This window comes from Vicia villosa, linkage group LG6 (assembly GCF_029867415.1).
Source record: "Vicia villosa cultivar HV-30 ecotype Madison, WI linkage group LG6, Vvil1.0, whole genome shotgun sequence".
NCBI classification, from domain to species: Eukaryota; Viridiplantae; Streptophyta; class Magnoliopsida; order Fabales; family Fabaceae; genus Vicia; species Vicia villosa.
Window position 1 is genome coordinate 158073812 of NC_081185.1, and position 72089 is coordinate 158145900.

General features: G+C 32.6%; 5 protein-coding genes and 1 pseudogene across 8 annotated transcripts; 2 read left to right on the top strand and 4 right to left on the bottom strand.

The window, feature by feature from the left end:
- Window positions 1-8550: 8550 nt before the first annotated feature.
- LOC131610776 (protein FAR-RED IMPAIRED RESPONSE 1-like) lies at window positions 8551-10502 on the bottom strand. The gene is made up of 2 exons (XM_058882823.1): window positions 10226-10502; window positions 8551-9803 (listed from the first exon to the last, which is right to left on the bottom strand). The coding sequence occupies exon 2, from the start codon at window positions 9727-9729 to the stop codon at window positions 8833-8835; it is 897 nt and encodes a 298-aa protein (XP_058738806.1). The 5' UTR covers window positions 9730-9803; window positions 10226-10502; the 3' UTR covers window positions 8551-8832.
- Window positions 10503-17822: 7320 nt separating this feature from the next.
- On the bottom strand, window positions 17823-21624 carry LOC131615122 (uncharacterized; annotated as a pseudogene).
- An 8128-nt stretch (window positions 21625-29752) lies between these two features.
- On the top strand, window positions 29753-35084 carry LOC131610777 (DNA-directed RNA polymerase 1, mitochondrial-like). Of its 4 annotated transcripts, none has more exons than XR_009286649.1 (12): window positions 29753-29957; window positions 30049-30092; window positions 30259-30852; window positions 31456-31576; window positions 31855-31954; window positions 32083-32904; window positions 33013-33141; window positions 33284-33630; window positions 33707-33761; window positions 34334-34451; window positions 34544-34608; window positions 34710-35084. XR_009286649.1 is itself a non-coding variant. In XM_058882824.1 (4 exons), exons 1-4 carry the CDS (start codon window positions 34082-34084, stop codon window positions 34750-34752), a joined length of 333 nt encoding a protein of 110 aa, XP_058738807.1. In that variant the 5' UTR covers window positions 33789-34081; the 3' UTR covers window positions 34753-35084. The 4 variants fall into 4 exon arrangements, 1 of the variants encoding a protein (XP_058738807.1); XR_009286650.1 differs by having other exon boundaries at window positions 32083-32433; window positions 32849-32904; window positions 33013-33630; XR_009286648.1 differs by having other exon boundaries at window positions 33013-33630.
- Window positions 35085-36042: 958 nt separating this feature from the next.
- Window positions 36043-39279, bottom strand: LOC131610775 (probable L-gulonolactone oxidase 6). The gene is made up of 4 exons (XM_058882822.1): window positions 38537-39279; window positions 37220-37475; window positions 37037-37138; window positions 36043-36940 (listed from the first exon to the last, which is right to left on the bottom strand). The coding sequence occupies exons 1-4, from the start codon at window positions 39209-39211 to the stop codon at window positions 36198-36200; spliced, it is 1776 nt and encodes a 591-aa protein (XP_058738805.1). The 5' UTR covers window positions 39212-39279; the 3' UTR covers window positions 36043-36197.
- Window positions 39280-48882: 9603 nt separating this feature from the next.
- Window positions 48883-52335, top strand: LOC131612949 (probable L-gulonolactone oxidase 6). The gene is made up of 4 exons (XM_058884686.1): window positions 48883-49630; window positions 50820-51074; window positions 51154-51255; window positions 51455-52335. The coding sequence occupies exons 1-4, from the start codon at window positions 48973-48975 to the stop codon at window positions 52195-52197; spliced, it is 1758 nt and encodes a 585-aa protein (XP_058740669.1). The 5' UTR covers window positions 48883-48972; the 3' UTR covers window positions 52198-52335.
- A 5134-nt stretch (window positions 52336-57469) lies between these two features.
- Window positions 57470-60292, bottom strand: LOC131610778 (subtilisin-like protease SBT3). The gene is made up of 3 exons (XM_058882825.1): window positions 59467-60292; window positions 59088-59353; window positions 57470-58989 (listed from the first exon to the last, which is right to left on the bottom strand). Exons 1-3 carry the CDS (start codon window positions 60236-60238, stop codon window positions 57691-57693), a joined length of 2337 nt encoding a protein of 778 aa, XP_058738808.1. The 5' UTR covers window positions 60239-60292; the 3' UTR covers window positions 57470-57690.
- Between the last annotated feature and the right edge of the window lie 11797 nt (window positions 60293-72089).

Here is a 72089-nt window from a genome sequence, read left to right on the forward strand (position 1 = left end):
AATGCGAGATAATCATGCTGATTGTGATTTTAAGGCTGCCAATACCAGGCCAAGAAACAATTATCCCAATAGCCAACTCATGAGGTCTGTTGTCGTCAAGTATACTCCAGCATCGTTTGCATTCATTCACAAGCAATATGATCCTTTTTTCAAATATTATTATGCGGAGGACACATCAAGAAGCTCAATTTCTAATAGAGAACCGGGGATTCTTATGTCGCCATGTGTTCAAGATATTAAACTTCTTAGGGAGTTCTGTCCAATACCAGTCCTTGAAGACCATACCTGACCACTACATATTGAAGCGTTGGACTAAAGAAACTCGTCCATCCTTGATAAGTTAAAACCTATCACCATTGGAGGAATTCAAGATACTACTTTTGCACAAAGATATCAACAAGCTTCTGGTGTTATGCTTCAGATTATAACCCATGTTTGCATGGACCCTGATGCGTGCCAATTTTTTCTTAATGGTGCTATTGAATGTGGGAAGCAAGCGGAAGAGTTGATTGTTGGAACTTCTTATCTTCAGCACTATAAATATCTGCTTCTCGAATCAATTTTTGAATATTTTCAAGCGTGTAAAACCTAACTAATCGTCAAGACTGTCCCAAAAATGTGGATAGCTGCACGTTTTCGTCTTTTTGTTATACATTCTTTGAAAAAAGAGTTGTAAAATTGGATATCCACTCGTATGTCATTTCAACTACTAATTTTTATATAATGATAAAATTCACATTTTTGTTCATTGTCCGATTTTTTATTAATATGGTTCATGGAGTTATCTTGATTTTGAAGTAAAGAGTAATAAAATGAATTGAGCTCAAAGAACATATTTAACACAATAGTAATAAAATGAATTGATCTCAAAGAACATATTTAACACAATAAAACTTTGCTTTATTATGCATCCATCTTCGAGAGTTTCTCTTAGTTAAATTACATGTACCTGTTTAAAACATAATTGCTGAAACTAAGCATGTATAGCCACATATTAATCAATACTAAGTATGTATTACTCAATACTCAATACTGTAAGCTATACTCAATATTGCAATAAAATTACTAAAACTAGCAATGCCATTACTTAATACTTGAAAGTATTAGTCAAACTAGCGAACCACATTAATCAATATTATGTTACCAACATTAGTTAATACTAATCAATATAGTTACTAAACATCAATTATCTTTCACTAAACACCAACATAATTACTACACAATTCAATATACAGTCTTTTTCTTTTTTGTCTTCTATTTTTTTGTCTTCTTCCCGACTTCTTTCTCAATGTTGTCTACGACCTCTTCAGCCAAGTTCAGGGCTAACTTCTTTGTCTTCAGCTTTTTCTTGTTCTTTCCGGCTTCTTTCTCGAGGTCATCTTCCATAGCACATTCTGCCTCTTCTTCAGCCAAGTTCAGGGCTAACTTCTTTGTCTTCAGCTTTTTCTTGTTCTTCTCTGCTTCTTTCTCGAGGTCATCTGCCATAACACATTCCGCCTCTTATTCAGCCAAGTTCAAGGCTAACTTCTTTGTCTTCAGCTTTTTCTTGTTCTTCTCGGCTTCTTTCTCGAGGTCATCTGCCATAGCACATTTTGCCTCTTCTTCAGCCAAGTTCAGGGCTAACTTTGTCAAGCTTCCAAGCAGCTCATTGTCTTCACGCTTCAAGATGTCTAGCAGCACTTTTACTCTTTGAATCTCCATGAAATCATCTTGCTCTTCTTTTGTCATCATATGCCAATGCTTGAAAAAAATTCCAAATTGCACCTTGCTTGCTATCCCATTTCTCAATATATGTGAGAACAAATAGCCCGCATGATTTCTATCATGTTGTAAAGGCAATTTCACATCCTCCCAACTCCACATACTAAAGTCTATTGGTTCATTCTTCTTAGCATTTATTAACTCCATCCCATATCTCACTTTCCACTTCCCCGAGTTGTCCCATTCATCTTGTCTTTTGAACTTTTCACAACTATTAAAAAATGTGAACTTCTGTTCTTTGAAATCGATCACATATGCATCATAGTGACTCTTCAAATAAACTGGAAAAAACCACTGTAATGATAAAAAAAAATCATGAGTACAATAATCAACATGGAACTCAATACTATCCCACTCTCTACCTAACCTTGTAATTAATCAAAACACGTTACTCAATACTATCAACATATTACTTAAACATTATTGAATATTATCCTACATATTGTTCAATACTAGCACAAATATTAAGCGAAAATGTACTTACATATTTAGGATTTTCGATGTCTATATCATTAAAATCCATGTATTCGAGATGTTTTATTAATTCTTCTGCATACTCAGCTACTACATGGCCTTCTCTATGATCCTTTTTGCGTCTAGTGATCTTGAAGCCATTGTCAAACTATGTGCAAATAATTATAACAAAATTCATTTAAGATGTAAAATTAAACAATGAAGATATTGTAAATTTTAGTTAATTAAAACTAATCAATATGTGATACTTACTTCATATGTAATAGGGAATATGAACCTTTCCATCTTTCCTTTCATCTTCTCTTTTTTATTCAAGAAACTAAAATAGTTTCCAATCACATCCTCCACTAACTTGCAATCCTTCTTGAGACAAAATAAGGATCCCTGTTAAGTTTTTCTACCATCTTGCATTTGTCTTAGAACAATACCTCCCTTCATGTTAAATTCATTATCAATTAGAGATGAAATATAATGAATCTCATTTAAAAATTGAAGTTCAAAAAAAATATTAAATGGTTGGACTAAGAAAATCAACGTACATAGCTCCTCCATTTACTTCTGCCAATGTCCAGGCATAGTTGACCAATTGCGCGTCTTCCTCACTTAATTTTGTCTTCTTCATTTGCATTACATACGGGGATCTAAAGTATTGTGACAACTCTGAGATCCTTTTTGGAAGCGCAAGCAACTGTTCATTTTGTGGTGACATGTTCTCTTTTGACATGTTCTCCAGAAGTGTGTATGTTACTACCTCAGGTGGTGACTTTCTACTTTCTTCCATTGATATAGGAGTACCGAATCCTAGATAAAAAAAAAGGCTGACCCCAATCACAATCATTCATCTCCCCTGTATCACCATGCTTCTCTTGACTTTCAACCAAATTATGACTTTCTTTTCCAGGCTGATTTGCATCATCTTCTTTTCCAGGCTGATTTGCATCATCTTCTTTTCCAGGCTGATCTGCATCATCCTCTTTATCAACTAAATTTGCAACTTGTTCTTCATTCCCATGATCTCCATCATCATCCTTGTCTTCACTCTCATCCAAATTAGGACTTGCATTTTTAGGCTCATGTGCATCATCCTCTTTATCAATCGTCTCACAACGATGCTCTTTATCTCCAACTTCTTTTCCCGTCTCAGAACGATGCTCCTTATCTCCAACTTCTTTTCCTTTTCTCATTGAAGACTCTGCTTCCTCTGCCTGTTTGACCCAATAACTCTTCCAATTTGCCCAAAACTTCATCTTTTCATCACAAATCTTTATTTGTTTTTTAGCATGCAATATACATAAAACTACTCAAATGAATAGCCACATATTACTCAAACTAAGCATGTATAGCCACATATTAAACATGTATTACTCAAACTGTAGCACTCAATATTGAATACTCAAATAACAATGAATGGCCATATTTCACGCAGTAGAGATACTCAAATAACAATGAATGACCATATATTACACATTACTCAATACTGCTAATATATTACACTATTAAAATTGAATATTGAGTACTTCCTTCAGATATACCTCTTCTAAGGCGTAGTCATGTGGAGCCAAATGAGCCTCCATCATTTCATCATATATATATTGTGTCTTTCGTTTTGTTGCTTTTCTTTGGATCACTTTCTCTCTACTACGTTTTGGAGTCTCAATAATTTTGGCCTGCATCACTTCATCATCCATGTCTTTTTTTGCTCTACTACTTTCTCGAACATCACAATTTTTTTTATCAAGAACGATCACCTTGTTGAAACCTCCCTTCTCCTTTATTTTTCTTCAACTCCAAGCTCACAATGTCATCCTCCCATTTTCTACAACTTGGTGGTTTTTCAACTATTTTCTTCTTTTTGGTTGTTTGCACCATATCTAAAAAATGTACCTGCAATGAAGATATTAAATCTGATTATTCAATAGAATTTAAAGAGGATACATTAAATGATAACAACAACTTAATAGATTGCATACTAGAAGAAAGTGGAAATCTGCTTTCCCAGAACATCCATCTTTCTTAATCTCTCCATTGACATGTTGAATTAAGTGGTGACACCAGTTGTAGTTACTAACTTTCTTTACTTTGTTCAACACTGTAGCATAGTTCAAATTAACCAAATATCGGAACCATTCTTTGCCCATCTACTTCATATTTGGTTAGTTTGAACTATGCTACAGTGTTGAACGAAGTAAAGAAAGTTAGTAACTACAACTGGTGTCACCACTTAATTCAACATGTCAATGGAGGGATTAAGAAAGATGCATGTTCTGGGAAAGCAGACTTCCACTTTCTTCTAGTATGCAATTTATTAAACTATTGTTATCATTGAATGTATCCTCTTTAAATCCTATTGAATGATCAGATTTAATATCTTCATTGCAAGTACATTTTTTAGATATGGTGCAAACAACCAAAAAGAAGAAAATAGTTGAAAAACCACCAAGTTGTAGAAAATGGGAGGATGACATTGTGAGCTTGGAGTTGAAGAAAATAAAGGAGAAGGGAGGTTTTAACAAGGTGATCGTTCTTGATAAAAAAGATTGTGATGTTTGAAAAAGTAGTAGAGCAGAAAAAGACATGGATGCTGAAGTGATGCAGGCCAAAATTGCCGAGACTCCAAAACGTAGTAGTGAGAAAGTGATCCAAAGAAAAGGAACAAAACGAAAGACACAATATATGGATGATGAAATGATGGAGGCTCATTTGGCTCCACATGGCTACGCATTAGAAGAGGTATATCTGAAGGAAGTACTCAATATTCAATTTTAGTAGTGTAATATATTAGCAGTATTGAGTAATGTGTAATATATGGCCATTCATTGTTATTTGAGTATTCAGTATTGAGTGCTACAGTTTGAGTAATAGATGTTTAATATGTGGCTATACATGCTTAGTTTGAGTAATATGTGACTATTCGTTTGAGTAGTTTTATGTATATTGCAGGCTAAAAAACAAATAAAGATTTGTGATGAAAAGATGAAGTTTTGGGCAAATTGGAAGAGTTATTGGGTCAAGCAGGCAGAGGAAGCTGAGTCTTCAATGAGAAAAGGAAAAGTAGTTGGAGATAAGGAGCATCGTTCTGAGACGGGAAAAGAAGTTGGAGATAAAGAGCATCGTTGTGAGACGATTGATAAAGAGGATGATGCACATGAGCCTAAAAATGCAAGTCCTAATTTGGATGAGAGTGGAGACAACGAAGATGATGCAGATCATGGGAATGAAGAACAAGCTGCAAATTTAGTTGATAAAGAGGATGATGTAGATCAGTCTAGAAAAAAAGATGATGCAGATCAGCCTGGAAAAGAAGATGATGCAAATTAGCCTGGAAAAGAAAGTCATAGTTTGGTTGAAAGTCAAGAGAAGCATGGTGATACAGGGGAGATGAATGATTGTGATTGGGGTCAGCCTTCTTTTGATCTAGGATTCAGTACTCCTATATCAATGGAAGTAGGATTCAGTACTCCTATATCAATGGAAGAAATAGAAAGTCACCACCTGAGGTAGTAACATACACACTTCCGGAGAACATGTCACAAGAGAATATGTCACCATAAGATGAATAGATGCACATGAGCCTAAAAATGCAAGTCCTAATTTGGATGAGAGTGGAGACAACGAAGATGATGCAGATCATGGGAATGAAGAACAAGCTGCAAATTTAGTTGATAAAGAGGATGATGTAGATCAGTCTAGAAAAAAAGATGATGCAGATCAGCCTGGAAAAGAAGATGATGCAAATTAGCCTGGAAAAGAAAGTCATAGTTTGGTTGAAAGTCAAGAGAAGCATGGTGATACAGGGGAGATGAATGATTGTGATTGGGGTCAGCCTTCTTTTGATCTAGGATTCAGTACTCCTATATCAATGGAAGTAGGATTCAGTACTCCTATATCAATGGAAGAAATAGAAAGTCACCACATGAGGTAGTAACATACACACTTCCGGAGAACATGTCACAAGAGAATATGTCACCATAAAATGAACAGTTGCTTCCGCTTCCAAAAAGGATCTCAGAGTTGTCACAATACTTTAGATCCCCGTATGTAATGCAAATGAAGAAGGCAAAATTGAGTGAGGAAGACACGCAATTGGTCAACTATGCCTAGACATTGGCAGAAGTAAATGAAGGAGCTATGTACGTTGATTTTTTTAGTCCAGCCATTTAATATTTTTTTTGAACTTCAATTTTTAAATGAGATTCATTATATTTCATCTCTAATTGATAATGATTTTAACATAAAGGGAGGTATTGTTCTAAGACAAATGCAAGATGGTAGAAAAACTTAACAGGGGATCCTTATTTTGTCTCAAGAAGGATTACAAGTTAGTGGAGGATGTGACTGGAAACTATTTTAGTTTCTTGAATAAAAAAGAGAAGATGAAAGGAAAGATGAAAAGGTTCATATCCCCTATTACATATGAAGTAAGTATCACATATTGATTAGTTTTAATTAACTAAAATTTACAATATCTTCATTGTTTAATTTCACATATTAAATGAATTTTGTAATAATTATTTGCACATAGTTTGACAATGGCTTCAAAATCATTAGACGCAAAAAGGATCATAAGAAGGCTGTAGTAGCTAAATATGCAGAAGAATTAATAAGACATATCAAATACATGGATTTTAATGATATAGACATCGAAAATCCTGAATATGTAAATACATTTTTGCTTAATATTTGTGCTAGTATTGAACAATATGTAGGATAGTATTCAATATTGTTTAAGTAATATGTTGATAGTATTGAGTAATGTGTTTTGATTAATTACAAGGTTAGGTAGAGAGTGGGATAGTATTGAGTTCCATGTTGATTATTGTACTCATGATTTCTTTTTATCATTACAGTGGTTTTTCCCAGTTTATTTGAAGAGTCACTATGCTGCATATGTGATCGATTTCAAGAACAGAAGTTCACATTTCTAAATAGTTGTGAAAAGTTCAAAAGAGAAGATGAATGGGACAACTGGGGGAAGTGGAAAGTGAGATATGGGATGGAGTTAATAAATGCTAAGAAGAATGAACCGATAGACTTTAGTGGGTGGAGTTGGGAGGATGTGAAATTGCCTTTACAACATGATAGAAAATCATGCGGGCTATTTGTTCTCACATATATTGAGAAATGGGATAGCAAGCAAGCTGCAATTTGGGATTTTTTCCAAGCATTGGCATATGATGACAAAAGAAGAGCAAGATGATTTCATGGAGATTCAAAGAGTAAAAGTGCTGCTAGACATCTTGAAGCGTGAAGACAATGAACTGCTTGGAAGCTTGACAAAGTTAGCCGTGAACTTGGCTGAAGAAGAGGCAAAATGTGCTATGGCAGATGACCTCGAGAAAGAAGCCGAGAAGAACAAGAAAAAGCTGAAGACAAAGAAGTTAGCCCTGAACTTGGCTGAATAAGAGGCAGAATGTGCTATGGCAGATGACCTCGAGAAAGAAGCTGAGAAGAACAAGAAAAAATTGAAGACAAAGCAGTTAGCCCTTAACTTGGCTGAAGAAGAGGCAGAATGTGCTATGGCAGATGACCTCGAGAAAGAAGCCGGGAAGAACAAGAAAAAGCTGAAGACAAAGAAGTTAGCCCTGAACTTGGCTGAAGAGGTCGTAGACAACATTGAGAAAGAAGTCGGGAAGAAGACAAAAAAATAGAAGACAAAAAAGAAAAAAAAACTATATATTGAATTGTGTAGTAATTATGTTGGTGTTTAGTGAAAGATAATTGATGTTTAGTAACTATATTGATTAGTATTAACTAATGTTGCTAGCTTGACTATGTTGGTAGCACAATATTGAATAATGTGGTTGGCTAGTTTGACTAATACTTTCAAGTATTAAGTAATGACATTGCTAGTTTTAGTAATCTTATTGCAATATTGAGTATAGCTTCCAGTATTGAGTATTGAGTGGTGAGTATTGTGTATTAAGTAATACATGCTTAGTATTGATTAATATGTGGCTATACATGCTTAGTTTCAGCAATTATGTTTTAAACAGGTACATGTAATTTAACTAAGAGAAACTCTCGAAGATGGATGCATAGTAAAGCAAAGTTTTATTGTGTTAAATATGTTCTTTGAGATCAATTCATTTTATTACTATTGTGTTAAATATGTTCTTTGAGCTCAATTCATTTTATTACTCTTTACTTCAAAATCAAGATAACTCCATGAACCATATTAATAAAAAATCGGACAATGAACAAAAATGTGAATTTTATCATTATATAAAAATTAGTAGTTGAAATGACATACGAGTGGATATCCAATTTTACAACTCTTTCTTCAAAGAATGTATGACAAAAAGATGAAAACGTGCAGCTATCCACATTTTGGGACAGTCTCGACGATTAGTTAGGTTTTACACGCTTGAAAATATTCAAAAATTGATTCGAGAAGCTGATATTTATAGTGCTGAAGATAAGAAGTTCCAACAATCAACTCTTCCGCTTGCTTCCCACATTCAATAGCACCATTAAGAAAAAATTGGCACGCATCAGGGTCCATGCAAACACGGGTTATAATCTGAAGCATAACACCAGAAGCTTGTTGATATCTTTGTGCAAAAGTAGTATCTTGAATTCCTCCAATGGTGATGGGTTTTAACTTATCAAGGATGGACGAATTTCTTTAGTCCAACGCTTCAATATGTAGTGGTCAGGTATGGTCTTCAAGGACTGGTATTGGACATAACTCCCTAAGAAGTTTAATATCTTGAACACATGGCGACATAAGAATCCCCGATTCTCAAACATCCGACATGTACAAGTAAAAATCTTGTTCCCAATATCTACAGTAACAACCCTCTCATCAAGTCGCAAAGGATCCCGATCATTAGGAAGATGGTTTTCTGGAACTTCTTCGACCAACATATAAACATTCCCAGCGGCATCATTACCATAATCCATCTCATCGGCATCACGAACAAGTTCAATTGTGAACACTTTGAAAATTCTATTAGAAATTGAACTTCTCGATGTGTCCTCCGCATAATAATATTTGAAAGAAAGATCATATTGCTTGTGAATGAATGCAAACGATGTTGGAGTATACTTGACGACAACAGACCTCATGAGTTGGCTATTGGGATAATTGTTTCTTGGCCTGGTATTGGCAGCCTTAAAATCACAATCAGCATGATTATCTCGCATTTTCTCAACCATAACATTGAAATGGATAAAGAATTGCACAAGTGAGTGGTCTGGCTGAAGAAAGTGGCGAAGAAAGGCATTAAACGACTCACTTAACTGTGTGGTCTTCAAACCGACAGTGAAGTGTGATTTCACCCAAGCAGAAGACCATTGAGTACGATTACGATGAATCTGGACAAGCCAAGTAAATTCAGAAGTAGCTTTACCACCAAAACAATTTTGAAGCATCTTATTCCGGTTGAAGTCAAACTCTGTCTCATCATCAACATTCAAAACCAGGTGATGTAGTTCGTCAAGAAATGCAGCATTGCAACGAGAGCCTAGGTTGGACTTTGCATTCTCCCCCATGTGCTAGGAACACAACCCATGGAAAACATCGGGAAAAAAATTTCGAACTGACTTCATCAAAGCACAAGCTTGGTCTGTATAAATTGTAATGGGTTTATTATTTTTCTTGTACTTCAGGAAAGTGGTAAACAACCAATCAAAACTTGCTGAAGTCTCATCGTAGAGCAGGGCACAACCAAATAATACAATCTTACGGTGATTTTCAAATCCAAGGAATGGAGTTCGTATGTATGACAAAAACATATAACGAAAAAGTTAAAACAATGGATGTTATCAATATAATAGCAGTGTCATACCTAAAACAATGGATGTTATCAATATATCTTAGTAGTAATATATAATGATGTAATAATAAATATAGTACAGGGAATAAATTCATGCACCGATAATTGCAAAATAAATGGATGTTATCAATATAATAGTAGTGCCATAATTAAAAAAAGTTGAAGAACCAAATGAAACAAGGAAAATACAGAGAAATGAATAGAAAACAAACCTAAGGGACGATACTCCGTGTTTGTTCGATAAGTTGTGTCGAAACTGATGAGATCACCAAATAATTCATAGTCTTGCTGCATTATTGCATCTGACCAGAAAATGCTAGCTATGTTCTCTTTAGAATCAACTTGGATATCATAATAGAACGGTGGGTTCCTCCAAGCTTCATTTCTAAGATATTCTTGGATAATAGTTGCATCATCAATGACCATTTCCTTTTGTCGAACAATAGTGAGAAAGTTCTTTAAATCTTGGAAGCAATACAACCTACGAAATCTCATCCATTAGCAACGCAACCTACGAAATACAAATTACAAATTGAATAATAGGAAGGACAACATGGAAATATATGGACAAAAGATTATATATGTTTAATTCTAATAAAGCAAACATATGCATATTCCTCAATCACATATTACACATTAATCAAGAAATATTATACAGTAGTCGTGTGTTAGAACAATATTTGTTCTGATCAATATTCTTGTTTTGATGATAACAATATATATGAATTTTGTATAAGACAATGTGGTACTCTAATCCTTTGCATTTCCCATTTCAGAAAATACAAAAGAGTATGCACAATTCAGCGCTCAGAAGGACTGACTCAGAAGGTTCTGGATGGCTGCATCAGAACATGCTCTGACAAGACATCAGAAGATGGTCAAGCAGAATCAGAACATGGACTATGAAGCATCAGAAGAACATGAAGTCAGAAGCAGAAGCACTGATGTTCTGAACGGTATCACGCTCATGCACTTCAAAGTCTGAAGACAAGAAGTTGCTCTGCACCAAGCTGAATGACTCTGATATTCAAATGTTGTATCTACAAATCTGAGTTCAGAAGCAAGTACAAGATGGCAGGCTATTAAGTCTAATCTCTGACTAACAAAAGGTACGTTAGAAGCTACAAAAGGCAAAGTCAGTAAAAGCAGCAAAAGCAAGGCTCGAGGTAATTGACAAAAGAGTGAAACATTAAATGCAGCGTTTTACTATTCACGCAATGCATTAAATGCTCCTAACGGTCATCTTCTCAAACGCCTATAAATATGGAAGTTCTGATCAGAAGCAGCTAACAAACTCTTGCAAAAATACTTAAACGCTGTTGAAATCAAAGCTCACGAACTTCATCTTCAACCTCACAAACTCTTGTAATATTTAGTGAGTGTTAAGCTTAGAACTTAAGAGAAATATCACAGTTGTGATTATAGCTTTCTAAGAAGAAAATTCATACTCTTGTAAACATTTATTTTACATTGATTGTAAAAGGTTCCTAGAGTGATCGGTTGATCAGTAGACTCTTGAAGACTTAGAAGTTTTCTAAGTGGTGATTTCCTAGAGTGATCAAGTTGTGATCAGTATACTCTAGAAGACTTAGAGGTTATCTAAGTGGAAAACCATTGTAATCAGATTGATTAGTGGATTAAATTCTTAGTTGAGGTAAATCACTCTAAGGGGGAGGACTGAAGTAGTTTCGTTAACAACGAACCAGAATAAAAATAATTGTGTTCATTGTTTTTATCCTAAGAGTTTTTAAAGTCACACTTATTCAAACCCCCCTTTCTTAGTGTTTTTCTATCCTTCATCATGGTTATTCTATCATTAATTGGAGGTAGCACACAAAATATCCAATCAGCATTGCACATTATTCAAAATATATTACACAATACTCATGGAATCCTAACATTACTCAACCATATTACACATTACTCAATGAATTCTTGCATTACGTAATCACATATTGCAAGAAAGACTTTCTGAAATTGAAGGGAGAAATTCTAAAATTCAATACCTATAATTTCGTGGATGAAAGTGAGCTGTGAGGAATCGCTGGAATGAATTATTGCTGGTGGTGAAGGATGGTGTCATACCCCAAAATTTGCCCTCATACATTTGTAAACGTCATTTTATTTTGAATAAGTGACGTAGCACAGTTGGTAAGAATTTGAGGTTAAAAGGTACAGGAGCGAGAGGTCCCGGACTTGAATCTCACTTCTAACATTTCTCCTTTTTATTTGTTTTCTAATTTTAATTCTAACTTTATTTCTATTATTCAAAATTCATAAAAATTGCATTTTTTTTATTATTTTAAATTAATTTTCGCACTAATTAAATAGACATTTTTTAAAATAGTCAATTTTCACTTTTATGCATTTTTTAGTCAAAAAATCACCAAAAATCATAAGATATTCAAAAAATCCAAAAAAAGAAGTTTTTAATTCTAATTTTCGTTTTTTATTTTAATTTATATTTTAAATATTAATTTTCAATTGTAATTTATTATTTTATGCATTTGATAGAAAAAAATTCAAAAAAAGAAACATTTAATTCGGTTGCATATTTTCATATCTTAGGGAACAAGTAGGTTTTGTTTTAGAAAAATATCAATTAATCATAAAAATTCAAATTATATTTTAATTAAAATTGATTGATATTTGATCATCTTATTCCTTATTTGTTAACCTAATTTTTTTCTTATAAATACTAACATTTTTATACACTATAGACAACTAACAAATCCTAACCTATCTTCTCCAACCGCTAACCCTTATCTTCCCATGTACAGATCAAAAAACTCGGATTCTCCACCTCTAACAATTCCATTCACAAATTTTTCTTTTACTTACGTACAAAACTTCTACACTCTCACATATTTTTCTAACACAAAAATCTCTCCTAACTGTTTCTTGATTACAATCAGCTAACAATTTTCAGCTTTTATCACCATCTTTCCCAAACTTTCTATCTAACCAAAACCTTCACAAGTCTGTCAAAACAAAAATCCATAATCATACAATTTCAATATCTAAATTTCAAACCATGAATATTTAAACATCATCACCACTACACCACAAATAACATTAACACTATTTGTATAAAGCTTTTTTTTTGCAGGAAGTAGAAGAAGAAGTAGAGAACTAAGCTGCTCGAAAACCACCGCGAGGACCTTTCCACGATCACGTGTTTCAGATCGTCCACCGCTTCGACGAAATTAAAATCGCGCCACCACCATGGAACCTCCGGCCGGACCGCCGCACAAACTGACTTTGACCAGAAGCCTCCGCGAACAACAACGCACAACAGCGGCAGCCTCCTCCAGACCCGGCGAATGACTCCCTTCCGATTGGACCAACGCAAACAACCTCCAGCCGCACTCACCACCAAAAACCGCCGGTTATACCTTCATTTAATTGTACCTTTTTTAGGCTGATGTGTGTTAAATCTTGTAGGTTGGTCTACTTTCATGGAGAATGGAAAGAAGAAGGGAACCGTAAAAAGAAAAAAAGGAGATCTGATACCTGGTTTTTGTTCTAACTTATTTGTTTTTATTGTTCTAACTTTCCATGCCTTCCATGCCACGTGTCAAATTATGATTGGTTAATTTTTAAAAATATAAAAAGTAAAGAAAAAGCTGTCTCTTCTATTGTGAGGAAGAGGAAATAATGAACGTGAGGGCTATCCCTCTGTTACACTTTTGTGAATACTATTAGTTTAGGTTGTTTTTATTTTAATTAATTAAAATGTCACTTGACAATTATCTCTTAGGTGACCTGATGTTTGAATTAGTCAAAATTCTAACCATTAATTATTAAGAAAATAAGATGAGAAAGGGTTTGTCACTACGTTTCAAATTCTAATTCTTTTCTTTCCATTTTTTTTTTAATTATTACTAAATCATTCTTTTAATTAGTATATCCAATTTGTAAATATATTACTCCCGGATCAAATTAACTTGTATATAATCTATAATTTATATGTATATAAATCTTTAATTAATAAACCATAAAAGGATATGCAAAAATAATAATAATAATAATAATAAAAACACAAAAAAATACATTTGTTTGATTTTTTATTTCTCTTTTAGGATTTAATATGACTATTATTTAGATTTTCATTTTGATAATTTTAATTCGTATTTGTTCATATTTTCCCCATTTTCTTGTTTATTGCGAGGTACATTCGAGCTGTTTATCTATTCTAAAGGACCAGAACGCGCTGCTCCACCATAGACCTCCTCCACACTGAATCAGGTTTTCATTTTCACGCTCATTTCTTCCTCTGTCATGTAACTGCCCCAAAGCCTTGTAATAGCTGCCTACAGGTGTTTATTGTAATAGTTTAGGTTTTTCTTTTCCGCCTTTATTTTTCTGCCCACAGGTGTTTATTGTAATAGCGTAGGACTTTATATTTTCTGCCTTTTAATTTCTGTATGATATTAACTGCGTGGTTAGTAACTCTAGGGAGTGCAAGATTATTAACTGAACTTAGATCACTAACTTATAAGATAAATGTCATTGAAGTTAACCACGTGATTGTGCCACACACACCTTTAGGGTAACCCCTCTTGTTGCCTTTGTTTGCCTCTAAGTATACTAAATAGTCAAAGTCCATCGATTCCGAGGATACCTAAAGCAAGGTTGCCTTCAAAGTTATTGAAACTCCCTCGATGTTGCCTCGGTAAATAATTGTCCCAATTGCTAAGGTATCCTCGCATGATGCCTAAAAAGATTAATGACTATTATGTCCTTCCCTTAGACTACCTGCCCTCTTTATGGTAGGGACAGTCTTATGGCGAATGATACCTCGATGACCCTTTCAACATCCAATTGAAAGACTTCCTGCCTTCTCATGGTAGGGATAGACCCTTTCGCCCGAAAGACTAAAAGAACAAAACTTTTAAACTTAGGGTAGTTGCTATTAATTGCTTGCTCTAAAATTCAAAACTCTTTTCCCACTCTTTTCAAATCAAATTTAAAAAGACTACGCTTATTTACAAGCTAAAGTTCTTTTTTCAAAGTTTTTACTTTTCACACCTCCTTTTCAAACATTTCAAAACAAACAAAGTGAGCTAAGCAATTAAGAGCCCATGGATAACCATGGATGCAAAGGGTGCCTTACACCTTCCCTTTGTATAACTTACCCCCCGAACTCAAAATCTTTTTAAAAGGTCTTTTCCTGTTCTTTTAGCCTTTCTATAATTGGATAAAATAAAAGTCGGTGGCGACTCTTGCTTACCGCGACATTTCGATCGATAAAAAGTCAGTTCACCGTATTACAGATGGCGACGGTGGTGATGTGTTGGGAACGAAGGATGGCAACAGTGCTGATCAGTGGTGATGTTTTGTGAAGGAAGGATGGCGACGGTGGCGATGTGTTGGGAAGGAAGATGGCGACGATGGTGATGTTGGGAAGGAGAGATGGCGACGGTGGTGATCGTTGGAATTGAGGAGATCAAAAAAAGATATACAACGTTTTTTTCTTCTGTTATTAGGATATATATATATATATATATATATATATATATATATATATATATATATATATATATATATATATATATATATATATATATATATATGCCGATTTCTGTCCATTAGATTAAAAACATGATCCAAGGGGTTATGTAGGCTTATGCATGGTGCATAAATAAAAGCTTATGCATATTAGTTGAAGCCTGCTTAAATAGTTAAATTCTACAATATTAAGGCTTTAAAATTTTTGCTCTTTTTATTGTCTTGCCATCAGTGGTCATAGTATTTGAAAATTCTAGTAACTCACACGCGATGTCGTACTGGATGTTATGACATTCACAATTACACAAAATAAAACGTTAAAAACAGAAGTGCATAAAAACAGTAAAGAACACAACAAATTGTTCACCCATTTCGGTATACAACAATACCTACTCTGGGGGCTACCAAGCCTGGGAGGAAATCCATTATAATCAGAATTAATTCAGAGTTAAACTCCCTCGTTTACAACTCACTTAAGACCTACCCAATATAATTCCAATCTATTCCTAGACCTGAGTATCTCCACTCACTCCCCCTCAATCACAGCAGTGATTACAAACAAACAAATTAGAGAGAAGACACACTTCAAAACACCTTGATCTGCTTAAAAGCTTCAATCAAGAGACACACACTCGTGTTTAAAAGCTTAGAGTGACAAAGTACATAAACAACCTATTCCAATACAATCATCAAAAAATAATTGCTTGGAGTACAAGAGACTAAACACACCTACAGAACTATGGTTCTTCACAATTAACAAATTTTTCTCTCTGCGTTCCAAATTAGGATTGCAGTCTTATTATATGCAGCTCTTGAGCCTCGGGCTTTCCAAGAACCAAATTAGGGTTAACCAAGTTAACCTAATTTACACGTCATCAGGTTGTTACAGAATGTGCTGTTAACGAAATCTTCTAGACGAAATATTCAGCACACAATAAAAAGTTTCCTAAATTGTAGATTGAGAGAAATCAGGAAACATAATAATAAAGCATAACAGCTCCTACTGTCAGACATGGATGTCATGACATCGATCATGACATTTACTAACAAAACTTGTATTAGCTTAACACATATGCAGCCTGCATAACACCATATAAAGCATGTCATGACATCAGTCAAGACATTAAACACCCAGAAATATTTTACCACAAAATGCAACCAATTTAAAAACATCTACAATCTCCCCCTTTGGCAAATTTTTGGCTAAAACAACCTGTCACACAATATCAGAGAAATACTTGCAGCAGAAAACACACAACCATATACAATCAGAGCTAATACAGTACAACATACCACACAGACAACATACACTACCACTACCATCAATATGCACACAACGACCACAACTACCATTCAACCACATAACATAGCTATACTACCACACCACATGAGCAGCTGTCAAGTATAACAGAAATAAACTGCTATACTACACACAATCAAACAGATCAACACAAAATACACATATCAGAATTGTTGACCACACATACTTATTGTTCTGGGGTGACATTACTACCTCTTCCCCTGTTTGGCCACAAAAGATGCCAAAGTAAATAACTGTATTCTTTTTGTTTTTGTTTTTTTTTGAAATTTATGGTTCCTCAAAGATGCAGACTCCTAACTTGCTTCGCAAGTTTTCAAACTGTGTAGCATCAAGAGCTTTTGTGAAAATGTCAGCTAGCTGAAGTCCAGTGGATACATGTTCCAAGCAAATCACTTTGTCTTCTACAAGTTCTCTAATAAAGTGATGTCTGATATCAATATGTTTAGTTCTTCTATGCTGAGTTGGATTTTTGGAGATGTTGATAGCACTCAGATTGTCACAATACAAAGTCATGACATTCTTTGAAACATTGTATTCAGTCAGCATTTGTTTCATCCAAACCACGCATATGAAATCAAAGAGTTAAATGATGATAAAAGAATCTTGAAAGTAAACGGTAACATTTGAAAAAATATAGACCAACGCTTCAAGAGGTTAAAATACTACAAGAATAATATGCATAAAACGACCGAAGCCAATATGAGCAAACAAACAATATTAAATTGTGCCAAAATGGCTTAAGTCATCATTACAAATAAAAATCCTCGAAGGGCCATAATTCATTACAAATACTGGGAATACAAATATGAGAATTAGAAAGGAAGAGAGACCTTCATCTTGTCATACTTTGACCTCTGCAGCATCAGGCGTTTTTGGCACAGGGCCTTGAAGGAGGTAAGTTTGTCAACTTATTTGCCTAAGGCTTGAGCCTTTTCGACGTGTTGCTTTCCTACTTTGACTTCCTCGCTTAGAGCAGCTTAGTCGAATTGCTGGAGTTGTTCCTTGCGCTCCTTGGCCTTTGAGATATTATTTTGAAGCTCTTGGATTTGTGCCTCCCAAGACAAGATATTTCGAGTACAGACTTCAATTTCCTCCTTGTTTTTAATGCTGCCTTTCTCTAACTCTTTCACTATTGAGGTAGACTCTGTAGCTGCTTCCCACTCATTCATTTGAGCTTCTGATTTTGAGAGGATGGTGGTCGAAGTATTTCTCACTCGGTTGATATCAACAATGACATAATCAAGCATCAGTCCAAGTTCAAGGATAACCTCAGAGATTTCAGAAGGAAGGTCTATTTCTTCTGCTTGCCTTAATAGGTCTTTAAGAACAAACCCTGCCGAAACCTCCCTGTCGAGGAGAAGGAAGAGATCAACTTTGAAGGCTTTGGCTTTAATCTTTTGCAGAATGGCATCAGCAGGTTGAGTTGAATTTTCATCACTAGACGTGAGGTCCGAAAAGACTTTTTGGAGGCAATGTCATGATGACGATGACGTTATATGAATTGAAGAGTTTTTTGGTGTCGAATATTATGGTAAAAAAATTCCTTTTTCTTTGTTGCGTCGAAAATGAATTTTTTGGGGGGCAATTTGTTAGCTGATTTTTTAGTCACCACGTTGCTATTAAAGAGATTAGAAAAATCATGAAACAAGTTAGGAGCCTTCGACACAGGTTTTCGATGACTTTTGTAATGTCTGTCGAAGCCATCTTTGATAAAAACATTTTGGGTGTGGACTTAGAAATATTTTCTGAGTTTCATATTTGGCTCGACGAATAAGATAGCTTCGACGGAGAAGTTAAGTGGAGCAAAGGCGTAACTGACTGTTTGTCCTAATCTGTAGCATTTTAAAACACATGGAAGTTTCAGGACAAACGAAAGGCATGCAGAGTGCGACGTGGCATGCTCTTATCGAAGGACCGTTGTAGACGGTTATTTCGAATTAGTATATATAGGAGTCTTAGTTGCTTAGATTCAGGTGTGTTCATTTTGTACAAAATCTCAGTAAATTCACTCAAAGTATCTGTGTGCGAGAAACAAGTCTTTGCGATAATGTATGTACGTATAGACAGGGCCGGTCCCGACATTTTAGAGGCCCCGGGAAAATAATTAAAATAGGCCCCTGAATAAAAAAATAACATCATTTATTTAAATTATAAATAGCATCAACAACATCAAAAGTAATCATTAATCCGTGTAACTAACATAAAAAAATATATTCTAATCAATATTATCAAAATACCTTCTAACTACTTAAAAAAAGTCTCCCTTCTAACATTTTTTGAAGCAAATTCTTCAATCAAGTCTTCATATTGTATATTCTCCAACAAATCATTCTCAATTGCTATCAATGCTAACCCATTAAGCCTTTCTTGTAACATGGTGGACCGCAAATAAGACTTCAACAACTTCAGTTTTGAAAAACTTCTTTCTGCTGAGGCAACAGTCACAGGAATAGTCAATAAAATTCTATAGGCAATGAGTGTATTAGGAAAAAAATCCATGTCTTTCAAAAATCTTAATATATCAATAGGTCCAATATTTCCTGCAGGCAACATATCTCTTAGTAACCTTAACTCCACACATAATTCTTTCCAATCAATATCACATTGCTCATTATGTTTCAATGCCTCTTCAAAACGCCTACAATAAGACTCTAAAGTTGCATTGTCTAATGATTGTAAATTTTGAGAAGTAAATAAGAAACCAAAAACACTTTCATATTGTTGGTATTGCTCAAATCTCTTATTAAGAGATACAATAGCTTGATCAACAAGATAAAGAAAATAATTAACTCTAAAAGATTCCTCTTCAGATAGCTCAATTGGTGGGGTATTTAAATTCTCATCAAATTGTCTTTTTCTTCGAATTATACGCCTTTGAGGAAATACTGGATCAATATTCAATTCAAGAGCAATTTCTGTAGCATAATTCAAGGCATTTTTAAATCCAGTTTCTCTATATTCCTTAAAAAATGAAAGCAACCCCGCTATTTTTTCCATAGCAACATCAATAACCATATCCCTTGACTGTAAGAGCTTGATAACCACATTAATTGCAGATAATATTTCAAACCAAATAATTATAGACATTAAAAACTCAAAATCACCAAGCTCATTTGTTGCTAAGGATTTAGCTTCACTTCTTATTTTAGAACCAAGATCCTTTTCTGACACTTCAAGTAAAGCTTCTCTAAAATCTGACATTTGAGTTTTAATAGCTTTGACACTATCAACATGACTCTCCCAACGAGTGGATGACAATGATTTTGGAGTCAAGCATTTTACATTATCTTTCAAAATTTGCCATCTCTTAGTAGAATTAGCAAAAATAGTATAAATGCGTTGAACAACTCCAAAAAAATTCCTAGCTTTAGCACAAGAGTTAGCCATATCACACAATGTCAAATTTAGACTATGACAAGCACAAGGAGTATAAAAGGCTCTTGGGTTTATGTCTAAAAATTTCTTTTGTACACCTTGATGTTTTCCTTTCATATTTGACCCATTATCATAACCTTGTCCCCGCACATCTAATATGTCAAGATCAAGCTTTTTCAATTCATCTTGTAAAACATCAAAAAGCCCTTGGCCACTTGTATCATTCACATTTAAAAATCCTAAAAAAGATTCTTCAACACTAACCAAATTTGAAGAAACATCCACATATCGTATTATCAAAGACATTTGCTCTTGGTGACTAACATCAGGAGTACAATCAAGTATCACTGAGAAATACTTCGCTTGTTTAACTTTTCTAATTATTTCATTTTTAATTGAAGAAGCAAGCAAAAGTATTAACTCATTTTGAATTTTATGTCCAAGAAAGTGAACATGAACATTATCATCTGTAATACGTCTAACATGTTCTTGGACAATTGGATCAAATTCAGCTAACATTTCAATTAAGCCTAAAAAGTTCCCATTGCTATTTTGGTACAATCTCTCATTAGAACCACGAAAGGCCAAATTATGTTTAGCAAGAAATTTGACTATTGAAATAATTCTTTTTAAAACATTTTCCAATGTTCCTTTTCTTTCTCAATCAACATTTGAGTTGTCTTATCAATAGTTTGAAAATTTTGCATTCTTTTACGTAACTCATACCAAGTAGCCATATTATGAACATGTTCCATGCCTATCTCATGCTCCTTAAGTCTTTCACCAACATGTTTCCAAGTAGAAAAACCCTCATTTGCTAATTGACCTCTACCAATCCCTCTTTTAAAAATTTTACAACAAAAGCAAAAAACTCTATCAAGCTTTTTTGAATAAACAAGCCAATCTCTATCGCATTTCTCTCCATTTGGTAAAACTCTAGTATACAAATTATTCGTAAAACGTCTAGATGATCTATCTTTAGGACCCTTCACTATAGACAAATCTCTTTTAGGACCTTTTGTCGCTAATAAATCAATCATTCTAGACTCAAGATAATCCCATATTATTGGATCAAATATATCTATATCCTCACCATTTTTATTAGCATTATCAACATTTTCAGCATCAACATTTTCACTATCAACATTTTCAGCATCAACATTTTCAGCACCTAAATTAGCATCAACATTTTCACCATTTTCCTCCATATTTTCAATAATTCCAACATCAACATTTTGATTTTCAATAGAAATTTGTGGTTCTTTTATAATAAATTTATCAAGAGCTCCTGATTGAGATTGAGTTAACTCATCAAGTCTTTTCTTTTTCTTACGCTTCTCACATCCATAATCAAACTTTCTAATTTTAGGAGGCAATTTAGGAGGCATAGAGAGGAATAATGAAAACAAATCTAGAACCTGAAATTGAAGTTGATCATTTCCACAATGTTGAAGTTGAACCGATAAATCCCGTAGCATTGAAGTAGAGCCGGTATTTTTCATAGCGTTGAAATTGAAAAGATAAATAAAAAAGTTAGCTTTTTTACTTTACTAAAAAAAATAACATTTAAATGTTTAAGTGTTTAACTTACAAATTTCATAGATACAAAAATTTCATAATAAGAGTTTAATTTAAAAATTTTCTTTTTAAAAAACAATATTAAAAAGTTTAAAATAAAAACAATGAACTTCATTTATTAAACCATATGTATGATCCAGGGCCTCCAAAAAATAAACCATAAAAAATACCAACATTGTGGGAATATAAAATTAGTACACCAATCATGTCATGTGTATCTATTCTCAAACAATAAAAAAGAAAGTACACCAACACCACCATGTTATAGTGAAACATTAAACCATATGTATGATGTGTATCTATTCTCAAACAATAAAATGACTAAATCTAATAAATAATAATAATCATCTTCTTCTTCACTTTCTCTCACTCTCTCTCACAGTCAAAACAAACAACAACATAACAGTACCGTTCAAAAATAAAAAAACCTATTTCTTCCCTCTCAAATCTCAATCTTATCGATAAAAATTTATATCCTCAAGCAACAAAAACCATAAAGAGACAATCAACACTTTTAATTTCATAATGAAGGAAAAAAATAAACAAAGTTATCACTTATCAGTAAATAATTTTTTGAAGCAAATTGCAAAGAGCAAAGAGGCAAGAGCAATAGATGACGACGTTACCTTGGAGACGGGCACGGTGGAGCTGTGATGGATTCGCTAGTTTTAGTGTGGTGGCGGGTGACGGCGATAAAGCAGCGCTGCGGTGGCCGGTGGTAGAGCTAGAGGTGGAGAAGTGGACGGTACGAATACGATGGAAAGTGAAAAGTTGCAGATGAATAAAAACTCAAATAAGAAAATCTATATTTTTTTGTTGACTTGCTATTATTTTTAATGGGTTACTATTATTTTTGTTGGGCTTATAGTTGAATGGGCCTGTTGATTGTTATTTACACCCTTTGACTGATTCATACAACTACCAAAAAAAAAATTTGAGGCCCTTGATTTTTGGAGGCCCTGGGCTGTGGGCCTGCTTGCCCTGGCCCAGGGCCGGCCCTGCGTATAGATAGACCATTTTTATTTCATTTACAATTTTATGCAACTTTAACTTTTTTCCATAATCTTTAAAGTTCATGTCATTTACATTATTGCAATTTATTTTACAATTGCCTTACTTTATCTTACGTTTTGCACAAGTCATTACGTTACTTTTGAGATTCATGTGAATCAAACGAGTGACGAACATAGATTTGTGTCGAAATGCTTTTCATTGCAAACGAAACACATCAAACATAAATCACATGTCCTAGAATTAATCTAGTTGTTCCCGTGAGTAACCAACGAGTTTAAATATTTTTGGAGGACTAGCGCTTGTTTACCAATTTTTACGGCAAATAAAATATACTGTAATTAAGAGAATTACATAACAACGTATGGTACAAAACTTTTCGTACCGTGAATTCCCTTCAATTTGATGCTCCAATTTTTTTTTTCACATTTTCTTTTCTCAAGGTAGTTAGAGTTTTCAGGTTCATCATTAAACTCTTGGATTAGAAACCAATGATAACCTGTTTTGATTGAGTAGTTTTTTTTTTTTTTCAATCATCCGCATTATAGTATCATCCACTTCCCGATTTCTTATAAGAATTTTGAGAGTTTTATCTCTATCATAGGGGGAGAAAGTTTTTTCAATAAGTGAAATATTTCAGTTGTTGCTACCTAGATGAATTAGGTCCCTAACTTAAAGCACATCGAAATCCAACGACTTCCAAATTTTGAATTTAAACCAATATTGATAAGGTAGCCATGAATGCTCCCACAATAGATTTCTCTCCCAATTCTCCCATAGCAACCGTTGATCAAGTTATCTTTAGTTTGAGTGATACTTTTCCATATATAGCTGTCATTTTGCGTAATTTTAGCTTTAAAAAATGAATGTATTAAGGAAATATTTAGCTTTTAGGCATTTGTGGATTAAAGTGTCCTTTGTCTATAATCATTCTCCATAATTGCTTGGTTAGGAGAACATTGTTGAAACTGATCATCTTTTTAAAGCTCAAGTCTCCCGATTATTTACTTTAGCATATGATTTCATAAATAATAACATCTAAATACATTAGGTGTAATAGGATTTTTTTTAAAGTTTGATTTGACATTTTAAAAAATTGATATTAATCCATTTAAAACTTCATTATCATTAAGTTTTTTAAGATTAATGTTTTGATCAATTTTAAGTTTGAGAATTTCTTCACCCACCTCCTAACCTTCTTGCTCACCCATGGTGAATTTACAACACTACCCCTTATTTCGGAAGTTCATTTCCGAAAAGGTACTTTTTTTTTTTGAAAAAAGGTGTTTTCGGAAATGAACTTTCGAAAACGTGTTTTTTTTAATATAAAATATTGATTTCGGAGATGCATCTCCGAAATAAAGTTACATTTTCAGAAAATGTGGTGTTTCGGAAGTTCATCTCCGAACTCACCCCCCTTGGGAGAGGGAGGTGTTTTCGGAGATGCATATCCGAAATATTCCAAGACCAAATTGGTCTTGGAATGTTTCGGATATACACTTCCGAAATAATTCAATAATTATTAAAAAATAAAATCAAAGTGATTCAATACAATTAATAGGTATAAAATGAAAGTGAATCAATAATTTTCTCAAGATTCTTACTTAAAATAATTTTCTCCTATTTTTAGTAATAAATAATTTCCTCTCTAATAAATCATAATTCCCTATTCTCATACATAAAATAGATTTTTCACATTTTTGTATAACTATCTAATTATACTTCATATAAAAAAAATCATAATGCTAAATATTTTTGATTTTTTTTTTTAATTTTATTTAAATTTAATCATATTGAATTCACTTAATATAAATAATAAAGTTGTTTCATTTTTAAACATAATATATACAAATTCACAAAGTGTCTATAAAAAATATACAAAAACTAAATAATAATTAGCATAATAATTTTATTTTGAAAAAAAAAATAATTGTATTTTAAATAATTGTGAAATTTGTTTCAAATAATGAATACACGTTTTTTTAATTAAAAAATCACATTTTTTTCTTAATAAATAATAAAAATAATGTATTATAATTAATAATAATAATAATCACGTAATTTATATTAATTTTTCTTAAAAATACGTGATTTTTAATATTTATTTGTAGGAAATGTTATTTTTTATTAAATAATGATTTATCTCAATTTTAAACAAATGACAATTTTGATAATTAAGAAAAATTATATTCTACAAACTTATTTTAATTTTTAATTTTCAAATTATAAATTTTTTAATATTAATAAATAATAAAAGTTATATTGAAATAAAAAAAAATCTGACCTTCAATCAATTTTTTTATTTTTATTTAAATAAACTTATATTATATATACTTTATATACACTATAAAAATTGTTATATTTTTAAATAGTGCGTTAAAATATAAAAACTATATAAACAGTAAATATAAAAACAAACAAGGATTAATGATTAATCTAAAAATATTATATAAAGTGAACAATGAAATTGATAATATTTTGTAATCATTTTTAAATATTTTAAAAAATATTATATATATTTTTTATTTTTACATATTTGTGTGCTTATTATTCATTATTTATGCACATTTTGAGCATTATTTTTTATTCTATTTAAAATTGAAACAATTTTATTATTTACTTTAATTAATTGAATATGATTTTTTTAAAGAAAATAAAAACGTGAGTTTTGTTTTAAAATAAGAATATGTTATTTTTTATAAAGATTAACAATTATTATAAATATATAAATAAAAAATTATAACTTATTTTGTAAGTGAAATTATTTTAATTTTGATAATTAAAATTATTTTAAATTTTAAAATTTGAATTAGGATAGAAATATATAATAACTATTATTCATAACTCATAAATTATATCAAAATATATAATTATTATTATTTATTACTCATAAATTATATCAAATTTATGATATGTGAATTAATTAATATCTTAAAATTAATTTTTGGGATTTTTTAAGATTTTTTTTTGTTGTTTCGGAGATGAATCTCCGAATTAGTCAAAATCCCAATTTTTGAGATTTTTTCGGAAATTTACTTCCGAAGTCTGGAAAAATTTTGAAAAAAAAAATATTTCGAAAATGCATTTCCGAAGCGGGGTAAAATGGGTTTTTCGCTGGGGGTGACCCCATAGGGAGGTGGGTAAAGAAATTTTCTTAAGTTTTTTTATAAGAAAAATAATTTATTAAGGAAATACAAAGGATACTCTAATCCAATACACAGAAAAATAATTTATGTCCGAACATTACCGTGAGGGACATATACCCACCTTCTATGAAGGGTTGGAGATGACTCACAGTCACATGTTCCTGTGCTAGAAAGCAAGACTAAAAACAATACACCAACACACTTGAGTTACTGTATTTGATTACATTCTAATTAACAAGTAAGAATGTTTGTAGCGGTTGTTATATTATAATGGAGAGGTGGGGTTGCCTCCAAAACATGGTCTACATCAAAAAATCGTCAAACAAGACTTTAACCTTCACTTACAATGCCCAACGAAATGACAAAATCTATGTTTCTTCTGTTAAAGTAACAAAAAATCCAGCCAACTAGCTCTAGCACTCCTTCAACCAACCAAATAGAATGGATACGCCACAACCTTATGCTAGGTACCCTTCCAAATCACCAAAGCCCCAACCAAACTTCTATTCCAACAATAAGGTCTTTCTAGATAGTGAATCATATTGCTCAACTGATCCTAGAAAAAAGCATCTGATTGTTATCAAAGATTACCGAGAACCAATTCTTGATACTGCTTTAATGCCTTAAATAAGATTATTGATGCGTCCGTAAATGCACGAAAATATTGAAATAATATAAAAGATTGTCGAACTCACAGAGACCAATGCCAACCTACCGTAATCTATTGTTGCTTTGTAAAGATAAGGCTAATGAATGTTCAATTGAAGGGAAACTAAGACTAAAACAGAAATAAAATAAGGATTAAGATGAATATAAGAAAAGAGAGACCATAATGTGTATTTCGTGTACCTCAGGAACTCTGTAACTCGTTGGCTTATAGAAATGTCAAAAACATATTTAGTAGAAAATATTAGCTTAAAGACTAAACCTCACACTCTCGTGGTTTTGAATAAAGTCACGCTCCTTAACCGTAGGATTTTGCTCTCGCTTGCCCACTTAAATCAAGGAACGCGTTTTGAAAACTAAACATGTTCTAATTAATCCTAAAGCGCTCTCGTTGTGTTTAGGATTAATGTCTAGTTTTTACTATCTGGTTCGACCCTCACGCTCTCGCAGTTCCAGTTCGAACCTTAATAGATCTCTCACTCTTGTGACAAAATCGTGGTAGGTAACCTTTCACTCTCGCGACAAGGTTACCTAAATTAATATTAAAAACATAAATCAAAACATAATTTTATAATAATAACTAAGCCAACACAATAATTATCGAGCCCCGTCGGAGACGACGGTCCTCACACAAAGGGCTCAAAACAATTTAGTCGGACATGGAATTAAGTAAAAATGAATTAAACATAACGGTTGCAATCAAAGATAACATGGTAATTAAATTAAACTAACAAGGAAATAGAAATAAATAATGTGATAAAAAGGAAACCTGTAAATAGTGCAAAAAAGAAAATTGGAATTACTTCTAAAATAAACTCCGTACGGTGATTGGAACTGAAATTGGATTATGCCGACACGTTGAAATTCAAAGTACAAAATGATTAAAAGAAAACAAAACCTAAAACTAATGGTGTGGTAGTTCCTCGATGTGAGAAACTACCACTTTCACATGGTAGAAAAACTGCCTAAAAACTAAACAAGGGAAAAATTCTGGCTAAACGAAGAGAGAAAGCCATTTGCTGTCAAATGCCATCTATTTATATTCGTCTCTCAAAACTGCTTGCTGAGAAAATATAGGAAGAAGTGGGACTCCTAGCTTGACTCAGTATGTGGAGAAAATATAGGAGGTGGGTGGACTTCGTGGCTTCAGTCTTAGAGGACTTAGCGTGTGGAGAAAAATTAGGGAATAGTTGCTGCTGAAGACTTGGATTCTTAGAGATACGTGGCATAATTTGATTTGGGCCATTTTGGGCCATGACGATCGTCAGGGAGGGTGTGACGGACGTCACACTTTTCTTTTGCTTGTGCCGGACGTCATGGTGAGTGTGACGAGCGTCACACTTGCTTTCCTTTGGTGGGCGCTTCATGAACTGGGTCTGGATGCTTGTTCAATTTCTTTTCTTCATGCCTTTCCCTCTCATTTTGCTACCACACCCCCTGCTATTTATTTACTCTTTTTTTGTGGTTTTAAGCTCGATTCTTCTCCATTTTCGCGACTTTCTTCATACATGCCTTGTAAATAGAAAAAAACCTGAAAACATAGAAAATACCGGCATAATACGAATAAAGAGTATCTTAATTAAAATAAAATGAGGATATAATTCATATAAATTGAGTCAAATATACGATACATTTCCGTGTTATCAATTATCTACATCACGCATGATTCCATTATAGATTTAAGTTTCTTATATCCCAAACACTCCAAACGGTAGCTAGCTAAATTAGGTTTGTCATATTCTTCTTTCTTTTTCCTTTTATCATCTCATTGAATTTTAGAAGTGTTTAACCAAACGTGTTTTCTGAACTTCGCAAGCTCCCATCCACCTAGTTAATTTAGTTCACACTAACTTATGCTATGTTTGGATTGACGAAATATGGTAGAATTGAGCTGAATGAAATGGAATTAAATAATATTCTATCACTTAGATTGATTAAAGAATGATGGAATGAAGTGGAATATAATGGAGTGCATTCCATCTAATTCCATCACTTTCCATCATTTTTTGTACCCTCCAATTTAGGCAGAATGACAAAATTACTCTATTTCATCATGAAGTACCAAAATAATAGAATGACATCTTTATTCCATTCCAATGTGTACCAGTGAATTTCATCATGCTATGTCGCATTCCGCCCCGTTTGTTTTATAATATCCAAACATAGCCTTAGAGTGACTATATTCGAAGACCCGAGGCAAATTATATATTATGGTCATTATAACAAAATTTAATAATAATAATATATACTAAATTATTAGTTTTTTTTAAATATCATTATTTAGATTTGTCTAATATCAATTTATTAAAAATAGTCTAAATTAGGTAGGTTTCATTTATTCGGTGATAAAATTGTATTAATAATAATTAAAAAGAAGATGAAATATTATAATTTATAAAAACTTAGTAAAAATATTAAAAGTACACCATGTTTTTATAAATATAAAATTATTTATTAAATCATTATAATTGTGTAAATTTATTAACAGATAGTAAATTTTTTTATATTTATTTGTTGTGCTCAATAACAACATTATAGATACAAAATGTAATGCTCACTTGTTTTACCAAGAATTTTTGAAAAAGCTATTATCATCAATACTAAAATACTAAAAGGTGTTTGACTTATGGAATTGTCATTTTTTAAACAACTTGTCAATTGTTATCTTCTGAATCAATTCACAGTTATAGTTGCACATAACATAGATTCACAAAAACATTTTATAAAAAAAATACTTCAAAGATTATACCAAACTTTGGAAACTTGTTTGAAATTATAAAGTGTTTTTTATAACATTTTATGCTTTCTTAGAGGTTGTTTAATATACATCTCTTCAGTGATCACACCATTTATGAATACACCACTAGTGAAAAAAGAATAATATAATTTTAAAATTTACACCCAATATATTAGAAAAAAGGTGTAAATAAGAAATGTGTGGCAATTTTGTAAATAAATTGTCATTTTAAATATTATTAGGTGATAATATACACCCTATTCTAAAAAAACAGGTTTAAATTGAAAATATTATTATAATCAAATCTCTATTACTCCCGTTAAACTAAAAAAACGGGTGTAAATTTATATAGACTAAAAAAATTATTTTATTTTATAACTCAAATTCATAGCATTGAAACTGAAACAACACAACATTCTTATCATCGAAACCCAAATTCCCAGATTCATCGAAACTCTCTGAAACTCATTTCACCGAAACCCTTCTCTCATCGCACAACTCTGAAATTCATTCGCACAGCTTCGAATTCTATTTGCACAGCTCATTCGCTCATTTCACCGAAACTCTTCTCTCATCGCATTGTGAATTCGAACTCCGAAGTACTTTTCACTTTCGATTTTCCCCCAAATTTTCAAACTTACTCTTCAATTTTCCATGTTCTGATTTCTTAGTTGTAACAATTTTGTTTAGGAGAAGAAAGATAAGAAGCTTCTGGAAAAGAAAAACAGATGAAAGTGAGTGATTCCTATCGATTCCTCAAATTCATATTGTGCTTTGTTTTTTACTTTTTTTTTTATGTGCAATAAATTGATATAGGAACAAATATGTGATGTTTTTTGATCTAATGTGTGTATTTTTCTTTGTTCGCTTCGTCGAACACTTGGCGTGCGTTTCAACAAGTGATTTCGTATGAGACGATCTCTGTCGTCAATGAGTTCCCTCATGATCCTCATAATGGAGGAAGTTGAACAAGCTAGTAGAACAACTGTTGTAAGCTGTCATAGAGTTCTGAGTATGTTATCTCAACCAAGAGATAAGTTCATCATAAGAATTTAATGGTGGAAACTGGTGAAGCTGTGAATAGGTTCAAGAAAGTTGTGTCTTTGCTTCAAGATGGTATGGGTCATGCAAGATTTAGGAAGTTTAGGAATCAGAAACAAGTTCCTTTTCCTCAAAATGCCTTCTTGGACAATCCGGTTTGCAAGAAATTGAACAACCATCACACCAAGAAGGTTCACTTTAGTCAAACTACTTATCCTGAGAATTCGGGTTAGGAACTTGCATTGACCGTGCGAAACCTGAACACTTTGTTGGAATTCAGCTCTAATGGGAAAATTCCTCTTCCCCTTGCTCAACAAGCTGCGTCGAGTTAGTCGACTCACTATTAGTTCTTTCAGCATCAGCAGCAACAAAGGTTAATGATTGAAGACAAACTTGTTTGGATTGTTTACATTGTTGTTGCAATTCTTAAGATAGAACAAAGCACAGTTTGAGGTAAAAGCTCTTTGGCTATTTATTTTTCATCTATTGCAATATAGTTGATTTTCTTAGTAATTGTGACTTGGTTAATATGACAAAGAAGTGTGCTATTGTTGTTCATTTTATTGAAGATGTAAGACATCCCCAGCTAAGTATAGAAATTTTGTGGGCATGGTAGCTGTCATATTTTCTTATGTTGCTTAGCTTGATCATAAATCTCTTTATTGTATTCAATGTGACTTTTTTCGGCTTGTCTTTTTCTATAATTTCAATTTGTGGAAGCATCTGCATCAAGCTAAAGGCTAAGTTAAATTTATGAGGTCAATATTAGTTTAAACTGACAAGGTGAATGGTTTAGATATTTTAAAAGGAGTTGGTCCAGTAGTTTTGAATTTTTAGGTATTAAGTTTGATTTTGGCATGCTTGTGGGTGCATAACTCCGTACAATTTTAACATTAAATCCTTAAGTTATCTAGCAACATGAGAATGATCATTTTAAGATTTTAATATGTATCTTGCTTGAGTGTTTAGGTACTAACTCAATCTAACAATCATGGATTTCTTACTAAGAAATATAAGTAAAAATCTCAGCCCTCTAATTTTGTTATTGTTTGGAAGGTGGGTTTGGAATGGTGTAATGTGATGAAAAGAGACGAGATTGAAAAAGTGGTTAGAAGACTTATGGTGAATCAAGAAGGGGAAGAATTGTGAATGATTCTTCCAGTGATGCATTAAATGGGTTGGTAAAATGCATCTTATCATTAAATGCTCGATTAGTGATTTCACACCAATTTTGAGTACTCAATTACATTTCTCTAATTGAATAAGAGTACATTTTTGTGGTTATCAATATAACTAATTAATGTTTATTAAGATCGGAAGAGTATAACATAATCAGGTATGCTTGTGTTTTAGTTAAGAGGTTATTTCTATGTTCAGTACTTTTCTTCTTTGCACACTTAAATTGATGTGCATGTAATGAAATTTTCAGATTTTTTTTTGATGTTATGGTTGCAGCTTGCTACTAATACTTTGGAACGTGTTGCGCCACTGACACATGCAGTTGGAAATATGTTAAAGAGAGTTTTCGTCATTGGATTTTCAATAGTGGTGTTTGGTAATTAAATTAATTGACTTATTTGAGTTTATTTTGAGCTTATGAAAACGGTTTATAGTTTATACGAAAATATGAAAACAGTTTATAGTTTATACGAAAATATTCAAACTTTATGTTAACATCTGCAGGCAACAAGATATCTACACAAACTGGCATTGGAAAATAAACATATTTTATATATAGTCTTCAAACTCCAACCTACTGTTATTGTGAAGTAAACAAAGAACTGCAATTTGAAAAACGTATCTCCAGTCTGTTTCCATGGGTGGTCGCGGCGGCTGAACACCCTTCCTCTCTTTAACACATTTTACAATGTTTTCGTCATGAAAAGTTGCAGGTTATGTGCGCGTGATAATTTTGGAGAAAAGTTGTTTATTATATCTTTATCCAATATATCTCAGCTTGTTTGATTTGTGTTATAGAAAGTGCTGCAGAGTATCCGAATGTAGTCCAACCTACCTCACTGTTTCTTAATCCTAGTAAGTTCTGTTAAAATTATCTGACTCTACGTCTTGTGGTCACTTTACTTGAGCCACAGTTTATGATATGCCTTTTTAAGAAGTTTGGTAGATACTATCTAAAAAAAAGGATTTAAAATCATATATTTAGAATTAGCTTCCAAAAAAGGCTTTTCACTAATGCTGTAATATGTGGTAATAATTACTCTCCTCTGTTAACTAATGATCATACCCTGCTATTGAATTGAGATTGGAATATGTTTCCATTATGAAAAGGAATCTAGTACTTGTGTATTTAGTCTTTTCGAGAATAATAAACATGACTTATTCTTCTACTGTTTATGTGCACTCACTCTTGGTGAGATAGCTTAGAATGCTATGGTTTATTTAAAAGGGAATGTTTTCAATAGTGCACTCACTTTTTTTTGGACGGTAGCTTTGAAAATAAACCTCTACATCCACAAGCAGCCCAGCTATGGAGCAATCAAGAAGGTAATAAACATATTTGATATATAGTCTTACAATCATTATGAGTCTTGTGATGAATATAATTTGTGAATCTGAAATAGCTATGATGGTTTTTTGGAATGTGTTGAACAGATTACAGAAAGATGGTTCTCAAGTTATACAATTCTCCAAGTGCCACTGGTGGAAAAGGAACTTCATATTTTTTTGGGGTTTGGTACACATAGACTATTATTTCAAACACATCAGAACTCCTTGTAGAAAGTTCGTTGATACATGAACTGTTCTATCTTATTTACAGTTTTTTATTAGATATCTGATGTCATGACATTTTTTCAAGAGTTAAAATCTGCTGTTTTTTCTTTTTAGTTTTAACATCATCTAACAATTAGTTTCACACGTGCAGTTTTTTTCTCTGTGAGGTTGTTCAGTCAGTGCAGCACAAACTACAAAGTGAAGAAAGAAAATAGATTCACTAATCTCTCTTTAAAAGCTTCGAGTTCTACTTTTAATGAATCACTAATTGAACAGTATCTTTCTACCTCTTCATTCATTTCATTCACCTAGAAGATGGACAGTTCACTAATAGCAGAAGAAGCAACAAGCAATGGGGATAGTTCGGGGAAGAGATCAAGCAAAACCTTGGGGGACAGCCTACTTACAAATACCTGCCAATCAATTCGGAGATGGGGGTTCTCCAGATATTTACCCTGCATTTAAGCACACCCTCAAAACAATTTCTAGTGATTCAGGGTGAGATTGATAATACACTTTCACAATAATTATCTGTAAACATAATTTAACTTTTCCTTCATTGAAATGGAAGTAGGAGATATGGCATTATTGAATGCGACACTATGATACAGGAGGGCATTGAAAAGACTGTAAGTGACCTACCTATTATCCTCCAAGAATTGTTTGTACTTAAATTTATGTTCACATTTCTTTTAATATGTTATTAGACGAGATTTACGGCTTTATTCTTCTAGGTTTGGTTGTTATAGTTGTTCTCTAGAGTGTTATTAATTGTAGATTACAGAAAATAGCGGTTTGTTCAAATTCAATTACACAAGATTGCTACAGCGGTACTATAGCAGTTATTTGATGATATTTATATTAAATATCTTATTGCTGAACAATAGCGATAGACGCTGTCTAACAACATCTCCATAAGTTCAAGCAAAACCTTTCCTTTCTTATTCCTATGTTAACAAGACTGATGTTAACATCAAAATGCGTTTTCTTTAAACTGGCGAGGCACATGGTTATCCCCTACATGCTAATGTTGGTTCCACCGAATCACTGGACAGGGTATGGCACATATTCAAATATTTTCCTATTCAATTTATTTTTTAAATTTGAATTTTCTCTATGTTAGCTAAGTTCTGTTGACTTGTATAATGCTTGAAAGTTTGATAGCAATCTTTGAATCATAAATATTGCAATATTATTGCAGGTATGACAAAGGAGCATACTTGTTTTTGCCATCATACGTAATGAGAATACATGGAGCAAAACAGCAACGTGAAGCTGTAAAGAGGGATCCCAAGAATCAACTTGACCCTATTTTTGAGGTTGAATTTTTTTAATGTTTGTACATTAGTATCTCAGTTCAAAGTCCCAAGTTAATACTTCTTGAAATTAATGCTGGACTTTTTATACTTAGGCACTTAACACTCTTGATGATACCAAATGGAGGGTAAACAAAAGCCTAATTGGAAGATTATCAAGGTAATTGCTTGATATTGTTGATATTATGAGAATGAATTCGTAATGATATGCTTCATTATAATTATATTTCAGTACTAATATGCTTTGTATCTTATATGTAGAAACATGAGCAAAACAATGGATGGGCGTGTGGATATTATGTAATGAAGAACATGTTTGATATTGTTGATACTTCCATTGTTGAAAGATTCGATGAGGTAGTATAATTTGCAGACACGTCACCCTATGAAAAAGAGACAATCGACCATATTCGGCAACTTTGGTCTCAAGTATTTTTGCAAATGGTTGAAAATCAAAAGGTTGAGGAGCAAAATCTATCAGATCAAATGCAAATGGTTGAAGAGGATAAAGAGATAGAAATGTTGCCAAAACAAAAGCCAAAGAAGAAGAAGAAAACTTATATATGAAGAAAGTGTTATGACTTAGTTAAAATATAATTTTTATGTGTATGATTTTATAGTACTTGAAATATTATGACTGCACATGATTTTGTATAGTTTTTGATTAATATTAAAAATATTTTGACTTAGTTAAAATATGATTTTTATGTGTATGATTTTATAGTATTTGCAATATTATGACAGAAAATGAAATATAACTAAATGGTGTGTATGAAATAGGGTGTAAATAGATATAATTGTTCATTCATAAATGGCGTATTTACACCCGATTTTTACTAAAATAGGGGGTAATTAAGAACATATTTACACCCGATTTTTATTAAAATAGGGTGTAATTAAAACATAATTAAGCCCAATTACACCCGATTTTTATTAAAACAGGGTGTAATTAAAACGTAATTACGCCCAATTACACCCGATTTTTATTAAAACAGGGTGTAATTAAAACGTAATTACACCCGATTTTTATTAAAACAGGGTGTAATTAAAAACGTAATTACGCCCAATTACACCCGATTTTTATTAAAACAGGGTGTAATTAAAAACGTAATTACGCCCAATTACACCCGATTTTTGTTAAAAATAACGGATGTAAATTCTTTAGACATTTCTCACCCTGTGGATATACACCCGATTTTTATTAAAAATAATGGGTTTAAATTTAATAAAAAACGGGTATAAATTAACATTTTTGTACTAGTGCACCTTTAACATTTACTTTGAAAAATAGTGATATTATGATAGACAATGTAAGATAATAATAATAATAATAATAATAATAATAATTTCTAGTATATCTAAATGAGAAAAGTTTATGTGTAATCAATACCTTCCTGTATATTATATAGCCTCAGCATGCTATTTATACTAGTGTTACAAACCATAATATACTTCCAAACATTCAACATCGATAATCCATTATATTTGTGATTAGATAACTCTAATGAACATTTATTATAAATAATTAAGGGAGAAAAATGATGGAGTCAATGATCAACATATTATTGTTAAACATGAAACATAACATCCCATAAAACAAATAAAAACGTGATAAAAAAATGTTACATTTAAAAAAACTTTATCTCATAAAAGTAAACTCGTATTCGTGTTTTTACAACTGAGAATTATTATTATTTAAAATAAATTACACAAGGTACTAGATAAATTATACAACAAAAGACCACTCTATCAGAGCTCGTCTTTCATATCATTTTCTTTTTTAGTTTTAACATCACGCCTACAAACCCTTGCTTCCTTGAAAACTCTGCCCGGTTTGCATAAGTAATTCTTTTTTGGCGCACAATGACTATCTTGAGAACAAATACATAACCCTTCCAATGCACACCCATCTTTCAATATTGTCACCCCTTCTTTAAGTCCAAGTATTTGGTTTGTCCACTCACTAGAAAAAAGTCCTCGTGAATCATACTCTTCTTTAACCTTCAAAAATTTATCTGCTTTATTATACTTCTTAATTGCTCCCACAAATCCTAAGTTTCTATTTTTTCCCCAGTGAGATAACCCTCCATATTTAAACAATCCAATTTGTTCTATCTCTTCAATTATGTCTTCAAAAAGTCTTGGAGCTAATGGATCTTTACTGCGGTAATATGTTATGTCGAAATCTATAGCATCTTCTGTTTTACCTAAGTATGCATTTGAAGTTGTAACATATCGCATAAGGATTCCACTGTACGATTCTAGTCCACAAAGTGCCTTTGGCTCCAACTTAACAAGCTTTTGAACATCTTCTATGAAATTTTTTACAACAGATAAGGAAATACTAAATGTTGTTTGGTGATAGAATTCTCCAATAATTCTTGAGTCCCACGGACACGCTGTGATCATTAGATCCTCCAAACTATCCAAACATGTTCCTGATGACTGCATTCTGTTGTGTAATCCAACAATAGGGTATCCAAAAAAGACTCCTACAAATTATAACTTTTTACAAAATTATGTTTCATGTTATGTCTCGTGTACGTGTTAGTGTTTTATAACAAATGTTTTATGAAAAAAAAGAATACCATTGTCAGTCAATCCATAACCAGAGGCAGCAAGTGTTGCAGATATAAACTTTGCACTAATGCACTTTCCATTAGCATCATTTCCGATTTCTTGAATTTCCTCTATTGAAGAAAAAAATTGATTAAAACATAACAATTTTAACTAGAAATACAATAAAATGAAATTTAAGTAAGTTAATTAACCTGTTCCTCTAACAACTGCTAATGCAGCAGAAAGTGTTGAACGAAATCCTGTGAAATCATATAAACCATTTCCAGATGTATTCATAGAAACACGATCATCAATTCTATAAACAACTTTTTGTTGACTTGGATACCATGATACATCTGCAAATTCATGTTTTCTACCGAAAGTAGTTAATTCATCACCTAAATCAGAATCATCTTTAGTTAAATATGTAAGAGATCGTTTGAAGAGGGGTTCCAATTGTAAAGTAACCTGTCAAATAATAAGTGACAATAGAAAAGTCAAACATGGTACTAGTAATCCAAAAGTAAATTAAGACACAACAAATTAAAATAAACATTCAATACGTATGTGTGAAAATGAGTTGAGATATTTATACAATATTTAGGTTTGAATTGTTAAATTTTCCATCAATTAGTTTAGTTAGATTAAGACACAACAAATTAAAATTTTAGTTTGAAGGTGATGTTCTTTCGATAATATTATTCACCCTAATTATAGTTTTTACGATTTTAGCAATAACTCTTTGTTTTTTATGTCATAATCAAAATTGGTTTGTAATCTCGTTTTGTGTCGATTGTTGACCTTCTTGTTGTGTATCAAGATTGAAAAACCCTTAGTTCTCTCTTTAATATAATTCTCGCTTAAAAAAAAATTAGTTTAGTTAGATTAACCTATGTCTTTTATATTATGTTACAAGTGTTTGACTTGGACAACCTTTTACTAATATTTTATTAGTGTCTCTAGAAGTTTTGTTTTAGAGTCGTCCACACAATTTAGAAAATAATTAACTATGCTAAATTTCTTTTGTTTATCAAAAGAAATTTGTTTTAATGAAATTTGTTTTTTATAAAATACTATGCTAAATTTAATAATAAAATAATATACAAATAGTCTAAATAATTCATTTTAACAAAATGTAGTGTTTCAGTTGAAATATTAAATAATTAAAAAAAAACTTCAATATATAACACAAATACAAATATTTTGGGTTAGGGCACACAAATCATATTTAGACAAATATTTTGCCATACGACGACACATAATAATTTTAATAATTGAATAAATTATATATATATATATATATATATATATATATATATATATATATATATATATATATATATATATATATATATATATATATATATATATATATATATTGGTGTAAGTGTCGGATTTAGATACGGATGTCGGTAGTTATATAGAGATCAATGTCATGAGTATAATAAGTCTTCTTCAAAACTTTTGTATTCTACAAAAAAAGATAAAAATAGTAAATTAATTACAAAACAAAAAGTTTATGTATATACCTGAGAAATAACTCCAAGAACTCCTAAAGAAACTCTTGCAGCATTAAGATCTTCATGAGATTCATCAAGATTTCGAACTTTAACGAATCCATCTTCTGGTCCTGAAGGACTAACAATTCTAAGATGTGTAACATATTCATGAACAGCACTTCCTTTACCCCATAATGTACTTCCATGAGCACCTGTACCAATTAATCCTCCAATAGTCAAACCCCACCAATATGGTGTATATGGTAGAGCCATTTCAAATCTTGCAGCTTCACTAATGATCTCTCGCAATGTCACACCACTCTCGACTGTTATTGTCATCGATTCCCGATCGATTTTCAATACACGGTTGAGATTTTTTGTGCTTATAAGAATTCCGTTATCGTCGGGACAAACTAGCTTTGGTATACTGTGAGAGTACCGCGTTGCAACTTTCATTTTTTGCTTGTTTTTGGAAGCCGACGCGACTATTGATACGAGTTCCGCCTCCGAGGTTGGATACTTAGCCTCGGAGGCTTTGCAGATGGTTCGATCGGGGAACGCGCCGTTGGCGTTTGTGATGGTGCAGTTTGTGTTGTTTGATGAACACTTAATTGGATCTGCTGGAGGAGTTGAAACTGCTCCATGGATTGTGAATAGGAAGAAGAAAAGAATGGATTTGAATCTGATAATTTTAGAGCTTAACATTATTAGTATTGTTTAGCTAGTTGAAATTTGTTGTGTATTTCTAAGATATGTTATATGGTTACTTATAGGGGAAAAGTAATATAAATTGTCCTTGCTGGAAATAATATCCATATTGGTGATGGCTAAGAATATGAGAAATGGTCTACTAATAATATTCAACTTGATGTCATTGTTATAACAAGTAGTTTGACGGTAATGATATTTTTATATGAAATCCAATTTAAAATTAGGTCATCATATTTTTGTATATAACACCAATATATTTTTGTAAAATCCGATTTAAAGTTGGTAAGGTTGTTTTCTTTTTCATCCTTAGTAAAATAATTGAAATTTTATTCTTTAAAAATAAATAAAGGAGGTGTCATAAATTTGAATTCATAATTTTACAATTTAAATGTTTAGATATATAATAAACATTTGAGTTGGTTTAATGAGATTAATAAGATTGTTGAATAAGTCACGAGATTAATTAGACTATTCTATTAGTCTAGAATAGGCAGAGTTGATATTCTCTTTAGGTGAGTCATCTTCAAAGTTATTGTTTTCTCTTGACAGTTTTACAAGATCATATTTACATTAGAAAAAATCTTCTTAAAACGGAGATTACTATAAGATTGGAGGTGTCTCTTATTCTTTTTGTTTGGAAATTCTTGAGTCTCCTTATCATCTTTTCATGACTTGCGAGGTAATAATAGTGACTGTCTGTTACATGATTTTTAGGTGGTTGGGTTGAAGTGTATTTTTACCTAGAGACTCTTTGTCCCTCATTCAGATGTTCACTACATGTGGTGGTCTGTCAATGATTAGGGGGTGTTTGCTTATGATTTGACATACTGCAGTTTGGTTGATTTGAAAATTTCAGAATGATATAGTGTTCTCAAGGTAAATTGGTGTCAGTTAAGGACATGAAACACATGAGCATTCTTTTGCCTTGAAAATTGTATCTTGATAGGTTTGTGGATAACTCTTGTACTTTTTCCGTTTAACTTAAAAATCCTATATAACATTTTAGTCAATAGTCGCTTGAGTGTCTTCTTCCCCCCTTTGGTATATTCTTGCTGTTCTGTTGAAATTTGTTTTTTTTTTTTAATAACCAAACATGTATTAAATTAGGTGCTCCCTTTGGAATTCTGTAGGAGCTCTAGTATGTTTTTTTTTTGTTAGACGCTTTCGTGTATCCCTTATTTTAGATTTTTTGTTTTGTTTTGGAGGATGTTTTGCTTCTCACTTATATTAGTGGTTGGTCTTTGTGTAGTTTTTGTTGCTTCTGTTGGATGTTAGGTACCTTTGTTTTCTGTATTTTAGCCCTAATTATATATTGTATATATTTATATTTCCATTTGCCTTTTAAAAATGTTATGTTTTACATTATCTTGTTTAAAGCAAGGTCGTTTAGATATAAAATTAAAAGGGCTAACATTAAAAAAAAAAAAAATCATTCTGGTACTCTTTAGTTTTGTTAGATACCGGTACCCTCATCCAATCAAACAAGGTTATTCATTTAAATTTTTTAATTAATTTATACTAAAGGTACCGATACCCAATTTTTTTTTATGGGTACGTAAGAATTTACAAAAAAATATCCACATGCAAGAATTTGTTTTATTTTTTCATTCTTTGTTTTCTACGTCCTTTGATCATAATATATTAATATTCGTTCCGAGCCTAGTGTTTTATGCGTTGTGATTTGGCATGGAAATGTTACAGTAACGACAAAGAAACAACTAAATATTCTTTATGGTCAAATTTATACATACTAATTAGGGATGGTAAAACGGTTGCCGCTGTGCCCGCCCCTTCTAAAGTCTGTCAAAAAGCGAGTGAGGCGGACATGCCCGCCAAATAAAATGGTATAAAAATCATGTCCGCCCCGTCAAGGTGGCGGATTAGCGGGCGGCGGGCTTGCCCGTCTATTTTTTAATTTATATTTCTTTTATTTTTTTTATAGATTAATAGTCTTTTTTTTTACCTTTCAATATAAAATTTTTCAATTTTTTTAAAACAATTTTTTATAATGCATCTTTTAAATAAATTTTACCTAAAAAATATTGCATATATTTACAAATAAATATATATAGAATAAAACCATCAAGAATTTGAATGACTAGAAATAATTAAAAAAATAGCAGATTTAGAGTGAGACGAGCTTAACAAATAGGTGAGACAGACTTTAGCGAGCAGCGGGTTTTGACAGGACGAGCTTAAGCGGACGGCGGGTTTTGACGGAGTAGACTTTGGTGGACGGCAAGTCCAAAACCCCAATCCAACCTGCCATATTTTGGCGGGTGCACGGTCCTACCCGACGGGCCACTGTCTGTTTTGCCTCCCTTAATATTAATACCGGTGTTTTACCCACCGGTATTATTTTTAACATCTTTTTCTAATTTGTTATATACATATTGAGTCGTAAAGAATCTACACCTAAATACATTAGGTGTAACAGAAAACATTTTTTGAATTTGATTTGACATTTTTAAGAATTGATATAATCTATTAGTTTGTTTAAAAGTATACTTTTATTAAGATTTTAAAAATTAATATTTGACCTGTTTCATGGCTGGCCCAGGAGGCATGAGGCAAATTATTAATAAGAATTATTTTAATAAAAAATAATAATTTAATTATTTAAATAATATGTTTTAGAATTATTTAATATGAATCTATTAAAAATAGTTTAAATTAGGTAGGTTTCATTTATTTGATAATAAAATTATATATAATAATAAAAAAAATGAGATATTGTATTTTATAAAAATTTAATGAAAATATTAAAAGTCCACCATTTCTTTATGTTTTTATAAATATAAAATTATATATGAAATCATTATAATTGTGTGAATGTTGTGAAATTAACCAAAATAATATAGAGATGAAGGAGACAAAGAAAAGAGGAAAATGGATATTATTTTATTCTCTTCAAATTTCCTAAACATTGCAACTTGAATATTTATAGCACATGACCAATAACCATCATTAACTCAAGGAATACACAAAGGTTAGGAACTTAACTCATAGAAGTTAAGGAATATTGAAAGATTTGGGAAAATAGACATCCACAATCTATTTACTATTATTCATAACACTCCCTCTTAAATGTTCATTGATGATATGTCTCGTTAAAATTTTACTAGAAAAACCAGTGGAAAAAAATCTAGTGAAGAAAAAAGAGTACAATATCTTTTTAAAATAAATTCATTTCTCCCCCTCAGCTAAACGATCATTTCTTCGACGATGAAGACCAATCTTTTATACTAGTTGATTAAAAGTTCTACTTGGGAGTGACTTTGTGAAAAGGTCTGCAAGATTATCACATGAACAAATTTGTTGGATGTTTATATCACCACTCTTTTGAAGATCATGAGTGAAAAGAACTTTGGAGAAATGTATTTTGTTTGGTCTCCTTTAATGTAACCATCTTTCAATTGAGCGGTGCATGCAGTATTATCTTCATATATGGTCGTTGTATTTAATTTTTCAGAAGATAAACCACAATTATTTTGTATGTGTTGAATTAGAGATCTCAACCAAATGCCATATCGACTTGCCTCATGTAGTGCTAAAAGTTTTGCATGATTAAGTGAAGTTGTTGCTATTGTTTGTTTCACCGATCTCCATGAAATAGCTGTACCACCGCATGTAAACAAATAACATGTTTGTGATCTACCATTATGAGGATCTGACAAGTAACCTGCATTTGCATAACCTGTTAATTCGAATCTGGATACTTTGGTATACAACAAACCCATGTCTATTGTACCTCTAAAGTAACAAAGCATATGTTTGACTTTGTTCCAATATCTTCATGTAGGTGAAGAACTATATCTTGCTAATAGATTGATAACAAATGATATATCAGGACGTGTATAATTAGAAAGGTACATTAGTGCTCCAATTGCACTGAGATATGATACTTCAAGACCAATCAATTTTCCATCATTTTCTTAGGGTCTGAAAGGATCTTTCTCCACATCTAATGATCTAACAACCATTGAAATAGAAAACAAGTGACATTTTTCCGTACAGAAGCGTTTTAGCACTTTTTCTATATAGCCTTCTTGATGTACAAATATTCCTTTGTCCAAATGCTTGTAAACCTAGACATAATGTTGTCTTTCCTAGGTCCTTCATATCAAACTCTTTCTTTAAACAATTCATAGCTTTTGGAATCTCTTCAGGAGTTCCAATAATATTTATGTCATCCACATAGACAACTACTATTGCAAATTCTTTTCCTGATCTTTTTTATAAAAATACAAGATTCAATTCTTCAACACCCTTTACTCGGATATGACGAAGAGTTGACTGAGCAATTGTTCTACCAACAAATGAGGATAGATCCCAAGTTTGTTCTGCGAAAACCTTTACTAAGATACACCCAAGTTTTCTTAGGAGTATGAAGAAAACTCTTCTTTTGATCCATAAGCTTCAATCCATAATGTGAACAAGAAACTATCATTTTTCCTGATACAAAGAGCGAAACTTCAAAAAAAAAAATTTAATTTCTTAATTTACCTTAATCTACCTATCACACTCAATATTTATAGTTGAGCACAATGATAACGGTTTTGGTATAAGGTTGAAAATCATATATAGCATCTAAAGGATCTCACACAACATAACTATAAACTTCTCACACTTTCATCAATCTAGGACGTTTTTCATGAGGTTGAATCATATAGATAGTGTATTTATGAATGAAGAAATTGTTTCATGGTTTCTCTCAAGATTGTTGATAAAGAAAGATTGGGTTCTTGGTTGATTTTCAAAACAAAAAGATTCATTAGATTATCAAGGGACTTCTCTTTTCTTATGATCATCAAACCATGCCACAAGAAGATTTGCCATATTTTTTACATTAACAAAAATAATGACAAACAACCATTTCTAAAGACACAAACAAAAGGTTTAAATAGTGTTGGAAAATGACTTCAATCACAAGAGGGGGGCTGAACTGTGCTATTTAAAATTCACAATTGAATTTAAGGTTTGGTTACTTAAAAGGGGAATTGTGTTAGTAATTCTAAAATTAGAGTAAAAAAAGCATCAGAAAGTAAAAACAATAAATTATATAGCAGAAAGTAAGAGATAAAGGTTTAGAGAGAATGAGTAAGTGGTTTATCCAAGTTTGAACGAATATTGGCTTAATCCTGAGCTCAAGAGATCTTCTTCCAATTTTGATTATAAACTGTATATTTTATAGGTTATGTCCACAAACCTTCAATACAAACAGATCTAGAGATTTCTTAATGGCTTATCCCTACCAAAACATAAAGATTTTACCCATTCTTTGTAATGTCCGTTAATTTAATTAATTATTTAATTAAATTATTTTCAATTATTTGTTGAAATGTTGTGATAAGTTGCTATGTTGCTATTAACTGATTATTTAGTTGATTTGTAGTGGCCATAATATTGGAATAGTTATGAGATTAACTGTTGGGTTTATTTAAGTGGTTGGTTGTAGTAAAGGTGGGGTGTAGAAGTTAGGCCCAATGGAAATAATAAAATTATAAGGTTTGGTTAAATAAGGAGAATTAGGTTAATTAGAGTTTTGGAAAGAAAGGTTTGGAGAATTAACCGTAAGAAAGTTGCAGAAGAGGAAAAGAGGTAAAAGTTGGAAGTTAAGGCAAGAGTCTTAAATCGTTAGAATGTTATAGAGCAACCTTCAATCTAAGGTAAGGGTGGGGTTCTGACTCTATAATGGGGTTTATGATGAATGTTATGTGGGGATTGGTTTATATGAGATTATCCTGTGTGTATGTTTGATTCTGTGTGAAATGTTATTGTTTTTGAAATTGTGTTGCCACTGTCATATTTTGTTGCTAAAGTTGCAATGATTCATTCGATGAATTTGTTGTTGAGAATTATTCCATGGTTGATATAATTGTTATGTTGTTGTGTAATTCATGTTGTTGTGGCCTGAAATCATTGATCGATGAAATTAATTTGAGATTCTGCGTTGAAACGGAAGATGAAACAGAGGAGCTGCGTGAAAATGTGCATTGTGCCGAGGGGCACAGCGTGAAGCCATGCTGGGGGGCATGCTATTGTACCGAGCGACACATTTGGTTTGGGGAAGGATGTGCCGAGGGGCACCCCTTGTGTGCCGAGGGGCACACTTCCCATGTCATTATTTTCCTTTGTTGTTTTGTCTATTTCCGTGTCTGTTACTTGGTTAATTGCTTAATAATGGTAAGAATAGCAGAGATCAATGTATTAACAAATATATTATGAATTAGTTTAATTAATTAGCAGTTATTTTTAATGGTCTTAACCTATTAAATAGAGACAAACCAATTGTTAGCACTTAGTGTAGTTACATAATTGTTATTTAGCAGAGTAACAACAAAAACAATAATAGAGACGATTTGTTAGTTTCAGATAGCAAATATGATTATTAGATGACAGAGTCAATATACTTTAACAGGGATGATTTTAGTTGCAGAGTCAGTATGTGATTATATAGTAGGAATCAAATATTAGTGGCAGAGTTAGTAGTAATTAACAGGAACCTTTGTAACTAAAATGTAGTAGTAGTATAAATGAATTAGTGGCAGTAAAATAATATCTTTATCATCTTGGCAGAGAATAATTAATAAGGACTATTAGTGGACTAATTTAGTAGATATAATTTAGTAAGACTTGGTCAATAATTGTATTGGTGTATCTAAGTTGCTGCGATGTTGTTGTTATTAATTGTGAAGTTGCAGGTGATGAATTGTGTTGTGTTGCCTCCATTGATTGACAATTATTAAGTTGTAGGCTTATGCAACGATGTATTATTGTTTTTAAGTTGCAGGCTTATGGCCGATGTATTATTGTTTTTAAGTTGCAGGCTTATGGCCAGTGTTGAGTTGTTGTTAAGTTGCTGTCGAATTATTATTGCGGTTGTCGTTGTTGCGTTGTATCATGTTGTCGCATGCATAACATAACATGTTGGAGCTTATGCTCTGTAAGTTGACCTGGATTGGCAAAACATTAAGTTGAAGGATTATGCCTTGTTGACGCCTCTATTAATTAGGATATTTTATGTTGGAAGTTATGCTCCATTGGTACCACATGCATGTGTAAATTGTTGTTGTTATACTTGTTGATGATTATGTTGTGATTAATTTTGTTTAAAGTTGTGAAGCGGTGATTTATGCATGAAATGATTCTAATATAATGTTTATCATACATCCGATTATATTGTTTGATATCTCACCCCTTCTGTTTGAATGTTACCCTTATGTTGGTAACGTGCAAGTAATCCAGAGCGAAGGTTGTTTACCTTTATTAGTTTGGGTCATGTGTCGGTCGCTCTGATACGTAACACTCGGGGGATGAATGCTTGTTGCTTTATTATTGTTATTATTTACGTTTCTAAAATTTAAGTTGATTCATTAAGTACCTTGTTGTTTAAAGTTGCTTTCAGTTGAACTAAGATGTTAAGTCCTTTGAGTTAAAATTGTGATTCTGCTGCTTAATTCCAAAGTTGTTTTGTTTTTAAAGACTAATTTATGTTGTTATCGGTTCATCCGAGTTTTAAGTGTTATGTATCTATTTTAAGTGTGACTAAATGCTGTTGTTTTTACGTAGTAAATGTGACATCCTGTTTGTATGTTGAAACTTTGAAACTCTGATTTTAATAATATTTGTCGCGTAAAAAATGGGGTGTTACATGCTTAGCTATTGAACCGGTTATAGATTTTCCAAGATAATCGTAAAACCCAAGCCGAACTTTTCCAAGCTAAATTTTAGAGCCAAACATAGATTTTTTTGACTGGTTAATCTCAAGAACCAAACTCAATTTCCCAAGGATATCAAAATCTTAAGATTAATAACAATGACACGACACCAATACAAATTCTTCCTCACATGTAGTTTTCACTCACAAGGCACTAAGGTAACTTGGATGAAGTGAGATAAATTCTAAAGAAATAGAGAAAATCTGAATTCCCCGAAGGGACTTCATTTGGTATAGATGGTTTGCGAGCACAACATTTATTAGAGGCACTGTGTGGAGAAGATTTTGATGTGTCTAGATATCTCTCATGTGCAACCACTCTAGTTGTTAACATATGGCTGGGAGGGAGATGTCTGATGAGTTTGGATAAGTTTGTTGCCTCCGCATGTTTAACACCGTTATTAAAGCCTGGTGGTGGGATACAGACAATTATTGTGGGTTTTATTTGGAGGTGGTAGGTATTTAAGGTTACAATGAAATGGGTAAGTAAGGATGTGGCACGATATCCCATTGTCTTCTAATTTTTGGTTGGGGTATCAGGTGTTGCTAAGGCCATTTGGCACAGTGCCAACTGGGTGTTGAGCAAGTGACATAGAGATGGATCTTTGACTATGCTCACGATAGATTTCACAAATACTTTCGTGTGATGGTAGTAAACTTTGTGGGACTGTTAGTCGAGATGAAGGTGTTATCAAGGGGTTTTCCATGAAAAAAACGACCACGAATGTTAAGTTAAAGCATCTTCTACCACAACTAAGGTATTCTCGGAGGGAGTTTCTTCTACTTCGATCTTGCATGGGTATCGCCAAACTCTTTTTTGTCCTTTGAACGTGTCAACCTAAAGATATGGAGAAAACATCTATTTGGTTTAATAAAGATTTGTGAAGGGATGTTAAAGACATGGGTTGGTGGAGGTCATTTCTTCGGGGACCTTCAATGGAGGGTGGCTTCTTTACCTGATAGAGTTTGAGAATTGGGTTTGTACTCGACAGTAAAGGTGTCCCAAGTTACACTCGAAGAGTTACACCACAAGTTACACTCGCAGAGTTTGAGCATATTGGGTTTTGTTAAAAGATGACCCAAACTAATCCGAACCAAATGCGGTTTTTTGCGGTTTCGGTTTGGTTTGGTTTGGATTGCGGTTTTCTATTGGGTTGGTTTGGTTTTGAACACCTATATATATATATATATATATATATATATATATATATATATATATATATATATATATATATAGCATATTAAATAAGAGTATTTTTAAATGAGAGATGAGAGTAAGTAATATCAACCATTGGATTCATTAAGAGAGAGAAATTAATAACCTCATTAATGTGTTAACATTCTCTCTTGATGAATCCAATGGTTAGTTATTTTTCCTCTCATCTCTCTTGATGAATCTAATGTCATATATATATATATATATATATATATATATATATATATATATATATATATATATATATATATATATATATATATATATATATATATATATATATAGAGAGAGAGGAGGGATCAAATTACACCCGAAGAGTTACACCACGAGTTACACTCGTTCAATAACTACATCTCGAATTAATATTTTATAAATTCAACCGTTGGATTGAAACATTATATCATATAGATCATACCTATAAAGTTTGAGCTTAATCTATAATGATTTACTATATCATCAAGATATCCAAAGATTAACGTCAAAATGAGCTTTCATATAACGTTAATTTTAATGTAATTCAATGACATAGTAAATCATTATAGATTAAGCTCAAACTTTATAGGTATATAATCTATATGATATTATGTTTCAATCCAACGGTTGAATTTAAAAAATATTAATTCGAGATGTAGTTATTGAACGAGTGTAACTCTTCGGGTGTAATTTGATCAAGTGCGTGGAAACACAAAGAATGGAAAAGTAAGATACAATCTATTTTTTGCGTGTGGACTTTCTCTCTATAAGTATCATGTAACATATCTTAGATATATACAGCACATTCCAACTAGCTAAACAATAGTAATATTAAGCTCTAAAGTTATGAGATTCAAATCCACTCTTTTCTTCTTCCTATTCACAATCCATGGAGTTGCTTCAACTCCTCCAGCAGATCCAATTAAATGTTCATCAAACAACACAAACTGCACCATCACAAACGCTATCGGGGCATTCCCCGATCGAACCATTTGCAAAGCCTCCGAGGCAATGTATCCAACTTCAGAGGCAGAGCTCATATCAATAGTCGCATCAGCTTCAAAAAACAACCAAAAAATGAAAGTTGCAACGCGATTCTCTCACAGCATACCAAAGCTAGTTTGTCCTGACGATAACGGAATTCTTATAAGCACAAAAAATCTCAACCGTGTGTTGAAAATCGATCGGGAATCGATGACAATAACAGTCGAGAGTGGCGTGACATTGCGAGAGATCATTAGTGAAGCTGCAAGATTTGAAATGGCTCTACCATATACACCATATTGGTGGGGTATAACTATTGGAGGATTAATTGGTACAGGTGCTCATGGAAGTACATTATGGGGAAAAGGAAGTGCTGTTCATGAATATGTAACACATATTAGAATTGTTAGTCCTTCAGGACCAGAAGATGGATTTGTTAAAGTTCGAAATCTTGATGAATCTCATGAAGATCTAGATGCTGCAAGAGTTTCTTTAGGAGTTCTTGGAGTTATTTCTCAGGTATATACATAAACTTTTTGTTTTGTAATTATTTTTCTATCTATATATATATATATATGAGAAAAGGGGTGATGCACTGACAGTGTAAAATAATTTTACACTGTCAATCAATCACAACCATGTATTCAATTTCATCACACTTTTATCTTTAAAAAATTTTAATGACATGGCAAATTGTTTGTTTTCTATTGGATGACAGTGTAAAACTGTTTTACACTGTCAGTGCATATCCCTTAAACCCTATATATATATATATATATATATATATATATATATATATATATATATATATATATATATATATATATATATATATATATATATATATATATATATATAATTGATATTGGTACACTAGAATCTTACAATTACATCGTAAATTATACAGTTTGGTTTTTTTTATTATGTTAAATAATTATTTTTTTCATCTTTTTCAATGCAAATAGATACATATATTCATTGTATTTTATATGGTGTAAGATAAGGTGTACACTTTTGGTGTAAGCATAGCATTGCTCATATATATATATATATATATATATATATATATATATATATATATATATATATATATATATATATATATATATATATATATATATATATATATATATATATATTTAACATAATTATTTATTTTCTGAAAAAGTGGATAACCCTAAAACAAAACTTATATAATTAAAGTAATGAAATATCTGTTAAGGGTTTGTCATTAGGAGTGTACAGGAAGCTATCTAAGTCAAACACTTGGAACTTAAGTTTTGATTATAAAAAAATATGCTAATCAAATTTGACTAATTCATAGAAAATTTAACAATTCAAATCCAAATATTTAATATATTACATGTACACACTAATATAAATTAATATTATAAAAACTAAAATAAAAGAACACATATCAAATTCCACACGGCATATATTTATGAGTATCACATGCATTATCAAAATAATAAAATTACTTAAACTAAAATAATATATTTACATGGATCTAATACATGCGTGTGTGTGGTCTAGCGGTGAATCGCTTGGGTCATGAGAGTGTGCTCCTCTCAAGGTCTCATATAAAAAGAAGTAGTTACATAAAACGGTATATATCACTTGAATATATATTTATAAGCCGGGTATAAGAGAATTTAAAAGAATTGAGTTAAATTCAATCATATTTTTTAACATTTAAGATTGTATTTATTTTACATTACAATTAGAACCCCTCTTCAAACGATCACTTACATATTTGACAAAAAATGATTCTGATTTAGGTGAAGAATTAATTACTTTTGGAAGAAAACATGAATTTGCAGATGTATCATGGTATCCAAGTCAAAGAAAAGTTGTTTATAGAATTGATGATCGTGTCCCTTTAAATACATCTGGAAATGGTTTATATGATTTTATAGGATTTCGTTCAACACTTTCACTTGCATTAGAAGTTGTTAGAGGAACAAGTTAATTAACTTATTTTAATTTCATTGTATTTCTTGAAGTTAAATTGTTATGTTTTGATTTATTTTTTATTTATAATAGAGGAATTTCAAGAAACCATAAGCGATGCTAATGGAAAGTGTATTAGTGCGAAGTTGATTTCTACTACACTTGCTGCTTCTGGTTATGGATTAACTAATAATGGTAATTTTTTGTTTTTTTCTTTTTAAATATTTGATGTAAAATACAAACACATAGATGTAATTTTTTTCGTAATTTATCTTTTTATTTAAAAAATTAATTATATTACTTAAACGGTGTGAAATGATCAAAACGTCATATAATTTAAGATAGATAAAATTAATAAGTTTAGATTTTGATATAAGAAAGTTACAATTTGTAGGAGTTTTTTTTGGATACCCTATTGTTGGATTACACAACCGAATGCAATCATCAGGAACATGTTTGGATAGTTTGGATGATCTAATGATTACAGCATGTCCATGGGACTCAAGAATCAAGGGAGAATTCCATCACGAAACAACATTTAGTATTTCCTTATCTGTTGTTAAAAATTTCATTGAAGATGTTCAAAAACTTGTTGAGTTGGAGCCAAAGGCACTATGTGGTCTAGAATTATATAGTGGAATTCTCATGCGATATGTTACAGCTTCAAGTGCATACTTGGGGAAAATGGAAGATGCTATAGATTTTGACATAACATATTATCGTAGCAAAGATCCATTAGCTCCTAGGCTTTTCGAAGACATAATTGAAGAGATAGAACAAATTGGATTGTTTAAATATGGAGGATTGCCCCATTGGGGGAAAAATAGAAATGTAGGATTTGTGGGAGTTATCAAGAAGTATAACAAAGCAGATAAGTTTTTGAAGGTTAAAGAAGACTATGATCCACGAGGATTTTTTTCTAGCGAGTGGACAAACCAAATTCTTGGACTTAAAGAAGGGGTGACAATATTGAAAGATGGTTGTGCATTGGAAGGGTTGTGTATTTGTTCACAAGATAGTCATTGTGCACCTAAAAAGAGTTACTTATGCAGACCGGGTAGAGTTTTCAAGGAAGCAAGGGTTTGTAGGCATGTTATTAAAACCAAAGAAAAAGATGATATCAAAGCCGAGTTTTGATAAATTATGATATATTGATGCATAAGTTATCTACTATATTGCATTTTCTTATGTATGTTCTCATGTTTGTTGCAAAAAAAAAAATAATTCTTTGATGTAAAAAACAAGGATCTGAGTTTCCTTTTCCGAGATAAAGTTATTTTCAATGTAATGTATTTTGTCATGTTGTAATTTGTTTTTATGATATTAATGTTCATGTTTAATACTTATTTGTTAGTCATTGATTTTATTTCTGTTCTTGTTTAATTAGTTATAGTCAGTGTTGTAATGAATTATTTAATTATGCACTATGTAACACAATAGTTCTTCTTCTTCTTCTTCTGCATATTTTGATGTTTTAAAAATAACAATTCTTAGTTGTAACAAAAAGAGTTGGAGTTCTCTTTTATGAGATAAAGTTGTTTTCAATGTAACGAATTTTTTCATGTTGTATTTTATTTTACATGATATTTTATGTTTAATAATTGTTTCGTGGTGGAATGAAAAATATAAAATGTTGGTGGAACAAATTCTTATGGTGTGGTGGTGAGAGCTTTAAGTGTGACGTAGGGAGGTGGATCTGCAAAGTTAGCACTTTAATGCCTGAGTATGTGAAGTCATAGAGATGTAGTTTTAAGAATAAGAGTGAGATAATACCTAAAATTGTTCTGTGTATGAATTATATATGGTCGACGATTGAAACTGCTTTCATCTAACCTGACACACCTATAGGATGCAAGCGCACAGTTCTATTAAAATACTATAGAAAAATATATCATTCTGTTGAGGACCTATGCATGAGTACCAAATTTTTCTATTTTCGATAATTATCTAAGACGATGATTACTTTGGTTTGGAATGATTTTTGGTTTGATTAAGATATATTTCTAGGAGAAGAATTAGAATTATATGATTTCTATCCTAGACTCGCCCCTAACATCGGCATTACATATGCATCATTCATTTGTTTTAAGAATATAGTCATATCAATATTCCTGAATGCTTACCCCAAATTATTTGATAGACAACCTCACAAAATTTTTAGTTACCCTAAATGCTTGATTGGACAATCGCAAAGCATCATCCGTTAGATTGAAGTCTCGGAGACATCAAAAGGGGAGTAAGTACTAGATCACATGTTAACAATTTCTATACGTACTCTGCTTTTATTTCCCAAATTGAATCTAAATTGATATTTGATGTTTTATTTGATGATGGAAGTTTATTTGCTATGCAAGAAGAACTAATCCAATTTAAAAGTAATGGCGTTTAGGACCTTGTTCCACGTCCTATTGATAAAATCATCATTGACACTTGATGGGTATTTAGGAAAAAAATGAATGAAAATTGTGTAATTACTAGAAATCAAGCAAGTTTAGTGGCAAAATGATATAGTTAAGTGGAAGGAATAGACTACGAGAATACTTATGCTCCAGTAGCTCGTCTAGAAGTTATTAGACTCACTTTGGCATTTGCTTGCTGCCTGAATTTTAAGCTTTATCAAATGGATGTTAAATCTATTTTTCTTAATAGTCATATAAACAAAGAGATGTATGTCTCACAACCCCCGGGTTTCGAAGATCACGGACATTTTGACAACATACAAAGTTTTTGCACATGCTAATCTCACAACCAAACAGTGATTTTACACATACTAGTCTCCAAATCAAATAGAGCTTTTATGTGGGCTAAACTCGAAACCAAACAAAGCTATTACTCAACACAATCACACTCTAGAATGAGACAAAATTCAGCACAATACCAATACAACATAGTTCTTACAAAGATTTCTCTTGGCACTAAGGTAACTTTGGTAAAGAATAGAAAATATAGAATAAGTGAGTAGAAAGGGAGATATAAAACTTTCAATTTTGAAATCAAGTGTAAAATAAAATGAGGAGAAACATTCTTTATATACGGAAAAAATTTGGCTCAGTAAGGAAATTATCCATGGGTCATTTAATGATTTAATCAATTAACCCAAGTTGGTAATCAATCAATCAACCCAAATATGGAAAGTTTTTTAGTTCCGTAGTTATTAATCGATTAAAGGCTCTTCTAATCAATTGGATGCCTTACAAATGACTTAATTGATTAACCTTAATATGGAAATCAATTAACTAGTGTAAAAGCCTTCCTAGTTGATTAAATAAGTCAGTAATCAAGTACGTATACCAAAAGATTTTAAGATGTTATATGAAATAAGATAAATTTTGAAAATAATTTTAGGGTTTGTGAGTTGCCTTGGTATCTCGAGAATTACACTGATATATTTTACATTAAACTGATCACTCAGACGTGTACTAAGCGTAAGACTAGACAAGCTTTCACACTTTCTCCTTCACAACTTCACTTCTTCAAGTTCCCTGGCTTGATTCAAGATTGACTTAGCAATTAAACTGGAACTTAAATCTTTTGACTGATGAAGTTTGATATATCTTATTGATCAGATTCCTTTATCAAAGATTGTGGGGTAGTAGATATCATCTCCTCCATTTGACAATTTTCACCAAGACTTAATTAAACTTCGTTTGACTTAAGGTGTTTTAATTTTGAAAATCTGAGGTGTTGAACCGATTTGATAGTTCTTATTGGTTCTTGAAGACTGGGTAAAGGTTTTTTAGGTTCTTGCAAGATTGGGATTATTGTCATTGGTGCTAACAAATTCTAGTGAAAAGAAGAAGGTATTCTCTACAGAATTGCCTTAGTAGTGATTGTATGGAAGGCTACAAATAAGGCGAAGTTCTTTTAACAACTTCAGACAATTCACCGCCCAAGGAATCAGTAGGATCAAGGGGTTGATTTCTACACACGGAGGCTTAGAGTAGAATTAGCGATATTGAAAGATTGGAAGCGTTGATCAAGTAAAGATTGTGAAGAAGAGTTGGGCATTTGACCCTATACAAGTCAAGATCCAAATTGAAGATTTTATTTGTTATTTTTCTTCAACATTATTGTGGATTAGTGATTGTATATACTCTCAAGATATTTTTCAAAATAAAAAGAACGACTATTAAAGTGGATGTAGATTCACGCGAGGACGACAGATTCGAACCACTATAGGTACCATATCTCTATCTCTTATTCTTGAATTTGAATTTCGTAGAACATGCATGCTTAGGTTTAAATTTGGCATAGCAATTTATTTTATAAGCTTAGGTTTTGTTGGAATTGGGAACCTATCGAGAATCCGCCTTGTTGATTAATTGATTAACCACATCTCATGACTTATCCAATTAATTCAATTGCATACGCTCTGTTTCTTCATCTAGACATTATGATATTTATAAAGTTATTTGAGTTGTTACTGAATAATTGCCAATCGAGTATAATTTCACAATTTCTCTCTATAAACTTCGACATGCAAACTCTGAAAAACCTATGGTTATTCTCATATGAAGAATCAGTTGATTTTGTTTTCAAAAGTCTATTCACCCCCCACTCTAAACTGTTTTCTATTGTCACACTCTCACCCAACATATGATATATTGGTAATATGAACAAATTAAGTAGAAGTGGAAAAATTCAAGCCAATATGAATAATGAATTTGAGATGTTAAACCTAGAAAACTTTCTTATTTCCTACGGATGGAATTTGTGAATACAAAATATGGAGTTTTCTTCCACCAGAAGAAATATGCAAAAGATATCTTTATGAAATTCAAGATGGATAATTGTAACCCTAGAATTACTCCCATTGAAACATGTACAAAGTTGAAGAAGCACTCAAATGATGAGCTTATAGATGCAACCTTGTATAAGCATATCATTGGCTTACAAAGATAGATATGCAACATTATAAGTGATTTTTGCTATAGTGTTGGTTTGGTAATGAGATTCATGAAGAAACTGAAACCATGACATCTACTTGCAGCTAAAAGAATACTTAAATACATCAAAGGAACAATAGATCATGGAATACTCATGCTATATTAGAAGAACATTGTAGGGCATGATAATGCTTAGGGCTATTTTAATCAGAATGAGGAACATATCAAGATGACATAAAAAGTACAATAAGACATTTGTTCATGATTGGAGCAACTCCAATTTATAGGAGCTGAAAGAAACAAGAAATATATGATATATCATCTTGGAAGGCATAGTATGTTATGGTCTTTTATGCAACTTACCATACATTGTGGATGGAAATGTTATTGGAAAAGTTGAAGTTTTGTGAAGTTGTGAAGATCAAGTTGTTATTTGACAGCAAATTAACAATTGATTTGGCTAATCACCTAATGAATCATGGAAGAAACAAGCATATAAAAAGAAAATATCATTTCTTAAGAGACCAAATTAACAAGGATAGATTGAAGAATGAATATTGCAAGACTGAGCTACAACTTGCAAATATTCTAACCAAGACGTTGAAGAAAGTCAGGTTTGAGGGTTTCAAAGGATTGACGGGAATATGAAGGTTAGTTAATCTAAATTAGGAGGTGTATTGGCAATGTAATTCATCTTTAATGACAATTTGATTGTTTTGCATTTCTTAAATTTCATCACCCTTTTTCTTATGTTCATTAACTTGTTAATCAAGCGATTCCAATAGAGTCCAGCTCACCATAACCAATATAACGCTTCAAAAAATCTTCATGTTTTGAAGACAAACAAAATAAAAAATTTAAATAGAAAATCAACAATTCCCCTTATGAATTGTAGGAGTCAGACATTTTTCACTTGAGTTTTTTCGATTATGTAAAAAAGACTTAATTTTGAATGGCCTAGGCAAGCATATAATCCTTTTGTTGGCTTGATTCGTAAATGAGTGTGACATGAACATTCGTTGCTTATCTTAAGAATTGTGGTCAGGTCTAACTAATCCCTATAAAACCGACTTGTAAAGTGGAAATTGTTCCCACTTATAAACACAAGTTCATATGATATATTGTCTGATGTATGATTGGTAATCTAGAGCATGCATATAAATTGTGGGTAGCCTAATAGCAGAAACCTGATAACAGATAATTTAATAGACTTTAATATTATTTTTATGTTAAGTTTAACTCATTCTTACAAAACCAACTTATAAAGTGATGATTAGACACCCTTATAAACACACAAGTCATATATTGTTAGATGTAGAACTCTTTAACACCTTAGGTGGCAAGTCTAGTTACTAATCAATTGCACAAGTGAAGTAACAACAACGAATGTAAATCAACCATGGTTGGTGTTAGACTATTACAAATAAGTTTATGATAATTGTGAAGTATAAGAAAATGGTGAGTTAAAAGGAAAAATTGAGAGTTTAAACAAGGGTAAAAAAGGTGGGAATTGAATAAAATAGTTTATCCAAATTCTTTATAAATTCAGGTAAATTAAAAGTGAAAGACCTTGTGTACCCAAAAAATTACATCAAAACACAACAAATTGAGTCACCAAAGTAATGATCTAGTGATGACTAACTTATTAATGAGAAATCACAAAATTGAAACCAACTATTGATAAAAGCATGATGATATCTTTAGCCACAAGCAATCATCAATATCCAAAGAAACATTGCAAGTTCTATGGAGGTGTTAGTTCTGAGTTAATGCTAGTCACCACAATAGGACTTCTAACAACATGCTTTGAATCTGTCCAAGTAAGATACCCAAAAACTACTTTGTTATTTTCCTCAATTCTAGAACCTTCTATCCTCAACTTGTATGTAACCTTTTCATTTTTCTCCTTAAACACCAACTTGTTTGGGACAACACTAACATGAAAGCCTTCAATAGGTGTAATGTTAGCTACATATATAGTAGGTTCCTCCCCAACATTGGTCACTGTTCTTTGAAACTCTTGTGTAAAAACTACATTTGGCTCAACAACACTAGCATTATTGAAAAAGGCTATAAAAGAAGGGTAGTTAAGGTCTAAAGAAGAGTTAGAACAATTGTTAGAAGAGGATCTTGTAATAGCCATGATATTTTTGTGTGTGAAGTTTAATGCACATAGAAGATTCACATAATCTTGTTTTCCGGCGTCGTAAACAAGACCAGGATCAAGTGCTCTATTAGGGTTAACATGTCCAGATCCTAATGCTAGAGGCGAAGCGGGTTTGTTATTGTCACCGATATCTTTGATGAGTTCTTTTGTATTGTCTAAGATGTTTGATGTTGTCATGATGGCTGATCTAATGGCTGCAGGGCTCCAAGTAGGATGTGCTTCTTTTAGAAGTGCGGCTACACCTGCAATGTGTGGACATGACATTGATGTACCGCTTAAGAGGTTGAACTTGTTGAAGAGATTGTCTTGTGTTTGTAGTTTTGTTGCAGGAACATTTTGTGGCCATGACGCTAAGATTAGTGTTCCTGGCGCTGTGATGTCGGGTTTTGATACGAATGGACAACTATGTGATGGTCCTCTTGAGCTATAACTATCCACACTTGGTGCTGGTTTTGTACCTAGAATGGTGGTGTTAAATGTCATGCTTGTTTTTGGATTATTAGGGTTGCATTTTATGTAATCTTTGATGAGTTCTCCATTGATTGGATTTAAGAAAACTGATGGAAACTTGGTTTGAATGTAATATGTTATGTCTTCATTGCTATTTGATATGAAAACACCTCCAACAACTCTTGCTCTGTCCAAGTTATCAGTTTGCACGCCAAGTGTTCGATTTTTGTCTTCACACACCACGATTTTGTTTCTAGCTTTGATGAGTTCCTTCAAATCATCACATGAGTTCATAAACACCATTGGAAATTTTTCTGAAGAAAAGTTTCCTGGATAGAGAGATAAGCCGGTGACTACCGCTCCATTTCCGAGTGTTAAATCCCCGTGAAATTCGCGGTCTAATGTGCCAGCAGCCACTGTTATTACCTATTAGATATAAAGCTAGTTATGTTATTTTGATCATATTCATATGAACTTATAAGAGTAAATAGAAATTTTATATTCATTATTGATCTAGTTATTACCCATGGTGTTCCGTTATGTAGAGTTTCGAGCAGTGGTCCTCGGTTCCCTGCGGATGTAGCTACAAAAATGTTTTTCTCCATAGCTGCAAATGTTGCTATAGCAACAGGATCTTCATACAAAGTTGCATCATCGAAACCCAATGATAATGAAAGAACATCTACACCATCTGCTATTGCACTATCAATTGCAGCTATTGTATCAGATGTGTATGCTCCTTCTTCCCACAAAACCTTGTACATTGATACATGAGCCTGAGGCGCCACGCCTATTATAACAGATAAAGTTAGTTCATAGTTTATGTTAATGTTATCTTTTTCATTTTTATATATGGACTTATATGTATAAATAGAGTCTCTTGTATTCGGTTAATCGTTATACCTGTGGCTGATCCAGAGGCATAGCCAAAGTAGGATGCACCCTCGACTTTGCTTCCAGCAGCAGTGGTTGATGTGTGAGTACCATGACCGTCTATGTCACGTGTTGAGTTCATGCTTATTGTGATGTTAGGATTATTCGCTAACAAACCTTTGTTAAAGAATCTTGCTCCTATGAGTTTTTTGTTGCACATCGATGAATCAAATTGAGTACCGTTTTCGCATTGTCCTTTCCATCGCGAAGGGATATTAGGCATGTCGTCGTCTTTCAAGCTTTCACTTTCGGGCCAAATTCCACTGTCTATCAAACCAATGATAACATTTTGTCCATATTGTGCTGTAGGCCATGTTCCGGAAATTGGATTAAGGCCTATGAATTGAGGTGAGTGTGTTGTGTCTGGTTTGACAGGTAAGTCTCTTATGGATGAAATATACCCGGGTATGGTTTTTAGAGCTTCAAGCTCTAAAGGAGACAAAATTGCACTGAAACCATTCATGACATTAGTGTAAGTATATGTGAGTTTTTTTGAAGAAATATAGTTAAGTTGGTCATTGTCTGTTGTTACTTGATTAGAAGTAATGTCAAGTAGTGAGGAAAGGGTGGCTAAGTACCAACTTTGTTGGTTGGAGAAGGGTTTTGGCATGGCTGCTAAATTCATGTGAATGATATAATTATTGTTGGAGTTTTGATCACCCAATGTGGAAGAAAGAAGGTGAAAGATTATGATAAAGGAGATTAATGCTACATATTTATGAATATGTGTAGCCATGGACATGATAGAGTAGATGATTAGTATTTGGAATGTATGACTTTAGTGCATAAACAAAATGTTGAAACTGTGGGGGCTTAAATAGATATTCATGAGGTGAATAAATTGTGTACAAAGACTTTTTATTTCATGAGAACCCACTCATATGCATCCATGTTCAGATTTTGGTCCCATTTTGGATAAATATTTGGGTGGTGCTCACTGCCCCACCCCCACGCATATAATGATCACACACTCTATGAAAATTCTAAAATGTTCTTTTTATATTTTAGATTTCAATCTTCGAGCACGTTTATTCTTCAACAACATTACTTCATGATTGAGGCATCTCATTTTTGTCACAAAATTGATTAAGATTTCAATCTTTATATCATAGGTTTGGATTTCAATCTCCAAATTTACTATTTGACATTGTTTCTCATTTTTGTCACAAAATTGATCAAGATTCCTATCTTTGTATCTTAGATTTGGATTTCAATCTCCAAATTTACTATTTGACCGTGTTTTTCACTTTGATAAAAAAATTAGAAGAAATTAGGCATTTTTTAATAAATTTACATTACAACTAATTTATAAATCAATCACACAATAAAACATACATATTTTTTATTCAATAATAAAATTAAAATAGAAGAACTATTGCGTATATATAAATGTCAAATACAAAATGTTTGTATCATAATTAAACTATGTACAAACTATAATACAAATATATCAAAATATACACAATAAAGTTACTATTGGATATATCAAACGCTGATATTCCTCTTATGTCGTTGATACTGCAACGCATGCCATGTCCGAATTTCAATCTCCGGAGTTTTTAAGATTTAGTTTTGGTGTGTTTCACTGATAATGTATGTTTTAAATGCCTCCAAATTTTAAAGTCGAAAGTTAAAAATATTTTTAAATTTTCGTCAAGATGTCCGAGTACTAGATGGGATGAAGCAACTAAGATATTTTAGTAAGGATTATCTAACATTGATTCCAAACTTTGAAGTCATTGTTACTTTGGTCCATCAAATAGAAAAAGAGAGGGAAAAAAAGAGTAAGTGATGAAAAGCAACACAAGAATATATATGAACTTTAATTAGAAGAAATATAAATTAAATATGAATTTAATTATCTTTTTATGAACAAAAAACAAATCTACAGTTTATGTGTATGATCATTAAAGTCATAAAACTTTGAGAAAATTTAAAATTAAATTATAATGCATGGTCTCTGCAAACGTTTAGGAGATGAGGGGATATATACACTCAATCATAAGAAATTCACTTTAAATTATACATTATTCTGTGAACCCCAGTATAGAGTTAGTGGAGCTCCATTTTGTAAGCTAGCTGAAAGTAAAGTATGTGTATATTGGACCATGAATTTTGGACCTGAATTCCACCATTGGAGATAACCACACACTCATTCATGCTATCTCAATCTCCATCATTCTTAATCGGACCACTAACATTCTAATTTTACAACTTGTGTGGATCATGTTAATGAGAATTTCTGAAAACATTCTTCTATTTGTTTATATACTTCACAAAATTCTCCTTTTACTTTCTACTGGATTGACTCTTTCCAAACAAAATTGTTGTTGGAAGGAAAACACAAACACAACGGAAAAAAATCAACAACACCAACTCTCTCAAATATCACATGTAATTTAGAGACAATCAATAAAAACACATCAAACAACTCAACACAATTTTAGCGTGGAAAAACCTCCGTTAACTATGAGTAAAAAACCACAAGACCCGTATGCAGCTTAAAATCTCCACTATAATCAACAATGGGTACAAGCAAGGTTCTCTCTAACACTAGTTAGAGGCATACATAAACATCATCAAGATTTATAATTAATCTTGGAATACCACAAGAATTAAGAGAGACAAAACAACTCAAAAACACCAAAAATTCTGACCTTAAAGATGGACTCGACAAGCTGACTTAGAAAACTCCGAATCCAATGAAAATCGTTCAGAATATGCTCATATGAGTCATAAACATTATGTCAAAATTTTAGGACGATCCGACCGTTGGATTTTGCGCAAACTCTGATTTAAGGGAACTGCTTTGTGCTGAAATAGCGCTTCGGGATTTCACTCTTCTTTCTACTTTTCTTGTTTGCTCTCTCACACAATGAATGAATAACCTAATCCTCTTTGTTGGGTGATAACAAAAGCTTACACACACATGGGTCACTAACCCACATCTGATTGGGCCTCTCCAAATAGGAGGGAAAACCCAATTAACTCCCCTGACCGACTAGTTGGAGGGCAACACCAATCCGACTTCCATACGACAAAACTCAAACTTTCTCCTAGGCAACACTTTTGTCAACATATTCGAACAATTGTCATCGGTGTGAATCTTCTCAAGCTTCGTCAACTTGGAATCTAATGCATCATGAATCCAATGATAACGAACATCAATATGCTTCGACCTCGAGTGAAAGCATTTGTTAGGATGAATAATCCAGTAATGTTTTGCAGGATATTAATCCAGTGATGTATATAGAAAAATACAGTCCAGTGATGGCCTTAATCCTATTGTGTGGATTGAGTGCAATTTTGGTGAAGTGCTCTGGTTCCAAGCGGGAACCAATCTTATTGGTAGGGATCTTTGGAGATAGCGATGACTAAGTCACCAGTGATGCTTTTGGTACCACATGCATGAGTCAACTGATGTTGCATCTCATTATTTGTGGCATTGCACAATATTTGAATTAAGTGATGTGTTTGATTTTATTCATGAGTTTTGGTGTTTTGATATGAAGAACTAATGATTGTTGATTTATGCTATGAACGTAGTAGATAATGTTATGTTGTTGTTGTTACTATGTCATAACTACTGTATCTATTACTTATGTCTTTTATAATGATTATGATTTGCTCACTCTTTTTGATTGAAAATGTTGCCTCGAAACGTGGGTAATTTAACTACAAAAAATACGCTTTACTAAGAAGGTTATTTTGTGGGGATTTTTCAAAATCTCCATAAATTAGCTTACAAAATTGGACTTTAGTGTTTTGTAGATATTATTCTCATTTATTATGAAGGGGTCCCGAAACGCCCCGCCAATAGAAGTAAAAAAACCCCGGCAAATTTATTTCATTTTCATATTTTTCTTACAACCAGGGTCTCAAATTTGTTTCTCTCTCTTCTAACTTTTGTTTACCTTTTTTTAACCTAAAAGCGACTACCTCTTCTCAGTTCCTCACCATTAAACATTGACGAGAAAATTGTTGACAAATGGGAGAGAAGAAATCGAAGGCAACATTTTCTAGAAGGTATCATCAACTTTCTCTTCTTTCGTTTCCGTTTTTCCTAAACCAAATTGATTTTAATTTTTCCTTTCGATTTATGGTTTCAGTCAGATCTCCTGATTAGTGACATCTGAACCTCGTTTGACTCTCCCTTTAATCTTCTGCAATTTCCATTTTGATATTTCTACCAGATCTTGTGGTTGGTTTTTCTCTAACTTTTGATTCAATGTGATTGTTGTCGAGAAAAATGAATGAGAACCAAGTACAAAAAGGTTACATTGCTGCAAGGGATTGTAGAGCCACAGAAGAACAGGTTTGTTGGTCAACACATGAAATTTTCCCTTCCATCTCTCAAACCCTAATCTAATTATCAAATTTGTTTTCCATACCACATATCGAGTGTGCTTTGGAGTGTGCTTGTTTAGTTTTTTTAGTCCAGTTGGTCTTGCTCTGATATGTAACATTGGTGTTGAGATCGATTGATTGTGAACCTTGAATATCTTTGTTATTTGAAGGATTTTGTATTACTTTTATAATCATGAAGTTATAAACATGAAGTGTGATGATTTTGTTGATGTTTGAACTACCTTTCATGGTAATGATTAATATATGAAGAAGTTATAAGAATTATTTATCCCTGCGAAGTTTAAAGGAGTTTGATTAAAATTACTAAAGATGCTATTTATGTAAAGTGTTTTGTAATCCGTGTTACAGAGTAGGATTGTTTGGTATATGAAGATGTGACGCCCTTATGGTTTATTTATTTTAATTTTCGTATAAATACACGCGAAAATATATGTGGGTTAGAAGGGTGTTACATCCTTCCCAACAAAAATCACACCTTAGTGTCTGAACCCAACTCACATTTGCTAAAACAATAGCTTCTACCTCTAGCTATTTTAAAATAATCTTAAGTTAAGCTAAAATTGTTGTATTCAAATCTAATTCAAGACACCCTTTGCTTTGACTATTTAGTCACTTGTTATACGATACTAATTTTGGAACATTCTTTAGATCAACTCTTTTACCTTATCTTCATTCTTAGTCTTTATGGTCCTTCCAATGGAGGAATCCAAAAGCATTCTCGTTTGAGCTTTTAGACCTGAAATTTTGTTATTTGCAAGACATATGTTTTAATCGATTTCTGGGACAATGTGTAACACGTTTATAACAGATTGACTTATACTATAAAATCAATAAACAACACAAAGGATTGTTAACCCAGTTCGGTGCAACATCACGTACATTTGGGGGGATTCTAATCCAAAAAAGGAAATCCACTCTCAGTAGTATTAGTACAGTTAGTCTTAGATGAGCAAACCTTGTTCAATGCCTCTTTGTAATACCACATGTGTCTTTCTATTTAGAACTCCCCTTAAATATGAGAATCTATCTCACTTTGTAAATAATTTTTAAACTTAATATTTACATTGTGAAATCCGGTATATTGCGGGTTTATGGTCCGGTAACGCGTCGATGAATGTGGATGTTACCAGTAGTTTAGTATTTTCCATAGATAACAAAATTCTCGTTATGATTAGGTGCTGCAATTTATATGAATAAAATTGATAAATACAAATCGTTGTTTCAGTCTCTTATTATTGTTATTGAATTAAATTCATTATTTCCATTTTCACACAAAAGCAAGTTTTTCTTAGAGCCTTAGATAAACATAGAAGCAATAAATAACAATACTTGTCATTTGATATCTATGGATACGATATCTTTTTATATTGTATTAATAGTTGTATACTTGTGGCCTATCAGTTCACAATGTTAGGGTCAGTAATCGCTACAAATCTAATTTCAATTCACATGCTCATCAACACACAAATTGAATTAAGATCAAAGATAATTGAATAATAACTAGAATATCAAATCATGAAAATAGTATAAAATCTGCTACATAGTCCAACAGATCAAATCAGGTTCGTCTAACAGAACCTAATCAAGAGTAAATTAGCTACTTATAGTAATGCAAGTAAATACCATGAGTTTAGATGAACAATACATGAGAACCAATGAATAATGAGGTCCTCAATGGATGAAAACTTCACTTTATATGCTCTATAATTGCCTTACCGTCAAATTCTCTCTCCAAAGTTCGTAAGCCTTGAAAAAGTCTCCACTTTCTGCCTTTTAAACTAGTCGAAACATGGCATAAAAGTCCATCATCGCGATCATGATCCATCTCATCGCGCCCACGATGGATCTCATCACAGCCACGATGTTGGCGCGGTGATTCCAGGAGCAATTGCTTGTTTTCTTTATTTTTTCTTCTAAGCCCAAATATTATTCTTTTTCTTTCTATTCTTCTATTCTTCACATTTCTTTTTCATATTCTCTCATATTTTCCCGAAAACAACTTGATGACACCGAAAATGCTCGTAAAAATTATGTAATGACATAGTGCCATCATTCACCAAACTGCAAGTCAATATTCCATTTACTTAGGCATTAGAAGAAAAATTGTGACTTTATCATTCCTGGTAGCTTTATCATTTCGTATACGATTGGAAAGTTAAATGTTAGAAAAAAAATTGTGACTTGGAAACAAGCGTCAATATGATACCATTATTCATGATGAAGAAATTTGAATGTAAAGATTTCAACCGAACCAAGATGTCATTGGCATTAGCTATAACTAGGGTTAGCAATGAACCAAACCAACTCGAAAATAGTTTGAAACTCAATTCGACAATTAAATCGTTGAACTAGGTTCATGAACCAAATGAGTCGAATATGAGCTAAAAACTAAGTTCGTTAACTAAATGAGCCGAACTTGAACTATACATAGTTCGACTCGTTAGGTTCATGAGTTAACTCGATTATATATGAATAGTTTAAATATTTGCTCCAAATCTTAACACTATCTTTTTTTAATCTAACAGTTTTAATTGATAATTTATATTCTCAAGAGAGCAAATTATTTATAAAAAAAATTATACAAATAGAATCAACATTGTATAAATTTCAATCTTATAAATTTTATTTTATTTCTTTATTTTTTTACTTAAAAAAACACTACGCAAATTTGGCTTTTAACAGCACACCTACGAAAGCACTTTTGCCCAAAAGCGCTTTGGTAGGTTTGGCTAAAAACAAAATTAAAAATCACGCTAGAAAAGCGCTCTTATAGGGGGGTAATGAAAGTGCTTTCTAAAAGCGCTCTTATAGGGGGTGGGTATGAAAGCGCTTTCTAAAAGCGCTCTTATAAGGGGTGGGTATGAAAGCGCTTTCTAAAAGCGCTCTTATAGGGGGTGGGTATGAAAGCGCTTTCTAAAAGCGCTCTTATAGGGGGTGGGTACGAAAGCGCTTTTAGTAATAAAGCGCTGGTATAAAGGGGCATATGAAAGCGCTTCTGAAAAGCGCTCTGGTAGCCCTTTTTAAAATTTTCATAAAACTAAAACACGCTATTTTATTGAGAAACACAAAACATATCCGTACATCGTCTTCTTCTTCCTCGCTCACGTACTCTCTGCTTCCTCGCTCTCACTCCCTCCGCCGTGGTCTCAGCCACTCCTCCGTCCCTCCGTCGTCGTCTCACTCTCACTCCCAAACCAACTAGCCGCCGCTGCTACGCCGTTCTGTGGAATGTTAGGGTTTTCTTGGTCAAAATCAACATCTTCTTGCTGCTTCTGTTCAGGTAAAGTCTTCCCACTATGTTGCTCAGTCTTTGTAAATAGAAACATTTCTGGTTTGTAAATAGAAACATGTTGCTCACTCTTTGCTTTCCGATACACACTACCTATGAGTTTCTTTCATCGATTCTAAATTGTATAACTGTAATCAATGTTTCTGGGTTGGTCTTCCATATGAATTGCAGTGTTATAATTATATATTTGAATTTAGTCTTCCAAGTAGTTTTTTGTTCTAAATTCTAAGGCTGACACTGATATGTTGTATAATTGTATGGATATTTTTCTTCATTTCATAACTTCTACTAATTGTATGGATAATTTTGTTCTAACTTCTAAGGCTGACACTGATATGTTGTGTAATATTAACTCTTGTCTTCGCAAAATAGTAGTTTTCTAAAATTAAATTTGAATAGAAGCTTAAACCATCATTAGTCCATCATCTAAAGATTCAAATAGTAAATCTATTAATCTAGAATGAGAAGATGGTAATGTAAAAAAGAGCACTCTTAAAGGAGTGTTCTTAAAACATTATTTTAACGTAGTATCTAAATGAAAAGCTAGTAATGTCAACTGTTGAAGATATAATATTTAATGAAGATTTTAGATGAAAGGAGTGTTGTTTAATTGTCAATCATAATTAGTATGAAGCTATAGTTATAGAGTCATAAGAGAGAGGCCAAACTAAGAATTTACATAAGTGTTACGAATTTGAGAATTCCGACAAGTCACGAATTAGAAAAGAAATTATGTCTTATAATTATGGCAAGGTGGGGTACATAAAAATAAATTACATGTTCCTCAAAAGGTATTATTATGAGGAAAGATAGGAAGACAATGCGAATAAAAATGATAGAGGTATATATGTATATCTTGTTTCTAGTGATAATTCCTTAAACCTTATATGTCAAGGTTAAACTTGGAAAGGATGAACCTTATATGTCAAGGTTAAATATCTTGTAGTTTATGTTAGCATGCATTAGTTACATGAGTTTTGTTTGGTACAGTGGATATTTGTATTTAACTGCATCGTGTGTGTGTGTGTTTAATTTTACAGTTACTTTGAAGTCTCTGGTTTCTACTTGTACAACGCCGATTCAAACCTACCCATCTCCCACATCAAGTCTAACTCAGGTTACTATCCCTTTCTTCTTGCTTATAGTTTGTTATTTTCTGCTTATAGTTTATTTTTTATGTTTCTATTTAATATCAATTTAGTGTCTCTCAACCAGTTTTTTGGTTTGTGGACTTATATTACCTTGAAATAAGGTAATGTCTTCTTTAAGAAATCGGGTATTCTGATTAGGTATTCTGATTAGGTATTCTATTATGATGATAGCTATTTATTATCTTGACAGAATTCCTTAGTACCTGATAGAGAAACCAAGAAGCATTTGTTTAGCTTAATTAAGACATGGATAAGACATGGATGAATTCAAACCGATTGTCAAAAGAGTACGAGAAAGGGGTATGGGACTTCATTGAGTTTGCGGTTGCGCACTCCGAAGACCCGCTTCGAATGCCGTGTCCTTGCCTGGGTTGCTGCTATGGGGGTAAGGTTGACGGGAATAAGTTGGCATCCCATTTACTACGGTTTGGAATTGATAGAAGTTATACATGTTGGACAATGCATGGTGAGAAAAGTAACGGGAATGCTGAGTCGAGTTGTAATAGGAAGTATGCTTCAAACGACGATTGCACAGACACATACGATTGCGATCGAGTCGAAGAGATTGCAGAAGCGCTTGAAGAAGATCTTGCGGATTGTCCCAAAATGTTTGAGAGGTTGGTAAGCGATGCAGAGAAACCATTGTATGATGGTTGTTCAAAATTCACAAGATTGTCTACGGTGTTAAAGTTGTACAACTTAAAGGCGGACAATGGATGGTCGGATAAAAGTTTCACAGAGTTATTAGCCCTTATGAAAGATATGCTACCAAAGGATAATGTTCTTCCCAATCGAACGTATGAAGCCAAAAAGATGTTGTCCTCTATTGGCATGAGCTATGATAAGATACATGCATGTCCAAACGATTGCGTTTTGTTTCGAAACGAGTATGCAGCGTTGAATGAGTGTCCTAAATTTGGTGCCCCTCGATATAAGAAAAAGTTGTCTCGTGCTAAAGTCTTATGGTATTTTCCTATAATTCCGAGATTTAGACGCATGTATCGTAGTGAGACCGATTCAAAACACTTGACTTGGCATGCAGATGAAAGAATTATTGATGGAAAGTTGCGACATCCGGCAGACTCACCACAATGGATGAAAGTTGATACTGATTATCCTGAATTTGGAAGAGAAGCAAGAAACCTTCGGTTGTCATTGTCTACTGATGGAATGAACCCGCATGGTATTCAAAGTATCTCGCATAGCACATGGCCTGTGATTCTTATGATTTATAACCTACCTCCGTGGCTATGTATGAAGCATAAGTACATGATGTTATCTATGCTAATTTCTGGGCCTAAATAACCAGGGAATGACATAGACGTATACTTGGCACCGTTAATCGAAGATTTAAAGTTTTTGTGGGAGAACGGTGTGGAGGTTTACGATGGGTATAGGAAGGAAAGTTTCAACTTGAGGGCGATGTTGTTTGGAACAATTAATGATTTTCCAGCATACGGAAATCTATCCGGGTACAACAATAAAGGTCAAAAGGCGTGTCCTGTTTGTGAAGATGAAACCGATACGACACGATTGGAGCTTTGTCAGAAGAATGTCTTTCTCGGCCATCGTAGGTTCTTAAATTCTAATCATCATTACCGTGGGTGGAGAAAAGCATTCAATGGAAAGGCCGAACATCGTACAGCCTCGCCTTTTTTGTCAGGTGATCAAATTTTTGAAAAGGTGAAAGATGTGAGCACTCAGTTTAGCAAGCCTTTTGCACGTTCACTTGTCAAGGGTGGGTGGAAGAAGAAGTCAATTTTTTTTGAACTTCCATATTGGAAGTCGTTGTACGTAAGACATTTCCTGGATGTTATGCATATTGAAAAAAATGTATTTGACAGCGTCATAGGTACGTTACTCAATATACAAGGAAAGTCTAAGGATGGCCTCAACATAAGGAAGGACATGGTAAACATGGGAATGAGAACTGAATTGGGACCCGTGACGAAAGGAAAACGAACATATCTGCCACCTGCTGTTTACACTCTATCTAGAAAGGAGAATAAAACATTGTGTAAGTTCCTCAGTGAAGTTAAAGTTCCAGAAGGCTACTCTTCAGATATTAGAAGACTTGTATCCATGAAAGACCTCAAGTTAAAGAGTTTGAAGACGCATGATTGCCATGTTATAATGGAACACTTTTTACCAATAGGTATACGTTCTATTCTGCCAGAAAAAGTAAGAAGCGCAATAACTAAGTTGTGTTTCTTCTTCAGGTCAATTTGCAGTAAGGTGGTCGATCCCGCGATCTTACCAACATTGCAAAAAGAGATAGTTGTTACTTTATGTGATCTTGAAATGTATTTTCCTCCCTCGTTTTTTGACATAATGGTTCATCTAGTCGTTCATCTTGTGAAAGAGACACAATTGTGCGGACCAGCTTATATGAGATGGATGTACCCTGCTGAACGTTATATGAAAATATTAAAAGGGTACGTGAAAAACAGAAGTCGACCGGAGGGTTGTATTGCCGAACGATACATTGTTGAAGAAGCGATTGAGTTTTGTACTGAATATCTGTCAAATGTTCAATCAATTGGACTCCCCAAATCTCATATTGTCGAAAAAAAGAAGGAAAAAGGCTAATTGGAAATAAAGTTGTGACAATATCAATGGTCGAACGGGATCAAGCGCACTTGTATGTTCTGCACAATGAGATTGAGGTTGAGACGTATGTTGAAATGCACAAGGTTGTTCTCCGAGATTTAAATCCAAATAGAAATGAGAACTGGATAGTACGAGAGCACAATCGAAGTTTCATACCGTGGTTTAGGGATCATATTTATTCAAAGTATTGTTCAGATCCTGCTTCAGTAACAGAAAGGTTGAGATGTTTAGCCTATGGTCCAAGTGTAATTGTGCTTTCTTATAGCGCATACGCAATTAATGGATACACATTTTATACCAAAGAACAGGATGATAAAAGTACTATGCAAAATAGTGGTGTTACCTTGGTAGCTGAAGCAATGCACATATCAATTGCGAATGACTTAAATCCGAAATTTGCAAATTTGTCATATTTTGGGGTTATCAAGCGCATTTTGGTGTTTGATTACGCGAAGTTTCAGATTCCTGTATTTGGTTGCAAGTGGGTTGAAAATAATAGTGGCATACGAATGGATAAGTCAGGATTTTTGCAAGTGGATCTCAATAGGGTAGGGTACAAAGATGAGCCTTTCATTCTAGCCTCTCAAGCTAAACAAGTGTTCTATGTCAATGATCCGACAAGTACGAAATGGTCTATAGTGCTTTTATCTAACAAAATAGTTGATGAAAACATTGAAGATATTGGTGTTGGCATTGAATCTTGTACAAGAAACGATCAAAATGAGAATGAATCTTGTACTAGAAATTATCATAATGAGGGTATTTGGATCAATCCAACCGTCCGCGTTGTTAAGAGACGCGTAGAACACAATCCTACCAAGAAAAGAAAGAGACGTTAGTGATAAAGGTAATAGTATACATATTCCGACTAATTTGCTTTATTCAATTTGTACCGATTGTTTTATTCAATAGTATAGTACTTATTCAATTTTGGTGCATATTCTCGTTTTGTACATAACTTTTGAACCATGTATCCGTTTGTTGACTTCTTTACATGTAACTATACTATTTTGACGATTCTGGAGCTGCTCATGCACTTATCTTTACATTTCGGGACTGTTTTTTTATCGGCTTTGCTTCTGCCCGTAATCAAAAGTCGGGCTTAGGGTCTGAATTTCGGAAAACCGACTTTATTTTTGAGTCCGTGGGGACGTTTTACCATAGCCATGTAAATT

Excerpts from the sequence above, each read along its gene's own strand:
- LOC131610776 (XM_058882823.1), bottom strand. The coding sequence starts at position 9,729 with ATGGGGGAGAATGCAAAGTCCAACCTAGGCTCTCGTTGCAATGCTGCA.
- LOC131610777 (XM_058882824.1), top strand. The coding sequence starts at position 34,082 with ATGTTAACAAGACTGATGTTAACATCAAAATGCGTTTTCTTTAAACTG. Across the intron at positions 34,189-34,333 it reads CCACCGAATCACTGGACAGG|GTATGACAAAGGAGCATACT; the intron begins GTATGGCACATA and ends ATATTATTGCAG. Across the intron at positions 34,452-34,543 it reads AACTTGACCCTATTTTTGAG|GCACTTAACACTCTTGATGA; the intron begins GTTGAATTTTTT and ends TTTTATACTTAG.
- LOC131610775 (XM_058882822.1), bottom strand. The coding sequence starts at position 39,211 with ATGTTAAGCTCTAAAATTATCAGATTCAAATCCATTCTTTTCTTCTTC. Across the intron at positions 37,476-38,536 it reads TTCTTGGAGTTATTTCTCAG|GTTACTTTACAATTGGAACC; the intron begins GTATATACATAA and ends ATTATTTGACAG. Across the intron at positions 36,941-37,036 it reads TTATGGATTGACTGACAATG|GAGTCTTTTTTGGATACCCT; the intron begins GTATTCTTTTTT and ends TATAATTTGTAG.
- LOC131612949 (XM_058884686.1), top strand. The coding sequence starts at position 48,973 with ATGAGATTCAAATCCACTCTTTTCTTCTTCCTATTCACAATCCATGGA. Across the intron at positions 49,631-50,819 it reads TCTTGGAGTTATTTCTCAGG|TTACATTACAATTAGAACCC; the intron begins TATATACATAAA and ends ATTGTATTTATT. Across the intron at positions 51,075-51,153 it reads AGAAGTTGTTAGAGGAACAA|AGGAATTTCAAGAAACCATA; the intron begins GTTAATTAACTT and ends TATTTATAATAG.
- LOC131610778 (XM_058882825.1), bottom strand. The coding sequence starts at position 60,238 with ATGTCCATGGCTACACATATTCATAAATATGTAGCATTAATCTCCTTT. Across the intron at positions 59,354-59,466 it reads TGCCTCTGGATCAGCCACAG|GCGTGGCGCCTCAGGCTCAT; the intron begins GTATAACGATTA and ends CTGTTATAATAG. Across the intron at positions 58,990-59,087 it reads TACATAACGGAACACCATGG|GTAATAACAGTGGCTGCTGG; the intron begins GTAATAACTAGA and ends TATATCTAATAG.